Consider the following 72,089-nt stretch of genomic DNA (forward strand, 5'->3'; position numbering starts at 1 on the left):
TCCCAAACCTTGTTTAAAATATGTTTGCTATAAATTTCAATAATTCCATCTCATAACAAATTTACATTGAAGGGAAGTCATTCTCAGTTATCAAGTTTAATGCTAGAAAAAAGCTCCTTACATTTTATTTTAAATACTCATATGAAGGCGAAATGGTGTTTGGCAGAGCAATTCCACTAAAAGTCAAACTATTAAGCTAAATGACTTTGGTGAACGGAATGGGTAAATGATATGATTGTTCGATATTAATTTTCGAAGAGGGCACTTTTTGGTTTAAGATACAAAATATTGACTTTCATTAAGCAAGTAGGGTATTATGAACACACAATAAGAATATTATGAACAATTAAATCACTTACATTTTCTTAATGAATAAATAACATTCTTACGCTCTACTAAACCTAATAACTAACACATCACAAATTATTAAATAACACTTCATATTATAATCATAAACAAAGGAAACTAAAAACTAAGTTTAAGCATACATTTCAATCGTTCCATTTTTATAACTTGCTTATATTTACGAATATTTATCTGAAAAACTACAGAAACAAGCTCAGTGGCCAAATTTTAACATAAATCCCGAATAATGGCACTGGGTAGATGCCAAAGACATAGAAAACATAAAAAGCACAAAAAATCACAAACAAGAAACCATTATTGAGCTATATTTATTATTTTTGAGGATTATTTGAATGATTAAACATTTGAAAGTTACAATACATGTGTATAATAAAGAAAATAAACATAACAAAGCATTACACCAGATTTTCTAAAATGTTTCCACTGTATATGATGTTTTTTCACAAAACGAATCTTTAGCAGAATAAATGAATCGATTACAGCCTGAACAGATCACAACGAATTTACCGTTTACTAAACGAATTGCTATCATTTTATTGAACAAACTTTTGTACGTATTGTCTTAATTGAGCCGTTGTTAATTAGTTAACAACTCATTTTTTTATTGATATTATAATTAAAAATATTAAAATATATTGTATTGTACTGCTGTATCTATGAGCTTCAGATACGCACGTGTGGTTGGCAAGGGACAATGATCTCGTCTACAACTGGAGAAGTAGGTAATAATTTTTTGGTTGGTTGATCTGTTGTGCAGTATCACTTCAAGTTCCTTCTTTTAGTTCATTTTAATTCATTTAGTAAAATAAATTAAAACAAATATCATGCCTAAATATCACAAACATTAAACGCACGCACACACACACACACACACGCACACACACACACAAAGTGAAACATTTAAGAAGAAAAAATATTAAAGTATAAAATCTTCAACAAACACTCGTAAATTTAAAGATCATGTACAACTATTGTTTTGAAAAACCAAAATATTAAGAACAAAATCCATGAGTAATATCACGATAAGTGTATTTTGTTTCAATGTATTTTGTTTCAATGTTGCTCAATAACAAATGCAACTGAGTAACTTAATGAACTCATCTCTAAAGCAAGTGCAGTAACTGTCCGTCTATATGCGCATCCTTTTCTAGACCCGTTAGCATTTATATCTAGTCTGAATGTTTGATTTAATTCTGGGGCTTTAGTAAACAATGGTGACCTAGGAAAAAAGGTTAATAGTAATGGTGTTAGCAGGTGCCCTGGCATCAACATTATCTATTGATTTACAACACATAGTTCTGATTTTTGGATTAGGACAAGAATCAGTAAGATTCAAGTAGGTCAAGTGATTCTATATAATTATACGGACGTACTGATTACGTTATTAGTCTTTCTTTGCCTCAGTCAGAAGACCTTGCTTTTCATCTTCACTATCTGAGCTTTCTGATGCTGACTGCTGTTCCTCTCTCGTAGGCTGCTCATCGGAGACGTCATGTTCCAAAATTGGCCTTTTTATTACCACCGGATTTGCTCCCAAGCTTTCATCGTCAACATGCGTGTTGTTGTGCGTCTCAAACGCCGTTCTTGCTATTTCCACGAGGCGAGCGGTCTCTGCTCTTCCTGTCTGTTCAACGAGACGTTTTAATAACCCATCTTCCCTTTTCAACAGCATGTATGGGGAATCAAATTCCTCAATCTTCCCATCTTCTAATACCTACAGAAACAACATACCATGTAAACACAAAAGGCATTGATGGGTATATGGAGTTATGCACATGTGTAACATCAGAGCACAATGTCTTAATTTTAACTTTAACTTGCATAACTGGCGAAAACCTTGGCCTTATTTACACCCCTACATGTAAAACAATCTTTGATTAGTTACTCTTATACTGATTATTTATAAAACAGGTCTCCATGTCAATACTTTCAGTATTTGATTTAGCTAATTCGATTTGAAACACATATATTACAATAAGATACCATATGATATACATCAGTGACTGTTCAAGTATTTTATAGGTTTGATTGTCATGGTTTTGCTTCAATTTGATTTTTCAAAACGTTTTGTAATGCTTCAAAGGCATTTTCAGCTGTAATTCATCGATTTTAATTTTGGTCCTTTTCACAATTTCTAACATAGAGATGTCATGAATTATTTTTAATTTGACAGGTATGTTTTATCTTACTAATACATTCACTGAAAGCAGAAGCAAATTTTGTCTGTTCTTGATTTCAGCATGAAAATACATTTATCAAAGCCAAATTTATTTGATACGAAAAACAGTTATTGAACAACGCCTGTTTCTGGCGAAGGTGTGAGATTATGCATTCCAATGTCGACAATGGCATTAGGTCACCCCAATATCCTTTTTGTAAATAAACGACAACAACAGCAATGCTAATGAGATAATGACAAATCCCTACAAGAAGCTTGTCGGAGTCCATTATTGTGTGAAGGCGGTGAGCGATGGTAAGGACTGTACATCCTCGAAACTTGTCCCGGATGGTCTGCTGGATCAATGCATCTGTCCTGTTGAATGTAGAGGTAAGATCTATTTTACGTTGCAATGATAAACAAATATGATAAATGATTATTGGCTTTAATAGCGAGAAACACAAACTTTTAAATTCTGCCATATACATGTTAGAGAAGAATATAAAATACCATTCACAAGCCATTGATTATTCCTTGGAGATAACTGTTTCTAGCCATTGAAGAAGCTCCAAGCGTTGATGGAACTAGAGACCCTTTTACCCAGAGTCAAATCGGTTCGGGGTACATTAAAAATGCTATAACATATACAAAATCCTCTTGAAAATTGCTTTATTTTTTATAACAAACCTGGTATCGACATTCGCCGTAGCCTCGTCGATCATAAGGATCTTATTGTTGCCGAGAATTGCGCGCGCAAGACAAATAAGCTGACGCTGACCCACGGAGAAATTTACTCCGCCCTCCGACACAGACGATTCTAGGCCTTTGGGGAGCTCATCTATGGCATGCTTTAGCTGGACCTGTAAAACGAAATGCAAGATGTTATTGTACCTGTAAATCAAAACAAATGTATATGCCTTACTCAGGTTACTTACAAGTCGGATTTTTCTCACCTTTCAACAATAGTAAAAAATGGCTAAAACAAATACATGTATTGATAAAGACAGAGGTTTGAAACAATGATTATTGAAACTAGGTAGATATTTACTTATATTTTCATTCGCCCAGTCCATTGTATATATAAAACTTGACGTTTATATTGTATGATACGCAAGGAGTTATGACATCATTGTTTGTTTCAAATTGCGATCCGATTGGATTAGAGCGACGTCATTTAACCAATGATATACACGCGCTTCATGGAATTTGCTCTCGAACCCCACTGCGTTCATTTAAGGAATGAATTGCGGGCTTGATGTCATTATCGGGGTATGAACGCAATTGGGCTGGTCAAAGTGTGTGGAGTCCGACGGAATTTCTAAAAAGCAAAGCATTTTCTGCTATCAGACGAAAATGAATTCTAATATTGCGGACGACAAAAGGGAATTCATTCAAACGATATAAAATAGGTGTTGAAGTGTATCATAATGTCTTTCTACTAATGTTGAGCCATTTTGCTATTTGAAACCGACCTCTTCTATTGCCTGCCACAGTGCATCATCGCTATGGTTACCGAAGGGGTCAAGGTTCCTTCTCAGGGATCCTTTGAATAAAACTGGGTCCTGCAATGATAAAATGGGATAATGTTCACAGGGGACTGATTTTATTTGCAATAAGAGCATTTTCTTTGACCTCAATTATAATATTGTGACTAAGTGTTTGCAAATCGGACATAAAACAGAATCGATGATCGAAAATAATCGGAGTGGTTATTTCAATCATTCGAAACTGAAAATATAAGAATTTGAGCAGTTGCAAAATTGTTGTACAGGCAGTTATTAATGACCTCGAGAAAAGACATTCTATCAATCAGAAAAATCTTTCCCTTTGAAAAAAAGTTAAAAAACACTTAATTTTTAACAGAATCATAATTAAGAATTAATTTAGCAAGTTGTTGACGCTACCGTAATAGTTATTTATATATCAATACACCTGCATACAAGTATTGATAATAGTCAGGAGGACCCAAAGAAAAGGTTTTGAGATTTTATGCTTCGGTAAATTTGTAAGGATTAGACATCTCCTTTTTCCAATTAAACGTAACACGTGCAACACGAAACCGGTAGAGAATAAAAGATCGAATCAAACTGTCTCATTTGTACCAAAACCGAAGTATAACAAAAACATAACGCATTGGAACCAGGAATGGCGTTAAAACAATGTCACATAGTTTGAGTGCTAGAGATGTTGCTATACTTTTCATGTATCCGAATGTACAATTAGTCGTCTGAGGGTTCAGAATCATTTGACAGGAAAAGTCAATGACAGACCACGTTCCGGTAGGCCACGTATAACAACGCCGAGAGAAGACCGTTATATCGTTACGACGTCAAGACGTAACAGGCTCATGTCAAGCAGAAGGCTAGCTGGTCACCTCAGGAATACATCTGGTACGAGAGTTTGCTATAAATTCATCCGTAATATGCTTTGCGCGGCTCCGCTTTATGGACGTCGTCCTTAAGTTGGTATACCTGAACGTTAAGGCATCGACAGGCTCATGTCGTATGGTTAATAATTCCTCAGCGATGGATCCTTTGGAGGAAGAACAATGATCTCTTTACGGTTGCACCTCGATTCAACCTTTCATTTGCCGACGGACAGGTGCTTGTATGGAGAAGAACTGGTGAAAGACTCGATCCTGAAAACGTCTTTCAGCGTACTCGTCACGGAGGCAGTAGCGTTATGATTTGAGCGAGTATTTTACAACATGGACTGAGCCACATATGATCGCTGCGAATCTCAATGCAGTGTAACGCTGTTCCAGCAAGATAATGCCCATTCACATACTGCTAGATAAACACAGGGTGTCATTCACAGGAACAATGTCGCCATTATCAAATGACCTGCCAGATCTCAAGACCTTTCATCCGCTGAACACATTCGGGACCTCGTGCGGAATATCAGAAAATGTTATGATGTCAACGACGTAGGTGAATTTGACCGTGTGTTGCACAAAGAATAGAACAAAATTCCACTCCAAACAGTAAGAAAACTGGTCGCAAGCTTGCATTGCTGCACGCACTGTTAATAGAGTTCATACCCGAAATTAACTACGCTGTGAGAGTTTTACTCGGACCCCTTCTTTGACTTGACGTCATAAATTACGTCGATTAACTGCTTTTTTTGTTTTAAAGTCATAATAATGGATCTAGTGGTATGTTTCTGAGTTTATTTGTTATTTTGCGTAAACATAGAAAAGGCAGGTCGGTTTACACATTTTTTAAAACTTTCTTTCCTTCTTTTACATACTCTTAATTCCTTTGGTTTTCGTATGTACTTTTTGTGTGTGTTTTAGTGTCCAGACTATATTTGAGAAGCCATGCTGGTATGGACATATCTCCGAATACACTGTTCACACAATTAATATAAGGCTAATTTTTAACATGACGACATGATTAAATCATGATTATTAGCAAATTAATGATGCTCTCTTACTCCCAAGTAAAATGTACCACAGTTCATACAATTGTTTTAATTTCCGAAAAGGATGAATACATATAAAACACAATTGTTGTTATGTAGAATACCACTTTAATTTGAAAGAAATGTGCAGAAAACATGGCATTTCTACCTTATGACATGACAGTTGATCACTGAATATATATTTCAGGACGACCAAGTCATTTAGTACTTGTGCTTTATCAGCTATTAAATACACGGTTACAACCTTGTTATCAGTAATCAATATTTTCCATTAATGCATTATTTAGTAAGGTTTATCACTAAGAATCTACGAAATTTGATCTCATACCTGCGGAATAATGGAGATATGTTTTCGTAGCTCATGCAGTCCAATCTCTTGTATATTAACGCCGTCTATCATGATCTGACCCGTCGGCTCAACCAAGCGGAACAACATTGTGATCAGAGAGCTTTTTCCAGCTCCTGTGCGCCCAACTATTCCTATCTGAATGTATAATTAATAAAAAAAAAATATTTTAGTAGTTTTTATTGCAAGAAACCTGATTTAAAACACCATTGTGGTAATATTTGTTGAGTTTTTGACTTTTAGGGCTAATGCTTATAAAACATTTTCAGGGTTTAAAAAAGTAAATATAAAGAAAAACTTCCAATTCATTGCAGAAGCCGCATTCTAAAACTAATGTCTCCAATTAAGAAGAGCATGTTAGAATAAATGATATGTAAGAGTGTAAGATTCGGAATCAGCGAATTAAATAAATACGAAAAAACACAACAAACAAGATAGCGTATGGTTTAAAGTACCTGAATTAACAGAGCTAGCATTAATCTATTAAATACCTTTTCGCGTGCCTTGATAGTAAAGGAGAGGTTATTCAGCACTGTTGGTTCCTCCGAAGAGTATTTTAGACAAGCATTCTTTAAAGTGATTGCGCCATTTTGAGGCCAGGACGGGGGCGGCTTGTGGTCGTCGGAGATCTCTAGTGGGGCCTCCGAAGGTAGCCTTGCATAATCAATCACCCTCTCCACTGCGATCATCTGTAATGTAGAACAAAACTATATATTATATCATTGAGGAATAAACATGTTAATAAATGTTCTGACAGAATACTATTGTGATGAAGAAGACAAACTATTTAATATTAGAAATTTGTTTTGATGTATTGGGTTAGCTGAAAAAGACAATACCAAGTGGGTTAACCCAATATTATTTCTGCAAAAAATAAGAATGTATTAACCTGAAATTCTCAACACGTTTAAACTGCCTTAAGTTTTAAAAGGTATATGGCGGCCATATTGGGTGAAATTAATTGGGTCTCGCTTTCTCTGAAACTCGACATATCGATATAGTTTATGGTTTTCTCACAAAGTCCACAATAGTTCTACAAGAAGGTTTCACATCAAGGGAATTCCAGAAACAAAGTCATGTTATGGCTACCTGGTTTTCGACCTCTACACTCTGCCTGACACCCCACTGGAACATGCCCATTATGGTAATGGCATACGTCATAGATAGGCCAACTAGGCCAGCGTTCAGATCTACAATATTACCAATATTAATTTGAAATAGGCATCAGAGCAACGGGTGTATCACATGTTGATGTTATCTAAAAGCTAATGAGTCAAGAACAATGCCTAATCTGTCCCTCAAATGTTCACTAGTTTTGCAATTTGGGTCAATATAATTCTTTTGCAGCTGATGTTTCTATGCCTTTTTTCGATTGGTCCAACATTCGGACCAAATACAAAAGTCAAAGTAATGTTTTTATTTGCCGGGTACAAACGTAAGGTACAGTGGATCCGCGTATAAAATTATAATAAACTAAATACGGAACCAAAGCAATAAGTCGTCAAAGCTTATTGTCAAAAGTTACAAGGGTCTATAATATGTAAGATTATTTTTTTACGCCTGAAAACGGCCTATAACAGTGCCTGAATCGGTATCTCTAACTAGGTCCCTGTGTTATGATCTTTAATTGAAGTTCTGCTCTATATGATGTTTCAAGACGTCAAAAGGTAGGGTTTGAGACAATGACAATTGACATTGATATAAATTAGATTGTTGTGAAAGTTGTTTTTGTCATTTTCGTTGCAAATCTATCAGGTTGATATTTAATTTCAGATTGTTTTAATAGAACACCCAGCACGAAAATGGCAAAATATCGTCGATTTGCCGGATTCATTCTAATTTGGTAACTTGACCCAATAAGGATGTTTGAACTGGTTGGACTGGTCCATTTGAAACGTTTATTTTCCGTAATGATAAGACCTCAACCTTTCATTACTTCAGAAAATGACTTCGATTTCATGAAAATCCGTTGGTGTGTTTTTCACGATTATTAATGCGTTATTTTAATAACTGTATATAATATTAAGAAATTTGCTTTCAAAACGGCGTTCATACCTTCGTGTCAAAAGCCTTTCGTTATTAGCATAATACACACAGAAGATACCTAGTAAATGATACCGTTATATAATTGATACTTTCTATAGTTTTCAGTATTGCTTACATTATTTTATAACTGCGAAAAAACCCACTTGTTTATAACCAGCAGATTTTCACATCTTCGTGGAAATTCATGTTTAAAGTTTAAAAAAACATGCCCTACTATTTGTATAGCACTCAGCAGTTTTAAAAAAAGAAAATCGCTCAGTCAAACATTGCTACGTGTATTACACAAACACAGTGTGGATATACACAAACACACACACTTTACTCACAATCAGCAGTCAAAACGCAGCAGAACGAGACGGCACTCGCAAACACGAAACACAACCAGTCTAGACGTATAGCGAGCCATCTGGACGATGCGAAAGATAGGAACAATGGCTCTGTATGCAGGTCCTGGTGCGCGTCAAATTCCTCGATGAATGTCTTCTGGACCCCGAAAGCCCGAATTGTATGAAGACCCTGCAGACTGGCACTCAGGTGGGAGAATACTGGACTTCGTGCTGTAAGTAAAAATTCAAGTTTCAAGTTTTATTGGCAAATCGGCAATTTGCCTATGGCAATTTACAAACGGTATAAAATACAACGATATGGCCAAGACACAAACGTATATTTGAAATTGATGTACATACTGATATCTTAATCGTTGCAAACTGTTAGATACATTATTAAAATTATCATTAAAATCAAAGAACATATTTCCATAGCTCAGCTTTAACACCAAAACCATACCAGAGTATTAATATTTACATTTATATTGACTTTTCTACAATGAGCATTGCTCAGTATAAATTATGTAAAAAAACAATTAAGAGAATGGTTGCGAAAAACGTTACTAATACGGGAACGTGTAAGTTCGCACTATTTTTTTGCATTACGTCATCAAGCTATGTGTGTACTTTACAAGTTTAAAGAAGCATGCACGGAAGCAAGAAGAAAATGACTAAATACAAGTCGACATACAATTTGGTGCATGGTTAAAGAATGAGTTTGCAAACAGCATTTAAACTCCTAGGTGACTTTCATGTGTTCAGCCACACAAGCAATGAAAATTTTACAAAAATGCAAGTTGTAACTTTAAAATGAAACTTTACCAGTAGCATTGGTTTGTATTAATGATGGATGGATGACCTTAGCTGTACAAGTAACTAGCTATACATACATAAAGCGATATATATATATATATATATATATATATATATATATATATATATATATATATATATATATATATATATATATATATATGTGTGTGTGTGTGACGACGCCTGTAGAAAGGGGTACAAAGTCGGCAATTTCAATATCGAGAAAAATTGGGTTTAAAGTTAATATACTGAATTAAATTGTTATTAGTCACCATTTCTTTGTTAGATTTATTAAATTTAACGTAATACAAATGTTTGAATCGCATCCGTTAAATATCCATATTCTCCGACATTGATGTTACCCATAGCGACGAGATATAATAACAATCCAGAAAGTATCCATCTACATCCAGGCCACACGAAGGGGAGGCGATCTTGCAATGGCCCGTGTGTTTTTGAATGAATCAGTTAGTAGTGAGTTCGTAAATGAATGAATAAAAGAAACCAGAAATAAATAAGTATATAAGTAAATAAACAACAAATCTAATTACCACAGTTTCAACATCGCGGACGACATAGATATAGAACAAATCTCAACATATCATTTATTGGAATACTGCGGACGACATAGAAGTAGAACAAAACCAAACAATTCATCTGTTTAAATAGTGCCGATGATATAAATAGCACAAATCCCAGCATATCATTTATTGGAATACTGCGGATGGTAAAGAAGTAGAATACATCTCATAAAACTTAAATTTTGGTCATTTTTCAAAATACATTTGTTTCAATAGTGCGGACGATATAGAATTAGAACATTTTATTTATTAGAACACTGCGGACGATATAGAAGTAGAATAAATCTGATGAAACTTAATGTTTGGTCATTTACAACAAATTTCAATATATGCATTTGTTTGAAAAGTGCGGACGACATAGAAATAGAACAAATCTCGTTAGTATGAGATTCAATTCCAATTAAAATTTGATTGTAAAATTATGGTTGATATTTTGTAAGTGTTTTGTGTGTTCAGTTTTATTCGTATAGAAAGACTCTCCAGGTGCTGCTACTGTTTGAAAACGATGATTGCTAATTCATGGTCGATTGGTGTTATAATTATTACCGGAATATTTACTTATATACTTATTTATTTCTCGATTCTTTCATTCATTATTTACGAACTCACTAATTCATGTGTTCAACAACACACGGGCTATTTCAAGATCGCCTCCACTTGGTGTGGCATGGATGTAGATGGATACTTTCTATCGCTTATGATTAGAAAAGTAATCCCTTGTTTTATTTCTATATCTAAAAAATATGCCACTTTTTGACACTTTTATCCATTAATTGATCGACTCCTGTGCTTCTTTAAATCGTCATAACCACAAAAGTACTTAAGATTTTGACCTCAAATTTTCGCCAAAATGTAAATGTCATTTTTGCACCTTTGTTCCCCTTTTTACAGGCTTTGACATATTTATATTAATATACAAGCACATGTGCATTTACAGGCAGTATTTCACTACTATGATGTGATTTTTAATTGCACAGGTAGATAGCTATTCATACATGCACATGTGAATGTACATGGATTTTTATTCAACCTCTTATTTAGTACTTTCTTTAACGTACATACTTATTTAAACTCTTGATCTAGCAAAAACACCACACGAGATTGCTAAGGCTGGTTACATTTCAAGTTCACCAAGGGGCATAACTTGTTGATTATTTTAGCCAGACATACTCTATATGCATATAGTTATTCAACAGGACTGAATTAATTTGAAATAATTATTTGATATTTTTGTATAGTCAATAGTAAAAAATTGTGCTTGACAACACCTTGTCCACTATATGTATATCAATTCGATGATAAAGCTCTAGCCGAATCAAAGACTGATACTCTTTTAAACTAAAAACATTCCTGCCCGGAGAATCGGAAGTTTAATATATAACTAATTTTCATCAAATATACTTTTACTAAAAAGAGCAATAAGTAAGCTAAGCATGTATTGCAAATTGCAAATAAAACAAATATGGGTCAGAAAGTTTCAGCACACATAACTTCGTTCCGTTCTCCATTTAACCGACTGATATCTAGGCTTTGAGGAGTGTCAGTGTCATAACTATAAATAACGATCATTATTTAAAAGCTATGATTTTCATGATAATTCCGTCTAAGTTTATGCTTGACAATACTGATGCTATGGCATTACCTCAGATGTTTTTGTTTCGATAACAAATAAGCTTAAATGGCACTTGAATTTTAAAAGAGAAATGTGGCAGTATTTTAAAAGGCAATGATTTGATGGGTTGTTTTATCATACAGTGTAATACACTTAAAACTGTTGTTTACTGGCAAGTTTGTTGCTCCCAGAAAATATTGTTTCTATGCTTGAACATAAAATATTACAGAAACAACTATAAGTCCTTTTGGCGGCATATTTATTGAAAACAATGTGGTATTTAAACTAAAATAGTAATGTCAAGAGATAATGGCAACATTCCTTTTCAGTCCTAAACTCTGTAATCTGTAAAAGTGTTGATAGAATGCAACAATCAAAAACATAATGCTTCACTAACTTGTTGCAACCAGTCGCTTTATATCCCTCGAAGTGCGTATGTAGTATCGCCTTATAAACACGAACAGTACAATCAACGGGCCTACTACCAGAAACGCCCACGGGTTTACGGCCCCAGCCACGCATACAACACCCAGAATAAGAAGTGCGCACTGAATAAAGAAAAAAAAGTATCATAAATGAATTTATCATCATAAAATAACGTCATCATTTATTTTAATTTGCATAATGGGTTTCTGTGCAATTTTGGACTTGTATTTATTAATTACAATGTAAGAATTCCAAATTGTGGCAACATAGCAAAATGTTATAAATTTAGAGCTATATATCATCAAAAGAGTATAAACGATATAAAAAGATGAATATCGCATTCAAGGTGATAGGAAATTTTATCTACACGTATTATAACATTAAAAAAAACTTTTACAATAAGTTCCGTATTGAATGTCAACTGGAGTTTTATCCTCCATTTTATTATTAATACAAGTACATGCATTGTTTTGCAAATAGGACGGGCATTTCAGATGAATTTTGCCTTGATGTAAAATTCAGTCTGGCACCACCATGGAAATTGAGTCCCGCGCTATATAATAGTTATATTTCACTCTTATTATAAGGAAGATACCGCATGACTTTTTAATAGAGTGCAATCGTATTTATATATTTCTACAAGAAGATCAATCACAAATGAAAATTAACAATGTTAAACCGCGAATTTATAGAAAATATAAGACGTTAACGCTGAATTAAAATCAATATGTGTTATGAGATCAGTAAAATCATCTACTCCGGTCGGGATAGAAAAAATGATTCTAGGGCTTGCTGCGTTGTCGTACTTTTCAGACCTCGTTACACGCTTACTCGCGTTCCCTCGGGCCGGATTGGGACGCATGATGAATATTATTAGAATGCTCTGCATTAATCACCACATTAATACAACGCATAATTATCAGGAAACGAAATTTATACTTCAATAACATGGATAAAAAAATTCTAAATAATTATTTCAACTCATGCATAAAGACGTTGAACATTCAACTCCACAAGAACGCCACAGAGAAGAAAATGTCAACGCTCGTCTGTTTGCTGTTGTTGTTTCGTTCAAAATAGGGCCAAGTTTCAATTGAATATCTTGAACTGCTTTTGAGTGATGACCGAAGTTTAAGATTGTGCAGGCACACGAAAACAACGACAGCAAGGGTATGAACATACCTCTACCGTTTCTCTTAAAAAAAATCAATAGAAATGCTCAACGCTATTCCAGAGCATGAAATAAGCAGGTTTTCTAAATGATATCAGTAACATATTTACAGGCATACCTGTGTGAAATCAAAGAACGTGTGTGGAAGATGGTCGTCCATATTGCCAATATCCTTGGAAAATCGGTTCAGTATACGACCTTAGTTATATAGATAATTTATTACTTTTAACGATTTTATATATAATTTATAAATACTTACCAGCCTCTAGGTTAGTGAGCAAAAAGAAGATTTTTATAAAACAAAATTAGAACCTAATAGGCAAAATACAATCAACTCCATAGAAAATCCCAGACAAGCATGTAAATATGGTCAAAGGATTTTTTGTTTATACAATATAGTTGGTTACATCTTAACCTTCATAATGCAAATCATTCAATTTCGTCGTGCATTAATAATTTTTAAAAGGCTCATCGATTTAAATACATACCTACAGGGTTTTTGTCAAAAAATCCAATATGTGATCGTAGTATGCTGGTAAACATTGTATTGTGTAGAGCTTGCGAGGCGTCAATTGTGATCTTAAAGAACATTAGAGCCCGCAGAATGCCAAACAGAAACATTGCAACCATAATTCCACTGTAGACTGCAATGTTAAAGTTGGCGTCCACTTTCGGAATGGTAACGTTGGTGACATTATAACCATCGGCAACTAGACTTGCATGTTTTTCAATGGCTGCATAGTGAGCTTCTTCTTGATTAGACCTGTAATATGTTTTCTTCCTTGTATAAGATTGCAATAATACAATAGAAAAATACAGGGACAAGCCCAGTAGTTGAAAAAAAAAACTGTTTGGGGGCAGAAGGCAAAGGCCCAATGACAATGAACTAAAGACACAAACATATTAACATTACACACACACACAAGAACAAAACACCAAAAACAAACTTGTATCACATTCATAAATACAAAAACTACAAACAAACCATACCGGCTTCGAACCTCGCCATTTAAGCTGTCATTTATAACACTTTTTTACCCAGAATCTCTTTAACACTCACCAGTGTGGCCACCCAGAATCTCTTTAACACTCACCAGTGTGGCCTCCCAGTATCTCTTTAACACTTACCAGTGTGGCCACCCAGAATCTCTTTAACACTCACCAGTGAGGTCTCCAGGTATCCTTTTAACACTTACCAGTGTGGCCTCCCTGTATCTCTTTAACACTCACCAGTGTGGCCTCATAGTATCTCTTTAACATTTACCAGTGTGACCTCTCAGTATCTCCTTAACACTAACCAGTGTGGCAATCCAGTATCTTCTTAACACTTACCAGTGTGGCCTCCCGATATCTTTTAAACACTTACCAGTGTGGTTTCTCAGTATCTCTATACCACTTACCAGTGTGGCCTCACAGTATCTCATTAATACTTGCCAGTCTGGCCTCACAGTATCTCTTTAACACTCACCAGTGTGGCCTCCAAGTATCTCTTTAACACTTACCAGTGTGACCTCCAAGTAATTCTATAACACTTACCAGTGTGTCCTCCCAGTATCTCCTTAACACCTACCAGTGTGGCCTCCCAGAATTTTCTTAACACTCACAAGTGTGACCTCTTAGTATCTCTTTAACACTTACCAGTCTGGCCTTACAGTTTCTCTTTAACACTTACCAGTGTGGCCTCCCTGTATCTCTTTTTGACACTAACCAGTGTTGCCCCCCCAGTATTTCTTTAACACTTACCATTGTAGCATCCAGGCATCTCTTTAACACTAACCAGTGTGATCTCCCAGTATCTCATTAACACTTATCAGTGCGGCCTCCAAATGTATCTTTAACACTTACCGGCGTGACCTACCAGTATATTGTTAACACTCACCATGGTGGCCTCTCAGTATCTCTTTAACACTTACCAGTGTGGCCTCCCAGTATCACTTTATAACTCACCAGTGTGATCTGCCAGTACCTTCTTAACACTCACCAGTGTGGCCTCCCAGTATCTCATTAACACTTACCAGTGTAGCCGTCATGCATCTTGTGAAATCATTAATGTTCGTGGGGCATTAATGTTCGTGGTTTTCGTAGTATGTGTAATGTTGTCAGTGTAATGTATATAACAGACCCAAAACGGGATGGTTTAATATAGCTTTATTACATTCATACTCATACGCACACGATCTTGAATCTAATCAATAACTGAACTATCGACATACATGCAACTGTTAGCCAGAGGCGTGCTTATCATACACAGAGGCAGGGTTTACCAATAGTGGGCTCTGATTGGCCACTACATCCCTCCTTTACATGGATTTGATTTTACTTATATGAAAAAAAGATCAATAAATCATATAAACATATTTTCATGAATTATTCATAAAACATTGTATTATTTCTTTTTAACAGAAACTATCATTTTCTTAAATATCATTGCAATAATCAAATCACTTGCAACCATGTATTAAAATAAACAAGATTATTGTCTGTCTATAAATTAACCTCTGACCCTTTTTCCTCACAAATTTAGAAAATGTCAGGTAATAAAACTGTCTAATAGCACACACATTATAGATCATTAAGAACAAGAATTAAGTTCGAATGTTAGATAATCTGGCTTGTCTTTATAACATTAAGATGATATCATGTAAATGGTTTGACCGGGAACAGATTTCCCAGCAAATGTCCGTTTAATTATCATGATGTGGTTGTAAATCAGTTTCGGATCTCTGCAATGTTTTGGTCCATCGGACGCTCCCAGAATTTTGAAGTTAATTGTTATTACTCCCCTGAAATGGTTAACACACTTCACGGATTGAGTTTATTAGCATTTTGCATGGGAATAGTTGTGTGTGTGTTTTTTGCTATTAACACTCTATTATTATCTAGAAACTCATTTATACTATGCAGGCATTATTATGGCCTGGATAAGAAAATCACACAATTAACACTCATTCAATCACGATAACGTATCGGCATCTGACGATGTCTGTTTGGTCGCCGTTGTTCGTTTTCGTTGTTTTGCTGCTCACGCGGTCCTGAACGCTGTTTATGTTGTTGGCTGTGTGTGGGCGGTACAGGTACCAACTTAAAGTGTGCGGCGTCGCGTGTCATTTCACGGCCATCATAGCGTACTGTGACCATGGATCCCTTTCGTCTGACGACGTATCCCCATTTATGACTGAATGGCGTTGTTAATTTATTTTGTTTGGGTTGTTTAACAAGGACCGGATCGCCTGGCTGTAATGTACACGGTTTTGCCTTCCGTTTCTCATCGGCATACTTTTTGTTCTTTTGCTTTGATTTAGTATCCCTTTTGCGTACATATATATCATTTCTCGGCACGATAAATGTTGGAAGCTTTGTCTTCATTTTGCGATTGAACATTATTTCAAATGGCGAAAGTCCTGTGCTTGGATGTGGGGTTGATCTGTAATTCATTAGAAAAATAGTAAGTTCAGATTTAAAGTTCTTTCCAGACGCTGTAGCAGTTTTCATTGTTTTTACTAGTGGCTTCATAAATGCTTCTACCAATCCGTTGGCTTGTGGGGCTAGAGGGGTCACCTTCCGGTGTTTGAACCCGATACTGTTTGCAAATTGCGTAAATTCATGGCTATTGAACGGCGCTCCGTTGTCGGATTTTACCACACTTGGAATTGAGAACATTCCAAAAATTCTTTCAAGGTGCGATATGACATTTTGTGCAGTCAGGCTTGTTAACTTTTCAACTAATGGGTATCTACTGTAGTCACAGATAACTACCATAAAATATTCTCCTGTGGGAAACGGCCCACAAAAATCAACTGACACTTCATCCCACGGTTTCTTTGGTAATGGGCTTGGCTTGATCGGTTCTACTGTCGTTTGTGGTGATGCGGACATGCATGGTATGCAATTTTTGCATTGTTCGTCGACTAGTTTGTCCAGATAGGGGAACCAGCAGGTTTCTCGTAAGAGCGCTTTTGTTCTGTTTCTCCCTTGGTGACCTTCGTGTGCTAAGGCTAATTACTTTTGATTGCAGGCTGTTTGGGATACACAGCTTGATTCCTCGTAGGAGAACGTTTCCATGCTCTGTTGACAGGACGGTCAGTTCGTCTGCAAGCTGCTGATAACAGTTATAGCTGCCATCACCGGCGCATGTTTGCTTAATCCACGTGTTGTTTTGAAGCGCGGATATTATGCATGTCAACACACAATCTTTGGCTGTGGCACTTGCCACGTCTTGGAGATTTAATGACTTGGGCACTGCGGCATTGGCAATAAAATTCACATATTCCTCAGCTATGTTTTCGTGTGAGTAATTATTTATTGGATGTCGGGAACAGTAATCTGCTATCATTTTATTTCCAGGCATGTGCTTGACTGTAAAATTGTAGGTGGTAAGTCTCAATCGCCATCGTTCAAGTCTAGCTGACTGTATTTGTTTAGAGTTTGTGCATATTGAGAGCAGGGGTCTGCAGTCGGTTACTAGCTGGAATGCCTTTCCATACAAGTAAATGTGAAAATGTTTGCAGCCCCAAACACATGCAAGCATTTCTCGTTCTGTTTGGCTGTAACGCTTTTCCACTGGCGTCAATGACCGGCTTCCATATGCGATAACTTTGTTTTCTTGTATTAATATCCCTGATATTCCCTCGGGGCTTGCATCTACCCATAGTTCTGTGTGTTTTTTCGGGTCAAAATAGCTCATCACTGTATCGCTGCATAGCGCTTGTTTCAGCTGGTCGAAAGCAGTCTGCTGCTGATTTGTCCATTTAAAATCGCTGCTATCTTTCAATAAATCACGCAGGGGTGCCGTAATTGTAGAGTACTTGTCAATGAACTTTGAGAGGTAATTGGTCATACCTAAGAATGACCTTAATTCACCTGTAGTCTTCGGCTCGGCTATATTTTGAACTGCTGTGATTTTGGCCGGATCGGGACTTATGCCTTTGTCCGAAAAAACAAAGCCATAGAATTTGACAGAGGTTTTACCAAATTCGCACTTCTGCTTGTTGAGTGTGAGATTTTTGTCTTGCATTCGTTGCAGTACGGCTACGAGTCTCCGATCATGTTCGTCACGGTTTGGTGCGTGTATTATAATGTCATCCGATATGTTCAATGTTCCCTCGAGACCTGTAAGCACTTGTCGTATTTCATTCTGGAATATTTCTGGCGCTACGCTTACACCGAAATTCAGTCGTTTGTACCTGTATAATCCGACATGCGATGCAAACACTGTCATGTTGCGTGACTCCTCGGACAGCTCAAGCTGGTGAAATCCTTTATTAAAATCCACTTTGGAGAACACCTTTGATCCGTTTAATTCCAGGATTATGTCATCAGTTGTAGGCACTACATGACGCTCGCGTTTCAATGCTTGATTTGCTTTTCTCATATCTACACAAAGCCTTATTTGGTCTGGAGCGTTTGGCTTTGGTGCTACAACAATGTTCGAAACCCAAGGTGTCGGCCCGTCCACCTTTTCAATGACATCTTGCTGTTCTAGTCGTATTATTTCCTGTTCCACTTTTTCTCGCACGTGGAATGGAATTCTTCTAGCTGGTTGTGCTATAGGCACGACGTTTTCGTCAACATGGAACTTGATTTGTTTGTCTTTTAATTTGCCTAGTCCAGTGAACACGGACTGATATTTGTCACATAATTCCTCGTATTTGTTACTGTTCACTGAGTTTATTACTGGCACAATACCGAGTTCAACAGATGTCTGGTAACTGATTAATGTCACTGATGATCCCTGAACAACGTGAAATTCTGCTGCTGTCACTTTTGATTTAGTTTCCACTGTAAATGTATATTTGCCTTTTATGGTTAACGGTTTATTTTGTGCAAATGCGAACACTTCTATGTTTGTTTTCTTCAGCATTGGCCTTGGTTTCATTTTGTTAACAACATCTTGGCTGATTATGTTTATTGAACTTCCGGTATCAATTAGAGTTTTCGTTTGAACACCATTTATGCTTAATATTATCTTTGGTACTTTGTTATCTGTCAAAACGTTGACTCCAAATAATGTGTCTGTATCCGACACCGAATGCTCCTTTTGTGCCTCATTTTCCACCTGGTCAATTCCATGAACCTGTGCCTTACGCGTTCGTTTTCTGCATACGCCAATAAAGTGGTTTGGTTTACGACAATAATTACATGTCGCTCCGTAGGCTGGGCACTTGGTCTGATGTGGATATATGCCGCCACAGTTTCTGCACGTTTGTCTTGATTGTGACTGTTGTTGACGTTTTCTTTGTGCTGAGGGTGGATAGCTATAATTTGCATGTTGCGATTTTGTGTGTTGCGGTGTGACTTTAATTTTGTTTACGTCGCTGTATTGCGGTTCCATTGCTTTGGCTTGTCTGTCCGCAATTTCCATTGTTCTTCCCATTGTTAAAATATCTTTAAGCGGCTTGTCTTCTTCCAGACATTTAAGTCGTAGTTTCTTTGACACGCAGCCTTGGATGATTTGGCTCTTTATTTCACCGTCTTTGTCCGAAAATTCACAATTGTCTGCCTTGTGGCGGAGGCGAGTTGCAAATTGGTCTATTGTTTCGGCGTGATGTTGTTTTAGGTTCCTAAATTCGAACCGCTCGAACTCTCTGTTTTTCTTCGGTTGGAAATAGCCTGTTAACCCTTGCTTGACGTCATCGTAGTTTGAATCGCTGTCTCCAAGATTCAATGTTTCGTATATTTCGAATACTTCATCTCCGGCATAGTGAAGTAATAGCGCTTTCCTCCGTTTTTTGGAGTCAATGCTAAGTCCTGTGAACAAATTTTCCAACTTTGTCACGTATTTAGTCCATCTTGTGCCAAGGGATGTTTCCTCCCCGTACACATCAAATTTCGGGAACGGCGCTAATCCAGCCATTATGCGTTAATCCTGACACTGACGTATTTCATATGTTAATCTACTAGCACTTTAATCCTCAATCCTCGTCGCCAATGTAATGTTGTCAGTGTAATGTATATAACAGACCCAAAACGGGATGGTTTAATATAGCTTTATTACATTCATACTCATACGCACACGATCTTGAATCTAATCAATAACTGAACTATCGACATACATGCAACTGTTAGCCAGAGGCGTGCTTATCATACACAGAGGCGGGTTTACCAATAGTGGGCTCTGATTGGCCACTACAGTATGGGTGATCCACGAATTCAAGATCCCGCGAAATATAAACCCTTCATTCACTTTTTCAATTGCCATGTTATGTACATAGTCATAGTTTATTCGTTACAGAGGCCGCAGTATACAGCGTAAATATTCGTCTCACTGTATCTAGAACGATCGCAGTTGCGATTTTATTTTTTTTCAGAAATGAAAAACCACGAATTTAAGTACCCATGAAATTGTAATTTTTCGGCAAACCACGAAATTTCATGCCAACGAATATAAATGATTTCACAGTATCAGTGTGACATCCAAGTGTGTCATAAACATTTACTGGCAACCATGTATCTCATAAACACTGATCAGTTCATGTTACCCAATATTTCATATATGCTTTCTAGTACAGACATTTTGTATTTTATAAGAAAGTACCAGTATATCCACCCAGTATCGACCTTACTAAATTAGGCGCCAGTATCTCATAACACTTAATAGTGTATCCTCCCAGTATCGCATAAACATATAAGGATGTAGTATCTTATATATTTCTATTAGGTCTCGTAAACACTTACCAGTAAGACAGCCACCAATCACTGACAAAGAACGCACCCTGTGCAACCAAACAGAGGAAAAGCAACAGAAGTATTTTAAGTATGCCTGCCCCTGCTTTGAAGTATTCGACATAAACCTTGACTTGAACTGTTCCTTCTTGCTTTTTTTCTACTTCTGGCAGTTGCTCTTTTTCAGCCGAAAAGTTAAGATTATTTTAATTTGGCAAATTCCAGTTTTCACCAATTTTCAGTTATTATCTTTTCCGCTTCATCAGGAATTATTGAAAACATTTCTTAAACATTAATAATTTAAATTTTCAAATGGTTTTAATTTTGGACCTAACTGATTCGTGAACAATTGGCAATCTTTAAGCCTGGCACAGGTTAAACAGTCAACTGTAGATTGTGATAAGAGGTATACACGAGCTGACATGTATCACTCTTTTGAAAGGTGAACCATATGACAACTCTCAATATCGGCATTGCTTGTCTTAATCTCAACATTAATATGTTTGACTTTGAAAAGAAAATGATTATTATTTGATAATTAAAACAAATAAAGCATCTGGTGGGGGGGGGGGGGTCCCTCGCGCCGCAGTCGAATCCACGACCGCAGTGTTATAAAAGCTAGCTTAACATGTAGACATTAGTATGTGTTATACCTGGTCACACATATTCTTAAACTTACATCAGATTCAGCCCCAACGGATTCCAGTGATACCACAGAGCCCTTACAAGACTCATGCAGAGAATTTCTGGAACATGAATCCAGCCTTTCTCTTGGGTAAATATCTCTAGTCACGTTACGTTTCACCTGATCATTTGACTGCTGGTCATCGGAGACAGACAGCTTGCTATTTGACTTGCTTTGAGTGCAACTGGAACGTTTGCGCTGTACCGCCTGGATGCCAACTAAGCCTGGATCTGAGTGAATTTCCTCAAGTTCGTCTTCCTCATGTTTTAAAAGGGAGGAGAAATCTATTCCTGATTTGGACAGTTCTTGGAAAGTGCCTCTTCCTATCATCTCTCCCTGAATGACAACCATTATTATTTAACTCTTATCAAAAGGGACAACGTATATTTGCATTATTGTTACAATTTTAAGCAGCTTCTGTTGACTTTGTTTGTATAAAGGAATATCGTTTATTCATATAATTGGATGTTAAAGGTTTATCTATAAGGAATTAAAAGGGTCTCAGAGTGTTAAACTACAAACTATTTATTTATCAAAAAGACACACATTTGTGTAGTAATATATCCAACAATATAATTTTTGCTATCAAACACAAAACATTTCAGGAAATGAAATAGTCATTTGCCGATAAATAATGATGGCTTATATCATTTTACCTCTTTCATGATAAGTATTTGCTCTGCCTCTTTTAAATATTGAAGTTGATGCGTGACTAGAATTCTTGGTTTCGTCTTCAAATACCCCTGAACTACACTGTAAATGTAAGTTATGTATAACAAATGGTACGACAACCACACGTAAAAAAGAAAGAGGACCGACCACAATCTTTATTTACTTACCGCTTTACGCTTAAAAACAATATCTACAATAAGGAATGCTGTCCAAAGTTCAAGAGAGCACAAAATATCAGCACTGATCTTGGTATTTTTAATGCTAACATTTTAATTCACATAAAATACTGAACACACTATATGCACACTCTTAAAGTCATACAACACGTTTAGAATATTTTTTACATAAGGATAAGATGAAGTTCTCAGAGAATAATTTAGTTCAATCCAAGATTTTAGAAATGTTGTAGCACTGGTGAAGCTTTTATAGAAACTTGATTTACCCACATTTACCCATTTTTGCTCTTTAACAAAAGTATTGAAGAGTTCTCTCTCAAATTCAATAAGAATCTTGCTTATTCTAAAACTTATTTACATGGAATAAATAGAAATTCTTAGAACATTCTAAACTCATCCTGATAAATACATTCTTAAAATAGGGGGAAAAGTTTAGTTTAATACATTTATGTCACTAACAATGGAAAATGATTATTAAAATATAAAGAACTAGGTATTAAAAACAAAAAAATATAAAAAATGTTTGATAACCAACACTTAGTAAGCTTTTGTAGATTTTACAAAAGTCTTTGATAAAGTCGAATGTGAGATCTAATTCACCTTTTGCTTTAAAAATGATTAATTAAATGGCGCTTGAAAACAGTTATTTAATGCTGATAGAAAAAAATGTTACATCCTAAAAGTATAGCTAGTGTTAAGCAAACATAAATGTACCTCTTAGGACGTGATTATGTAAGACAGGTTAGGCTGTACAGGTTTGCTTTTAAAACGATTTTGGTATTGAATGCACATGATATTCATCATTGTAAGTTAAATTATGACATATAAGGCATAACCTACTTTTCAAATAAGTGCCTGCCCACTGCAGTATCAACAGCACTGAGCGGATCATCTAGCAGGTACACATCCGCGTCCATGTACAGGGCCCTGGCGAGGCTTACCCTTGCCTTTTGACCCCCACTCAGGCTTATTCCCCGGTCACCAATCAGGGTCAGGTCACGGTGGGGCATGATGGCTATATCCTAGGACAAAATGTCGAGAGATAACAGCAAAAACATCAGCAAAAACAACAACAACCTTTAATGCATCGGCGATATAACATCGCAACAGCATTACACAATAAGACAAGCATATCAAGTATATCAAATATAGAAATGTAATGTAATATTGGATAATCTTGACGGTACAATGACAGGTATATAAACCTTATATAAGTCAATATGAAGAAAAGCTACATTATTTTTGGGGTCGACAGTAACAAGAGCATTTTTACTTATTGTTTAATATTCCACTGTGGATAATAAAGTCAAACATTTTAATACACAATAATTATTGAATAACCTTGTCGCAACAAACTCAACTTTATTTACTTGAAACTTGAAGGATTGTCCCTTATGTATTAATTACAATGAAGTAAAACATTATGAACGTTTGTTTTGTTAAATGTACACCTTTTAAGACATCTTTGGAGAGCAATACATGATGTTTTTGAAAGGTGTGGAAGATTGAAATGAATTAATGATATTTAATATATAATACATGGATACAGAAGAATACCTAACTGTTAACATTTTGATTGCTTGATCAGATTGCTTATTGTATTGATAAGACCTACTTTTTATTAGAGAAGGTCAAATCAGATAAAAACTTAGTACTATTTATATGAAGAATTTATAGTCCTTTAAACTCATTGTGAAACCTAAAGCTTTAAGAATGAACATGTTAGGCATTAGGCAATATTTAAAATATACTATTGAACACAATTGCTATCACACTATCGTTATAGCTGTTTGTATATAATGCTTGTAGTGTTTGGTTTATGATTAAAAACGAATGTCATGAACTAGCGATTCCAAAAATAATAATAAAAAACATATTCCAAGAATCTCCTCATAAATTGGCCATAATTTTCTACATATTTGGAAAAAAATGTAGTACAAAAGCAGATGCGAGAGAGAGGGCCATTACCTTATTGAGAGCACAAGCCTTTATAATGCGGTCATACTTTGCTTTCTCGTACTTGTTCCCGAACGTTATGTTTTGTCGAAGGGTAGCAGAGAACACCCATGGAAGCTGCGATACATACGCTACACGCCCTTTCAGAGTGATCTGCCCCTGGGAGCTTGGAAGCTCCTGTAATATTGCCATCAGCAAAGAAGACTGTAAAAGAACCATATTAACAAGTTAACACAAGGGATATTATAACAACATTGTTTTTGAAGTATGTCTGAAAAAAATCCAAACTATGTTGATATTCCGTGCAACACTTATAAATCCTTAATATGTCCATTTTACAGCCCGTTTGTAAGAAACATATACTTTAAAGTAAAATGTTCATTGTAATGTTTTTAACCTTAAATCATTCTTCTACATCTACTATGCATTTGATTTCCAAGTTTGTATCCATGTAACAGCCATATAGGTATCTTTCACAGGTATGCGGGGCAAATAGAAAGCATTGTATCTTTCTGAGACAACATTCTTACCACTGCATATCCTTTTTAATTGAAACATTTATCCGAGCAATGTTTAACCCAAGGAGGGGTACAAGAGATGTCCAGGATTGGTCTTAATACAAAAGCCCTTGTCTGTTTCCTAGATCCGACACCATGAAAATATCTAAATAACTGAAAGTTAACTCGTGTATGACCTATAAAAGTCGTTAGCTTGCCCAATTAAATTCCCGGACAAAACCTAAAAATAATGTCACTGCCCTAATCGTGCAATCTCCAACCAGGCTTATGACAGCCAGTTACTTGTAAAATAAATTCCCCAAACGGAACGTTAAATAATTTGGCTCTTTTAACCTAACAGTCTCTAACCAGAACAATGACAGCCCGCAACTGACCAAATTAATTTCAACGACAAAGAAACAAAATAATAAATCACTTTACTCATATAACCTTGAAATATCTAACCAGGCCAATGACAATCGTCAACTTGCCAAAATAACTTTCCTGGCCAAATCGAAACAAGTAATTCGGCTATCATAACGTTGCCATCTCTAACAAGGCCAATGACAACTGCCAACTGTCCATATCATTTCCATTGATACAACCTAAAATTGATTTATTAAAACCTCAAAAAAACTTTCCATCTTCAGCAACTCAACTGAAAACCAGCAACTTGACGAACTAATGTATCAAACAGATAATCAAATAATTTTGGCTTCAATAACCTTGCATTCTCCAACCGGGTCACTCACAGCCGTCAATTTGACAAAAATAAAATCGCCACCTTACAAGTTTGACCCAAATAGCATTACTTTCTCCAACAAAGCCCCTCACAGCTGTCAACTTGCTAAAAAATCAATCACAAAACCTTCATTTTATTTGACTCAAATAACTTTGCATCTCAAACAAACCCAGAAAAAAACGTCAACTTGCCAAATTATTTTCCCAAGACAAAATCTAAAAAAGTTTGTTTCCCATAACCCATAATATCTCGAACCATACCAATAACAGCCACCAACTTGCTAAATTGATAATTATTACTAAACCTAAAATACAATTGTTTCCGATACTTTTAAAATCCCAAAACAGGCAAATGGCATCCAACAGCTCCCCAAACATATTTCCCTGTACGATCCTAACTTCAATCTCAATCAACCAAGGCCAATGAAATCCACCTATTTCCCTGACAAAACTAAATTTCGTTCCAATAACCATGCCGTCTCCAACCAGGCTTATGATAACTGGCCGAATTAGTTTCCCAGATATACATTGAATTAAATTTTACTCCCATACCTTTGCATTCTCCAACAAGGCCAATGACAGGCAACGTCCTTCCAAATCATATTCCCTGACCAAATCTACCACAAATATGAATCCCATAACATGGCATTCTCAAAACAGGCAAATTATGTCCAACATTGCCGAAATTAAATTCCCTAACAAAATTTATTTCTGGTATGACCCCTTTTACACTGCCATCTGTAACCCGGCCGATAAATTCCGGATGCTTGAAAAATAATTTTAGGACAAAACCAAAAATTAATTTGACACCAATAACCCTGCCTTACTTGCATTATGGTTTTTCCCTGACAAAAACTGATATAACTAAAATGACATAATTATCTCCAACAAGACACATGGCAGACGACAATTTACCAAATTAGTTTCCATGAACTTACGCAAATCGACTAAACAAATATGTTTTTACAATCAACATTACTACGGCGTACCTTGCCAGCTCCAACTGGGCCTATCACAGCCAACAACTTGCCAGGTTCAACTTTGGCAGACACATTCTTCAATGTTTGTTGTTCCTGCTCCTGTCAATATAAAACACGTGTACAATTGCCAATCGTGTACACCTAGGTGTAAATGTTTGTATTTTATGCTCATACCTTACATGTTTTTCCAAAGAAGTTTTTTATATTTTTAGTAAAAAGATCAATGGAACATGACATAGTTCAATAAACGACATCAATACAATCGGAATCTTTCTTTTGTCTGTTATCAGTTTTTTGACCGTCGCAAAGAGGCATAACTCCGACAGTAGTAATTAGTAAAGGTAAACGCGAGTTATTTCTAAATAATACGAGAGTGCTTTGTACGAGTGAGTTATTTCAATCACGATGGTAGTGAGTGAAGTAACTGTCCTCTAACATAATGTAAGGGATACCGTTTAATAACTAGCAATGTGTATAGCTTTATAATTAACCCCAAGCTATTTATTAAATGGTTACGCTCGACCTACATGTTACCGTTTAGATGTTAGAGCACAGATGAAATAAAGAAATACTTTTAAACATGGTACAGTTCGTAAAAATACTTTATAATCCTCAAAAGCAGGCTCAGTAGCTAAAAATGTAAGAAGACATTGTCCCCTGTTAAAATCCACTAGTTTGACGACTAACATGAGTACAGCGGAGAAACACATTATACGAAGCAGCACAGACAGAGCACACACGCATCGATACAGAATATGTTGGAGTTCTGTTTTAGAACGGTCAGCAAAACAGGACTTTTTCGTAATTTTATTAAACCAAACCAACCAGATTCCATCTATTAAATATAATCAATCAATTGTTAATTTTCGGAACGTTCTTCTCTTATTAGAATGGTTTATAACAAGATATAAGCTGTTGTCAGATTCAAAGGTAACTGAAGTGTTACGGTAGTCGCTTGTATGTGTGCGAATCGGAAAGTGTGTGATTAGAGAATGAAAACGTATTGTGGACAACCGTTGTGAAAATTCTTAGAAATGCATGTATTCTGGTGATCATAATGTTTGAAGACATGCAGATCTGAGGTAGGCTTGTTCTGTTAAAGGCTTAGAAACATGATTATGAACACTATTATGAGCAATAGTAGATTCCATATGACTGTAGAGACATACAGATTTTCGCAGAGTGTAACGTTGTTTAACAAATATATTTGAAACTGTCTTTGCAAATATTGTTGCACGTTCCAAAGGAGAATGTTTGGCTGCCCTTTCAGGTTAAGGCTTATTTTTTTTTTACACAACGACACCAAGGAAGCCTACAACACCAAGACTATTATAATGAATATACCAAACAAAGTTATCATATCTTTTGTTAATGTCATACAAAAAATAGGAATTTAAAATCGAGGAGGAGATTTTAATATCAAACTCACTAAACATACCTGGTCCCATTTAGCGGACACGTTGTCAATATCAACCATACAATCAGCAGGCGTCACACTTTCTCCATCATTTCCTGGAGAGCTTGTACAAGGGTGTTCACTCAGTAATAAAAAATTCTAAAATCAGCGAAACACAAATGATAGTTAAACCGGTAAAAACAATATCTTTTATTATCACTTTATTATAAGCGATTATTTTAATCAACAATTTATAGTTTATAATACACAATTATAGGCTAGATTAATCAATTATTCACAAATTCAAACATACATACATGCAAATCATTACAGACAACATCATTACTATTACAATAGCAGTATATGTGAGTTGACAATATCTATGATTTAAAAATATCTATGCTTTTAAGGAATACTTATAAAAATCTCATCAACAAAATCATGTCATATTAAGTGCTAAGAAAACGAATATACGAGACTTAATGTATAATTTGGCTCACTAGAACAATAGCAAATGACAGTCGTAATGATAAATAGCTAACGGGTATACATGCAATATGCACAGATGACTGCTGACATTCCCCGTCTGAATGTTATACATGAGTGTCCATGGATTTTACCCATGGATTTTTTTCGGAGAATTTCCATTAAAATTCATTTAAAAAATCAACGCGGGATATCAAGATTATTTGGATTGACTCCACGTAGTCCTACTTCTGGAAATAATATCGCAATAGGGGGAAACACTTCGGAAAGGTTATTAAAAAGACACCGGAAAAACACTAAACATCCATATTGTCCATGGTAGCTGTGAAATATTAGGAGTATTTGGACATATTTCCCAAACGTGTACAAAGGCAGAACAGTAGCGGAAACCATTAAGGAAATACTTCGGAACAATTTTACGTGGAGCTCTCGCAGTGTTATCTCCATTTAGTTTAAATAGCTTAACATTAAAACAATATATGACCTATAAATATCTATATAAGAAAGTTTGAAAACAAAAATGAACATTGTTTTCCTTTGAGTAAGTGTTACATTACATTATGTGCAGTGTTTTTCACTGTTAACCTTTAAACAAGGTTTAAACTGACACCCTAGTAAAAAATAATTGAAGTCTAAATCGTACTTTAACCATCATCATCAGGTTTCAGAAAACTAGTACATGTGATGTTTTCCAGATTACTTTCAAACTAATAACGATTGAATAACTAAGTTGTGTAATGGATAATGATTCAGTTTTTAGCAGTGCGTGGGCAAATTCGTTTTGTTCCCAGTGCTCTAGCTATTTGGGACAAGTCAAATTCATTTTCTCGTAAATGTTTTCTCCTCCTTTATATATAATACCTGAATCCTGATGAGGCTGACTTGAGCAGCAATTGAATTTCTTACACCAGGTAAAGTGAATCGTAGTATGATTTTTCCGATCTCATTGAATAATGCAATGACGACGAATAATGATCTAGCACGCAAAGGTTCTCTTGAAGCTACCAGCAAGACAACTACAGCAAATACGAACAGATGTCGTCCACTGATTGTCACGGTTTCCCACGAGGAAGATAAATATGAAATCTTCCTAAGTACTTGCACCTCGTTTCTAAAATATACAGTATCATTATTTTATTTCTTTTGGATAACAATTAAATTAAAAACCCTTTACATAAGTCAAACAGACACTTCGACCTTAATGGGTTTTAATTATAGCAATCCCCCTAAGAATAGAGTTAATTCTTAATGAGAGCATTTCCGTTCATCAAATTGTCCTTCGAAATACAGAAGTTAATAGGCTATATTCAAAAACGTTCCCATTAACATTAAATTTTTCAGACTTCTCAGACTGAACCCGGTTTTAACCATTAAATGTATGTTAACTCTTAACAATTTAAGTCCCACTACTGCAAAAGTGTTCTATCCTGATATACCAGAGTAGAGATTTAAAATTTCAATGCTCAGGAAGTCAGGTACTCTACCAATTGAGCCAACCGATCAAGATAACTGTTTCGTCTTCTACCAAGTTAACTTACCAGCCCATATTACTATTTTGTGCTTTATCAACAGAGCTATTTAGCATGCACAAGGTATAACTGTGGCATAGCAAGAAGGCATGGCCCGAGTGAGTTGTGTAAGTTATATGCCCCATTCACACGCTCTTACCTAGATTGTGTTCCCATCTTCTCACACTGGCCCCGGTTATAACCACTAAATGTATGTTAACTCTTAACATTTGAAGTGACACTACTGCAAAGGTGTTCTATCCTGATAGACCAGATTTAAAATGTCAAGGCTAAGGAAGTCAAGTGCTCTTCCAATGAGCCAACCGAAACAGATAACTGTTTCGTCTTCTACCAAGTTAGCTTACCAGCCCATATTACAGTTTTGTGCTCTATCTACAGAGCTATTCGGCCCAGTTAATTTGTATGTGCTCTACCAACAAATCTTTCCGACACATCTATCTCTATTTAGCATGCACAAGGTATAACTGTGATATAGCTATACTGGATGTTTCATAACCTGAATCTTCTGTATGTGTCAGAATGGCAAAACAACCATCATAACTGACGGCATAGTAATCAATTTTACAATCGTGTGAAAGGTTGTTGTGTGTCAGGATTGAACAAAACAACCGTTCTAAATACTCATCTGGGTGATTTTACAAGAATGTGAATCTTCCTTTTTTAAATCATACAAGTATAAAACAGAGCCATAAAAGCATTCCTAGTACAAGTTTAATTAATGTACAATATGAAATCAGCACGGACCCTGTAAACTTCATTTCATATCAACGTGCATACACCAATGGCAATTAATATGTACCAAACTTATGAAACAATGGACACCATGATACGATTCTGACATACATATATCATTTTAGGTGAGCAACATGTAATCTTATAAAAAGATATTTGCTATATCATAAGTGTAAAGATACATTTTAATTCGAATTCATGTTTTAAATGAAATAAATTCGATATAGATTAATAAGGTCACAACTAATTGTTTGTTTCCGCCTTTATTGACAAAACCAAATACATGAAGTAGATAGGTAATTATTTTATTCAGGAAATAGGGCTATTGTTAAATTCCTGTTCACACTGTTAACAGTGTTAAAAAATCCAAAAAGACTATAAGTAGGAACAATTTTGTCCGGTGGATACTAAGTCAAAAATCACGTCATCGTAATGATCTATTTATAATTAATCTTTAAGGCAAAACTTAAAATCTTACCTTCTAACTTTCTTAACAAGATCACCAAACGGCTTTTCCCAGCAATACATCTTTATGAGACGCATTCCTGCAATGATTTCATTCATAAGCCCAACACGTTCATCGGTGTATCCGGCTGTTTTTTGTCTGTGGAAATAAGCAAACATAATGAATTCAACTTCAAACAGAATATTCAAAGCTGCCATTTATAACAAACTCATTAGAAACAAATTGTTTAACAAATCATCAGAAAATACTAGCTCTGATCAAATCAATTCATTATAAAAAGTTTGCCAATGAAAATTTCTCCAAAATTAATAAAACTGTATAAATGTTTACATTTCATCATTATGACTAAAGAAAAACAACGTCAAATGCTTGACAACTTCGAGACGGCTATACATCGGAAATTACTGAAACGGCTTTTCGAACACTTCATATCAATTTTACCAATAAACTTTAAATTTTAGTATGGTGAAGACTTGATTACGGCTGTTCAAGTTAAAGAGCAGACATTGTCAGATAGCTCATTTTAGATTTACAATTCAGGTACCCGTAAATCAGCAACGACTGAAGCGTTCTTGCAGGGTTTCAAACTAGTACAAGTTGTAACATTCCTTATACCCGATTTGTACAAATAAATAGTTAAGAATTTAAATTTAAAAAAAATGTTTTTTTGTGTTTTTTTTTTTTGTATTTCTATGGTCATATGTGACAATTCAAGGGTCATAAATTGTGAGTGATTGAATGAAGCAACTTTGATGGCAATCATGCTTTCAAACTTGTTCGATAAATTGCGATTTTCAATTTAATATTTTAGTTAAGTAAACATTGACAAGAGATGCTTAACTTCGAGAGAGCAAACAAGTAAGTGAAAGGCACTCATCTGTGGATGTCATAATATGCTATGCATTTGATATGAGCGTATTGAAAATTATTGTTATCAAAAATAAATATGAACATGTATCATGTTGTTTTTTTCTGAAAACATTTTCCAAGTATGTTGTCTCAGTTACCTGAATCTTGAAAACAACTTTCCCATCCAAACCTGGACAGGAATCAACAACAACATGACAGCAAAGCCAGCAAATGTGGATGGGCCAAGCTCTCTCCATAGTAATGCTAGTACAACTATCGCTTCCAGGGGACCAATCCACAGATAGTGTAGAAATGACACAGGCTGAAAAGTGAAATTGTGCCATTATGGTGAGTTGCTCATACAGCTTTTCTCAGATGGGATCAACCAACAGGATGTGTAGAAATCACACAGTCTGATTCAAATATGTGCCATTGTGACAGTATTGCTAAAATAGCTTTTTCTTCCATTGGTACTTTTTAAGTCAATGTCTCCATGACGGTTACCTTTGACCAATATACCCTAAAACTAATGGATAAAACCAACATTCAAATCAGTTTGAAGTCGGTTCAAAAGTAATTTATCGGACACGAACGTGTGACGTCAATGAAATGGGTGACGACAACGCCGGGCAAAGTAATCCTTATGATTCTGCCATTCTTCAGAGTCTATATAAAAACACAGCTCCTCTCCTTAAGCTGTATTTGCTTTAAACAAAAGCAGTTCCTTCGCAAAATGTTCGCTTGTTAGCCGATGACACCAAAAGCTATGTTCTTTTAGTCAATTACGTCAAAAGCTGCGCTTTTTTGCTAAAACTGTGATTTTTCAAAACCTATTTTAACCAAGCAAATATACTTCTTTAGAAATAATACGCGTTTTCGCCAATATCTCTAACATGTATTTAAGTATACAATTATTTAAAACACGAAATTTAATGAAAATTGGACAAAAAGAATACCTGACTTAATCTGTTCACATCGTTTGAAACAAGATTGACAATTTTGCCTGTCGTTGTCCCAGTCAATCCCTCATTACTTAACCGCAAAGCCTGTATTATTAAATTGACACTCTTAATCAAAGTCAATACATACACATGCAAAAAACATACATATTGAGTGATAAACCTTTAACTAATTAATAAAATATATATTTATGGAAAATATTAATTACTGATTACAAGATTGTACCTGTGTATTTGATAACTGTAAACGCAAATATATTTAATGACTGGTGAGTGCTCAAACATTTACTGTGATCTACTATCCTCTCATAAAAAGGAGCAATATGTTTTCTGCATATTCGTTTAAATTCAACTCGTAATTCGTCATAAGAACCATTGTTTTTGACATTTATTCATCCTTTTAGGTATATTAAAAGAATTGTTGGAAATCTTATGTGGGAGTAATAGTGCATCTTCAAAGTCTTATTGATCAAATTGTTTCCTGAAGTGTTAGGAAAACCAAGTATTTACAAAAGACTTGATATTTATGTTGTATCACGGTATTTTCTTGAGACTTTGAGCCATCAATCCTGTCGATACAAAACAAACAAACAAAAAGTCCTTATTGTACAGTCCTAAATTACATGTTTTCGCCATCACATCAAATATATTAATCATGAGTATAAGTTCCTGAACTATAACATGGACCCAAAAACATACGTCATAGCACGGGCGTCACTATTCTATTTTAGGTCAAAGAAAACTGTGACGTCATATTTCCCGCGTACGATCAGTTAACTATAAGACATTTTCCCGCTTGTTGCCCTTTTATATTCTTACACTCGGAAACTTTGTGAAAATATACCCTGCACAAGTTATACAACAGGCAAAAGTGAGTTTGTTTGAATACCTTGATATGAGATTTTTAAATTTGTTTCATGTATCATGTGGATATATGCGTGTGCCTGTTTTTCAAAGAAAATTTTGCAAGAAGATTCCAATTCCTGTCCAACTTTCCCACTTAAAATTCCAAGGAGATGGAAACATTTGTCCAACTTTCCCACTTAAAAGGTGCAAGGAGATGGAAACATTTGTCCAACTTTCCCACTCAGACAAATGCAAGGAGATGGCAACACTTTCCCAACTTTCCGATTTAGAAAAAGGAAGAAGATGGCAATACTTGTTCAACTTTCTCACTCGAACAAATGCAAGAATATGGCAACACTTGTCTAATATTCCCAGTCATAAGGGTCATAATTGAACAAATATTTTACAAGAATCGTAGAAGTAAGTACACTTATGCTTATTGTAATTCAACCAATATGAATACCATTTTGTATCTGAAAAGTGTAGAGCTTAATTATAAGGTTTCGTTACTTAAGTTGAAAACATTCATGATACTGGCTATGAAAAACCCTTGACCGTTTTGAAATATAAAAAACAAATATACCAGAGTTAAGAAATTAGTCATATTTACCTTCCTATACAATAGAGAGCTACACGCAATTCTTATCTTCATCCCGATCCTCTGAACGCCGAAAAAGTAAGGGTGATGTGTGATGGCAAGGATTAGAGTGCACAGGCTCACCCCACCCGCGTACAGAAGGCTTTCGGTCTTCGTTACTTCGGGCCCGGGGGTGAAATAGCGAATTAGACCTCCTAGCAACAGGGGCTGGACTAATCTCGATGTCTCCTGGAATATTAACCTTTGTAATTAAATCTCAACTAAAAGGACTGTTGCTGTAGTATTTGATGATTTATATTTAGATGACACACAAAGATAATACAAATTATTGTTTTGAATGACCAACATTAAATTAATCGATAAGAGACAAGCGAAATTAAATTTTGATATATTTTTAACTGCCGTTGACAATACCATCATACTAATTCTAAGGAAAGGTTTGGTCTCATCAGTATCTGATCTGGACAAATATCAACACACTAACCTCACACATAAGAACTAGCCCAAATAGGATGTATTCAAGCCCAAACATCCGAATCAGTGCATATAGCAAATTTGGTTTACCGCCACCAGCTTGTTCTTTGGCAACCTCTTTTGCCCATTCTCTGACATGCAATATAATAAATTATGTAAAGGTTATAATTATTTATTTCATCTTGAGGCAAAGCTAATATAAGAGGTAACGTATATCGTACATATTTGATAGTAACACGAATGTCATTTTACCTACATATGAATATTCAAAGTTAAAAAAAACGTTTGAAGAACATGATTACCATAATTCCTATAGCTGTTTATTACCAAATATACATTTATATACATATATGCTACCGTTTACGATTATTTAATCATTATTTTTGCAACATTTTATGTTTGAACTTCCAAGCTTGTTAAGCTTTGATGAAGGTGAAGTAACTACAATGGATTTTTTAAAGTAGTTCGTAATGATATTTTCACTCTTTAAGTGGACTTCATTCAGTGGGTTTTAACCGATTTGACAATATTTGCTTAATTATTGTTTCCCTTTGATAATTAACTGCACAATTGTTGTTTACGTTTCATCACTAACTTCATAATTGTTGTTTCCCTTTGATCATAAACTTCATAATTATTGTTTCCCTTTGATCATTCACTTCATAATTGTTGTTTACGTTTGATCATTAACTTCATAATTGTTGTTTCCCTTTTACCATTAACTTCATAATTGTTGTTTCCCTTTGATCATTCACTTCATAATTGTTGTTTACGTTTGATCATTAACTTCATAATTGTTGTTTCCCTTTTACCATTAACTTCATAATTATTGTTTCCCTTTGATCATTAACTTCATAATGGTTGTTTACGTTTGGAAAGGCTCAGAGTTTCCAGCTGTTCGTGTTTTTAATTCTTTTATTGGTTATATGACATTACACCTATTACTATAATTTGGAAATAGTGGACTGATGATTCTTTGCGCATTTATAGTAAAGTTCTTTTGTTAAGGTGTCAATAATATGTGGATGGTGAAGCTAGTTTTATATCAATTTAATGTTTTAGTAATGATATTTCATGGCTGTGACTGTGTATTTCCTTTAGAATAATCTAATGCATCATCTGTAATAGATCTACGAACTCTATCTATTCACTATATTTACGTTGCAGTAATTGTAGCAGTCACAGCACAGAAACTAGTAACAAGAGGGCCATGATGACCCTAAAAACTCAACTAAGCAAAGGACCACAACTCGGTGATAAAGCATTAATTAAATGTTGCAATTTTAACATATTTTTACTGATGACGATGCCTTGTTTTATATTTGTAAAGGGACATGCAATGAAGCTACCTGTAAAGCCATTTTGTTGTTGCTAATCAATCTCAATGCCTTGTTGTATTTTTGTATAGGGTCGTGTAATGAAGCTTCCTGTAAAGTTTCAGTGAATTTGGCCTGGTAGTTTTAGAGGAGATGTAGTTAAATCAAAACAGGAAGTTGGTCAGATTGTTTTTGTGTTGTTGATCAATCGCGACCCTTGTTGTATTTTTTGTAAATGGTTACCCAATAAAGCTTCCTTTAAAGTTTCATTGAATTTGGACTGGTGGTTTCATTGGAGATGTTCCTTAAAGCAAAACAGAAAGTTTGCCACTTGTTGTTGTTGTTGTTGATCAATGTAACCCCTTGTTGTATTGTTGTAGAGGGTCACCCAAGGAACCTTCCTGTAAAGTTAAATTGAATTTGGACTGGTTGTTTTAGAGGAGATGTTTTTTTAAAGCAAAACAGGAAGTTGGCCATTGTGTTGATATTTATCAATTGTGACCTCTTATTTTTGTAGACGGTCACTCAAAAAATCTTCCTGTAAAGTTTCATTGAATTTGGAGTGGTAGTTTCAGATGGGGTGGTTTTTAAAGCAACACAGGAAGTCAGCCATTTTGTTGTTGCTGTAATTTTTGTTGCTGTTGATCAATCGTGACCTTTTATTCGTTTCTTGTAGAGGGTCACCCAACAGAGCTTCCTGTAAAGTTTCATTAAATTTGGACTGGAGTTTCAGAGGTGATGCTTTTTAAAGCGAAACAGGAAGTCGGCCCTTTTTGTCTTTGTTTATGTTAATCAATCGTGACACATTGTTGTATATTTGTAGAGGGACATCCAAAGGAAGCTTCCTGTGAAGTTTCATTGAATTTGGCCAAGTAGTTTTAGAGAAGATGTTTTTTAAGCAATGGTTGATGGACGGAGGGACGGACGGACGGACTAAGACCGATCACGATTGCTCATCTTCAGCACTTCGTGGTCTGGTGAGCTAAAAACGGCGTAAAGGCCTTAGTAACGACTTAGGTCTACAATCGGTAGGTTGTGTTGTAATTTAACCCCTATACTTGTTATGTACTTTGTATGTGTAGTATGTGTGTGTTCTTGCCAATATATTGTTATTTGTTATCATTTGGAAACAAAAGTAAGAAATTTGGAAAAATACAGTTTTATTTTCACGATCGTAAAGTATTTATTTTGCACCAATAGCAATAAGTTAAGGAGTTAGATAACTCTGTCGGGATATGACACCAATTGTATAAGAAATCGCTATAGAGCACTCAAAGTCAATTTGGGCAAATGTTGACGAATCAAGGGCCATAACTAATTGTAATAGCGTAAAACTGGCTGTTGATCGATCTGTGTCGAGATGATATCTGAATAAACATTATGTGCAACACTGATCAATATTACGTTAGATAGCCCGGAAAAACAATGCCACGCTATGAAGACGACGCATAAATAATGACGTTAGTCAATCGTCAAAATCACTTTTCAAGCTGGTCTCCAAGTCTGCCTGATTGATCCTCCTCGACCACATTATACATGTCCTCAGCCTCCAGTTGTCCTACATAGCCTTTCCTGAACAGAGGGTTCATCCACCTGAAAAAGAAACACTGTCAGGGCTAAGTGACATTACAGACACTATTATAAATGTTATGTCCTTTTTCTCCACTTGCGTTACACAGCCCATCCTAAAAAAAGGGTTCATCAACCTGAAGAGGGAGAATAGTAAAGTGGCATTGCTGACATCATTTGTCAGTTCGCACATTGTTCTCCAAACATGTGGTTGAACACAGCTCTTCTTAAACAATAGCTTAAGATAAATGCATCAAATTTCATTTTAAAAACGTATTTCATTGATTGAAACCAATCAGATAACATGTGTGGCTGTGGATAAGTCAACATTCGGTTTATCTATAGAGTGTTTAGAGTGTCACAGAATGGAATGTCGTGGTATGGCCTTCAAAGATAAACCGTCCATTATTAGTTTATGCTCATTATCTTAACTTGATTGTTAGTACAGTTGCAAAAAGATATTAATCATATTATCAGATTCCGTTTCCTTAATATAGCCCAAGCGATTTTTTCCATGGTTGGGCTCTTACCGACAACCGACCTATCTGGATGGAAGAAAAGGTAGTACACCTATCATTTTTGCAATCGTCTTTATTGCCTTTTTAACTATAGCTGGCCTAAAGTCAGGTTCGGAGGGAGATACCCGATGTAAAGGTACATTTTACATAGTCACTTTCCGTAATTTGATTGCTTCGAAGAAACCTTGTTTTCTTTCATAAAAAAAAACTATAATTTCTCCTGCAACGGTACAAATACCGTTCAAACAAACAATTTATGAAGAAAACAATGCATCTTTTTATCCACATTTTACGACAGATACAATAACAATAAGGCTTTTGTCTATATTACTTTCTAAAGAAAATCGTTGCAAAATACATACATTTTAAAGCAACATGTAACTATAGAATTTAAACTCATAGTCTCAAATAAAGATCAGAAACGAGTTTCAGATATATTTAAAACTGAAAGTCTTCTTATTTAGCAAGAGAACAAATTCATCAGTTTAGTAAACTAAGCGTTTAATTACGATAATACTCCATAATTCGTTTACACGAAAATATAACTATCTACCAAAGCATTGTCAAACACGTTTCCACACCAAATACCAAAAATACTGCATTCTGTTTCTGCGAAAATCTGTATATATGAAGGAACAATGTCTACGCTTTACGACACAGTGTTTTTCGTCGAAATTTTAAAACATTGTATTAAAAAGTAGAAACACAAAACTATATTTACTGAAGGGTAAATATCAATGGTAGTTTAGGGCTTAAAGTAATTTTGTCCTGTGCAAATGATGATGATGATGATGATGATGATGATGATGATGATTCTTATTTTTTTATCAAGCTACGTATTGCGACATGCTGTTGAAATCTATTGATTTATCGCAATATATTTTGCAATCAATAACGATCCAGATTTGAAGTAGAAATGAGATTATGCTAAGTATTTCGATACAAGAGTATTTGAACAAGTTTCAATTCAAGGTTATTAAAACAACTCGGTACATGATAACATAACAGCATGGTTGTATGAGAGAACGCAATACGTGATAAAAACAAGGCTGTTTTAAAGAAGAGAACATGCAATATACAAAGCAAAATTAAACGGAACAGACATATGTTTTTAACAATGTTTTTTTACAAACAATTGAAAATTAGTTAATTGTTCTTCCTTCTTGTATAAATAGTGTTTCCTTATTCAGTATAGTCACGACTCGGGAATTCTTTCTCGATAAACGAGTATAAATGGCTCAACATATCACCTAAAATGACACGTTCACCTGCCACACCATATAGGTCACCGCTATGGGTGAACACGTTAACTCGTTCAACTCACTCGCAAAATCAGTCAAGCAATTGGCACAAGTTCCGTTTTCCGGCATGGTCGTGTACTCACTAGAATGAAAGAAGGCGGAATACCACCGACTGGCTGGGAACACGTCCGACTTCCATTTCATACAAGTAACCAGCCAGGAAAAATAATACTAATTGAAATTACTCGAAAAGTAGGCTGCAAATGGTCACAAATCCCGTCAAATTGCCCAAAATCGACACAAAACCCATATTCCAGATCGATCTGGTACTCACTATAGTGACAAAGCCGGAGTACAACCTAGTCAGTGATGTAGGAGACACGCTAACCTACAACTCTATATTAGTCACCATTCAGGGAAAACTCGTTTACTTGTTTAAAACACTTTCAAAATCTGAAATGGCCCAAAATCGGCACGAAAACGTTTCCCGCCTGGATCTGGTACTCGTTAAGGAAACGAAGGCAGAGTACCACCAAGATGTTGGTATAGATTACACGCCCACCTACCACCCAATATAGGCCAACATTCTGGGAAAGCTCACTGAATCGTTAAAAGCACCCACAAAAATAGTCCAGAAATGGCCTGAAATCAACTAAAAACCCGTTTTTTCGGCTGGGTCTTGTACACACTAGATTAAAGAAGGCGGAAGACCACCTATAAGGGATTGAAAGAGACAGAACTACCTACAATCCAATATAGATCACCATTCGAGAAAAACTACATAACTTTTTGAAAGCACTCCCAAAATGGGCTTTGAATTTGCCGAAAACTGACACAAAACCATTGTTTCTGCTGGGTCTGATACTCACTAGAGTTCCACCTAGAAGGTGATGTAGGGGATACGCCCACTTACTACTCCATATAAATCACCATTCTGGGAAAACTCGTTAACTTCTTAAAATCATTCGCCGAAAGGTCCCAGATTTTAAAAAAAGTCGACACAAAACCCGTTTTCCGGCTGAGTTTGGTATTAACCAGAATAACGAAAGCTCAGTTCTACCCAGGAGGTGTTGTAGGGGACATGCCCACCTACTACCCCATATTTTTGCCCACTTCGAAAGGGCTTTAAACGAATCAAGTTTGCGAGTTTCCCCAGTATGGTGACCTATATGGGGCTGTAGGAGTATGTGTTCTCTACAACACTAACTATGTTGTATTTCGCCTAAACCTCTCTAGTGAGTACCAGACCCAGCCGAAAAATAGTACTTGTGTCGATTTTTGTGGAATTATGGCCAACTTCGGGAATGTTTGAAAGGAGTTAAAGAGTTTTCCGAGTATGGTGACCTTGATGGGATGGTAGGTTTACGTGTCCTCTACAACACCTACTAGGTGGTACTGCACCAAAACAGATGGGCGTGTCCCTTCGACGCAAGACAAATTGGTGTGCGCTCAGTTATGGAGATAAACAATGTTCGGAAAGATAATATGCACCCTTCCGGCTGTCCGGCTAACTCTGAATATTCTTTTTTTGACTAAAAAACAAACACAATGATGCTTACCCCACGCACTTCGTTAACCCATTTGAAAAGGATCATATAACATTGTTTTGTTTTATTATCCAAATTATTTGGAAATGATATTATTATTATTATTATTATTATTATTATTATTATTATTATTATTATTATATTTCATATTTCTATAGCACTCTTTTCATACATAAAATATGTTCAAAAGTGCTTTACAATGTAATATAAAACAATAGACAAACTAAAATGCTTATAACAATATTAACGCTAGTCAATTAAAACAAAGTGTTTATGCATAGTACATATGTACAAAATTAATATAATATAAAATGTTTGAAATAACTATAAAATAATAGAATAATTATTTCAGTGTTAGTGAAAACCAATAAAATTTAAAGATAAAGTAACACCAAGCAGTTAAATCCCGGATAGATCCATGCACTCAGAAATAAAATAAAAAAAAACACTTATCGTCCATAATACTGTATAAAATAGTGGGTTTTCAGAGCCTTCTTAAAACTTTGCAAGGTGTTACAGTCTCTGATGTCAGATGGGAGGGCATATAAGAATAATAATACAACAAATTCATGTTCACCATTCATAATGCATTTCATACGCTGGTGCACCCTACCTAAAGGCAACTCCATGATAATCATAAACTTACTTAAAATCTCCATCAGTATCTTCTAAGTAATAAAGTGATTGACCTTTGGTGCATGTAAAATCAACATTTAGGTCTTAAATATTGCTAATGTCACTAAAACATTTCTTTTCGCATTCATTATTGTCCTTGAACAGTGTTGAAATTTAATTTAAAACTTAGTTCGCATCTGAAATTTAACAGTTAAGAATACGCTTCAAATCTAAAGAAATTCTGTAGTTACGAGGTAATATTTCACTGGTTAAAACAACCTGTCGGGATAACATGCCTCTCCCAGTACAAAGGGTATTCAGACTTTCTGTCCAAAAACGAGTGCCAATGATATCATGTCACAGAACAGTTATATACTTATTAGCTGTCAAATATAAAAGTGGCTAGCATGAAACGTCGACAATATATCTGGTTACTTAGTAGTTTTTCAGTCGGTGGATTGGAACGGAGTCAGGCGATAGTCAGATATGTAAATAACCTTTGACCTTAACATTCACTGAAAAGGTGCGGTAATACCCACTAAGCTATAATAGGTTTTAAAAAAAGTATCATACTGAATGTTTTAACCGCCACTCGAATTCTGGAAATAGTAACTAACAAAGGTGAGTAGATATGCATTGCAATGTAATTACCCCCCGCCCCCCACACACACACCTATTTTCTTTCTCTTGTAGTTATATTGATCTACATTGGTGTGATAAATTAATAATAAATATTAAAGTCATAATGCATTTGTTTCCAATATAACATCTTTTGAAGAGCTAATGGACTTCCAATTGGTTACTTCATGTTATCAATAGTTTGTTGTTTTACATGTACATGTATGTATAAATAACAATGAAAAAACGCAACAGTATGACTGCAGTATATTTATGACCACATACTTTTTTAGAATCATATCTCTTTGGCAAACGGTTTTACCAAAAACTCACATGATCCCAAAACGATCTTATACCATTAGCAGAAAAGTCATTTCTACGAAGGTTCATACAAGCTCATAATCTTTGGCATTGTTTGTAAAATTGGTAATGCAAATCTTGCAAGCGCTTACAACAGAATAATCTCCGGAAGAACTTTACTTCAGACATTACGCAATATATATGAAAACACACTCATAACACACTCATAATCATCACTTATCTACATGTCGTCGCCATGTTTGTCATTCATCTGAATAGAAACAAACAAAATGTATGGAAATGTTGTGAGCACGTGTACTTTTTGTTGAGTCTGTTTTGGCCGGCACGCATTATTTGGAGTATGCAGTTAATATACATTTAACTACTGTGTAGAACAATGCATAAATTATTGAGTTTAAGTGTATATTTGAACAATGTATAGCTATTATACAGTGACAGTGTCACGTATTTCCTAGGTATTTTCTAATGTCATCATAAAATAACGTACATGTGTTACAAACCCTTTAAATCATTCTTTGGATACTTTATGAAAATTTATTCCAAACTACATGTACAGTTCATAACTCATACCCGAATATATGTTTGTATAATCATATCATCATCAGATTACATATTCTTATGAATAATTTAAACAAGATACGTTCAATTTTGGTTATCTTACGTCTTGAATTTATAAACAAAGATATAGATACATACTCATAAATATATACTTTTACGAAACTGGTTCAAAGGGCACTTACAGGGTAATTTCAGTTTTATGATTACAAATGGTAATTTAAACTAGGCCTGTGTGAGTAAAATGTGTTACTTAAACAAGCCAAGTAAGCAATTAGGTATTTTTAGATAACTGACAATGACTTGTCACTAGTGTTCGGAATCGGACAGAAAAATTTCTATCGATAATCGGATTATAAATCTGATCAATGATCGATAATTAATCGATTTAATTATCATTTAATTTGCTCATCATATTTAAGGCAATAAGATATAGTGCATGCACCAGTTTTAAGCACTGATGTTCCCTTTCAATATTATTTAGGATTTCTTTATATAAATTACATTATTTATTCAGAAAGCGAAATCTTTTAGTGTTTACAAGTTACTATAACAGTACATGAGACCACAGGCTCTAATTATTGTCTTACATTTAGGATTGCATGTACATGTGTAAAATAAACACAAAGAAAGATATTAATTTATTTTTTACTAATCAGTCAGTAACAAGTACAACAAGCAGTTGAATAGTCTATATGTTTTACAAGAACAGTTTCTGTTTTACAGGAACAGTCTCTTTCAGAAACTGAGAAAACTAAATTCTTACATGGTTAGAAGAAAACGGAAACATGTTTTAAAAAGCACTTTTAAACCACAAACATGAGAAGTTGAGAACCAATCCTTTGGCAGTTAAATTACAAAGAAAATTTGTAATAAGGTACTGTAGTGAACTATTGACTTTATAAGAATATATGTACATAACTTAAGATAGTAATACCTTAACATTTCAACATAAACTAGAATTAACAAGAAATAAGTAAATTAGTCGGTAGCGGTTACGTCCCTTGTTTCTATAATCGATTGTTCAAATTTCACTATCGATTGTCGCCGACGTAGGCGTTTCCGATGAATTGTCGATTATAATCGATCATCGGCACAACACTACTTGCCACATGTAATACCAAAACGTATTAACCAGTTGATACGAAATAGACTGAATATGATACAGTGAAAAAATCCACTTACCAGAAAAACAGTTTTGAAATTGGATTCGCCGTAAGAACCGGGTTTGGCTTGTTATGCTCCAAAGACTCGTCCATCGTGTCTCTTGGTTATAAATGATAAATTAAATACTGCCAAGAATGTTTACCTAGAACATTAATTTTGATGTTTATGTCTCCCACCTCAGATTAGTAGATCCAAAAATTTAACCATACCACAATTTCTTATCTTGCCCACGGGCAAAGATAAAACAAGTACCCGTATGGAACTTCTTTTTGATGAACATCACATTGTAATTACCTTCCTTTTTTAAGACTGTCGTCTGTTGAATCATAGAAATCTTCTCTTGTAGCAATATTTAGAATGCTAATAAATTAGTTCTCGATTAAAAAGTCACCATAAAAAAGTTTTCACGCACCTTTCAAGAAATAATGTTTCACTCTCTTCAGAACTATTTAAAGACCGATTTGACTATAAACATAACCTGAAACACTGCGCGCATATCCATGACAAGCACGAATCATCACATCTCCATACGCATTTATTTTCACTACGCACAAAATAGTTCCAGCAAAAAAATACACTTTTACTTTATTTTGTTTATTTAAGGTGGGAGAAAGAGCATCGACCATAGCCGCTCGTGTAAGATAGGTTCAGCCCAACCCTCGCGCAGGGTAGGGATGAACCTATCTTTAACTCTCGGCCATGGAATATACTTATAATGTTGTACTTATGACAACCACTGATATGCACAAATTAACATTGCCAAAACTTCTATTACCTATCCATGTAAACAAATATCGAAGAAAATGAAGCGTAAGTGCTTGATTTAATGAATATACATTTTTATCAAATAATTTCCTTGACATTAAATGCAATTTCAGTCACACAGATTAAACTCTACAATTATTATATACCAAAATATCAAACGCTTATGTAAACTTGATATCTTCCTACAAAAGCATCACGGTAACCCGGAAGAAAAAATGTCATTGTTTAATGCAAAATACATCGAAATGCCTTAAAGATTTGCCTAAAGATAATACAGTCTCGCTTACTTTAAACCGAAAACAATATACATAATTTATAATATCATTACACAGCACAAATTGTAAGTGAAAAATACATAGATAGCAGAGGGAAATAAAAGGCGTATATAATGAAATACCTTAAAGCCACAGTTTCACTCGAGATTAACAAATAAGTGAAAAAAGTGTGTATTTAACTGTGATAGTCTCAAATAATGGATGATAAATTCCCGAGGCCCACGCGATGCGACCCACGAAATACCTAACTGGTCTACAGGCTTTTTATAGGCAGATAAGTGGGCGGAGCAAAGCAAATATGTTGTTTTGTGTAAAATCGCAGATAGGTGCTCGCGCATGATTTTGTGAAATGCAGTTTTTGTGCATGTCAAAATTAAAGGTCGTAAATCATTAGGAATGTTGAAACTAAGATACTAAAAAATGAAACCTTTCAGCAAATGTTGATCAATATCGTCTTTGAAGACAACAATTCCCATGCTTTGTTGTTGCATGATTGGTTGATTTATATCATCACGTGATTTTATCAAGGTATATTTAAGATGTTAAAATATCGCCAACATGTATTGAAATCCCCATGGTCTAGTGCAATTTCGATATATAGAGTCGAATAATGATAAAATAAAGATTATTACTATTTTACTTGAAAAGCTGTTCAAACCAAACACTTATTAAAAATGCATTTATTAGTGTTTTACCTACATAGAATTTTAGGTATTTAGGAGGTCACTTGATGTGCAAATTGTTGCATTTTGCTTTTGCATTTTTATCATACTGGGGTTTTAAATTTCAAAAAATAACGAGAAGCCATTTGAATATACATACAAAAAATGAGTTTACATCACTAAAACATAAAGTAAATTTAAGTATGAAGGCATATTGTAATTTAGTCGTTTATGTACAAAATCCGATACCTTATCATGCGATTGTATAGCTCTTATTTGCATGCACTCAAACTATGGGTAAGATAATAACATGGTACATTATGATAACAAGATATATTAAAATGACTTTTTTTGACATGAAATTAATTTATAGAAAGTTAAAAGATAAAGTTATTGTTCAGCAACCAATAATTGTTACAAATAGTGTTTTGTTTTAAATTACGAAACTTCCGAAGGTCTTACTATAACAATATATTTATATATGTATTTACCATTTATCATTACATATTGTATATAAACGTTGACAAAATATATGAAAAAAATGTATGTATATGTGGACGATGCACATTGTGCAAGTAGGAATACAATTTCTGTTCTATTCATGAGTAAGTTAAAACAATGGACTTATTCACTCGACCTGAAATGTCAGAAGGTAACAAATAATTACACAAAAGCTGCCTTAATTCGTCTATAAATATATGGTGTGTATGCATGTAAAATGTTCCTTCTAAAATTCTGCATGTTAAGCATTTAATTATGGTAGATTGGACGTAATTTCCATACTACTCACTACGTCTTCCTGCGTAATTCGCATCACACAGTGTCGAAGTATGCATGCGCATTACTATAAAAAAGAAAGAGAAAACAAACGAAAATAATGGGACGAGCTGAGTAGCAAAATGTTTAACCAAGACACTGATTAAAGCAACAGGGACCAATACTTAATATCACACGCAGTATAATATTGCATATGTTTAGTATATGTCAATACAATTTTGAAAAACATTTGGCATTATATGATATCACGCAGACAAATGTGTAGACTGGTTATCTCTTTGTCTTGGTGATAATAGCTTTAATGACTATAAATAATCATCATATCGTTATGTTTAACCAATCAAAACATTAACAATTGAAAAGAACACTAAATATTGCTCATGGGTTCCTGTTCCATGTTTTATACATATTGAATGCAGGGGTTATACCAAGCAATATGCTACTAGTAATAGCAAGGATAATATTATAGAAATAAGATTTTCAATTAAATTTATATTAATTGTGTTTAAAAAGCGCTCTGCCATGCGTACATAAAGAAACACAATCAATCATTGTGGTCTGAAAAGTTTGTTCCTCTCCTATAAAATAAGTGATTTGAAATAATATCAAATGGGGAGTCTTCAAGCTTTGAAAACTATATTTAAGGAATGAATTGCGGGATCGATGTCATTATCGGGATATGAACGCGATTGGGGTGGTCAAAGTGATCATGTAGTCCGAAGGACACCATGCGTACTTTGACCAGCCTAATTGCGTTCATATCCCCGAAAATGACGTCAATCCCGCAATTCCTTTCTTATATTTTCATCAGTAGTGCATTATTTCATTCAAGAATTGTTTAAAATACTTCATTGAATTTAAGAAAACCTTTCTCACCCATTATGTAAATAGAACAACCCGCCCGTAACATGTCACACTGTCGTATAGTTAAACAAACGCCCGCTCCATGTAAATAACTTTACTAATAATTTCAACAGCGTTACGCTTCCAGCCGGATCATAACACAGGGAGATACTAGCGCCCTCCCTATTCAAAGCCCCCTGCTCAAAGGCTTTCCTGCCCAGAGGCTTCCCCTGACTAGCAGTCAAACCGACCATTATATACCACACTGCACTAGACAGGTTATGAAAGTACCAGACAGGTTATGCAATCTAAGTACATACACCTGTCCCTGGAGTATGGTATCAGTAACACTATGTAATATGCGGGAAAAGATCAACCACTTGAAATCACTTTTAAACGTAAAACTGATTCGCTAGTGAAAGGAATACATTTAACATATCATAAATTAATACTTTCTAAAATGTTGATTGATTTTTACGGGACCCTCTGACACAATACAAACAATACAAAGATCAACACTTTTCATGAATATTGTTATGCCATGAATCGCGATCCGAACATATCCGAAGATGTCGCGATCATCGGATGATAACTGCAATTGCCGAAAGGCAGTTTATTTAAGGAATGGAAGTTGAGGTGTAAACATAAAAATAAACAATTTTAACTTGTCAAGGTAGGATACGGATACACGTACCGGTTTTATGTTCCCACTGTCCGAGCGGGGGAGCTAGGAAACAGTAGCGTGTAATATATCTTCCTCTACCATCTACAAGTACAAAATTGCTGTAGGAGACAGCAAAAAAGGCTCGCTCTAAATCGATTCATAGCAAGTGTTTTGTGAGGGGGCGAAATGGGCAGTTTCAGTACTGACACATGGAAATTTTTATCAGCCTAGGTTCGTTTCATTACATATATATAATGCAAACATGGATGACTTCACGAATCATATTTAAATAATGCAGGACATATTTCAAGCTTTATTTTACTTTAAGACAGATTTTGAGTAATATACATTGTAACGTTTTGTAATGAGAACTTTGTTTGAAAATATAAAAAAGCTACATTTTGTCTATTTTTAGTGCTGAAATCAGAACGAATAGGCACTATAAATGATTAAAAGGCTAATTTGTTCTAGTCATTTTAGACAGGAAACAATGAAATATGGGACAAAATGAACTGAGAAATAAAAAGTGGAACTTTTATTCAAAATTTAAAATTGGAACAATATAAATGCATGTTAAATAAAAGAAGTGACTAGAAATGAGTGTGACATGATATCCAGAATGCAATCAACAATATATGGTATTGAAACACAGATGTGTCCTTCAAGTATGAAATATACAACATGTTATACACAGTTTCATAACATATACAGGTGTAAAAAACCTGAGAAATAGCAGACGTAAAGTCTTAAAAGAATAGTATGAAATGGGATAAACGGAAGTTCACATATATACATATTTATAAACAACAAAGCACAACACAGTGAAGCAGTCTTTGAAGAGTCCAATACAAAAGGCAGGATTGGTTTTGAGAAATAAAGATTAAAGTACATTAGTTTTTAAGATGAAGAATTTTAACAGCAGCATACAAATAGATGATTTCAAACTTTTAAATTGAAATGCAAAACAAATGTTGGTATTTTTTTGAATATGAATAACATTAACATACAAATGAATGCTTTTAAAGGGTTAAGAAGCATAACAATTTGTAGGAACAATTTTATAAAATGAGCATTTGTTGCAAATGCGCAAGGTATTTTACATTTTATTCTAGCAGTTCGATGATAACGAATGGGAACGATAATGTCAAAATTTAAACAGCAACGGGAAAGGATTATTAAAAAGTTTTATAAATGGAATAAATTTAGTTGCTTCCACAATGAATCTTTGTGTAACAAAAGTTCAACGTAAAGGTTGGTATACAACAGAGTGACATTCATTTAAAGAACAAAAAAGCAATTTTATACACAGTTATATACACTGGGAAATAGTTATTGAAAACGAAGAAAATGTTTACAATGTACATGTAAGAAAATGAATGTGTGAAATGATCATATTCGAAGGAAACGAAGAAACATGTATCAGCTATTCCAGTAAAACATATCTCACAGGGGAAAACAATTATTAAAATAGTACATGAAAGGGTGTGTTTGTTCGGTAATTTGACCTTAGTAGGGTAAAACTGCTTCTGTATGGGGGTGAACTAATTAAAATAATCTTCCCAGTTGTTAAATGTTTAAATGGAATAGCCATAAGGACAATGGCACATAATCTGAGTCTATAAAAGTGTAATCACATCATTATGCAAGGGATATAGGTAGTATAAGTGTTTTGTTCAATGTCAACAGGTGCATTAGTTATTAAGTAACTAACAGAGTAAGTAAGTAATACTGTAAATCTAATGCATAATAATTATAAAATTGATAAACCTTTTCAATATGAGAGTTAAATAACATCAAAAAACAACAGAAGTAACTCGTAAATATGGTAAAGTTGTAAACAGTACAAAGCAATGGCAAATCGAGCAGATTCATAATGTACATCCGGTAAATGCCATAACAAACACACATAAACAAACAACTGCATGTGAATAAAAGTGAGCCTTAAACTGTCACTGAATAAACAAAAAATGAGCTCAATTACTGTTCGAGATCAATATTAAAAAACAGGAATTAATAGCATGTAAATCAAACTGCGGCCTTCAACCGTCAGAGATTATAAAACAGTTTATCCGAAGTGCTATTGGAGATTAATACTGAAATGTAGTTAACAACAGCATGTAAATCAAACATGCGGCCTTCAACGTCAGACATTATAAAACAGTTTGGCCAAATTGCTGCTGGAGATCAATACTGAAAATTAGTTAACAATAGCATGTAAATTGAACTGCTGCTTTTAACTGTCAGAGACTGGACAACAATTTGGCAAAATTTTACTGGTGATCAATAGTAAGAAATCAGCAACAATAGCATGTTAATCAAATTAACATTTCAAATGATCTGTATAATGATACTGCATTGTACATAGTTAGCTACATATTTACTGATTGTGTTTAAATTCACATATACAAAGTTAAAATAATGTAGAGCAATCTGTGTATTAATGTGCACAGCGTGTAAATATTGGTGTCAAAATGCAGAAAGTTCAAATATGAGTTGTGCAAAAGTTGTTGTGTCAATGGTTGATAAAATAGATTAAAATGTACCTGTTTAAAGTTTGTTCAACATGTTCGAAAGTAAATATAGTAAAATGAGCAAAAGTTTTTTTTGTCAATAGTCATTATTTAAAGAGTGAATAGCACCTGTGCAAGGTATTTGTAACCGAAAATCGAAAGTTCAAATAAAAAGTTATGCAAAAGTAGTTGTGTCAATAGCCATTATGAGTGATTTGCACTTGTGCAAAGTATTTGTTAGCAAAAATCGAAAAATCAAATACAAAGTTGTGCAAAAGTGGTTTTGTCAATAGCCATTATGTGGAATTTGATTTGCACTTTTGCAAAGTATTTGTTAGCAAAATCGAAAGTTCAAATACTTTAAGGTTAGCAAAAGTTCCAATGGCAATAGCCATTATGAGTGTTTTGCACCTGTGGGAAGTATTTGTTAAAAAAAATCGAAAGTTCAAATACTAAGGTGTGCAAAAGTTGCAATGTCAATAGCTGTAAGGAGTGATTTGCACCTGTGGGAAGTATTTGTAAACACAAAACAAAAGTTCAAATAATTAGTGTGCAAAAGTTGCAATGTCAATAGCCGTAAGAAGTGATTTGCACCTGTGGGAAGTATTTGGGAGCAAAAATCGAAAGTTCAAATACTAACGTGTGCATAAGTTGCAATGTCAATAGCCGTAAGAAGTGATTTGCACCTGTGGGAAGTATTATAAACAAAAAGCGAAAGTTCGAATACTAAGGTTTGCAAAAGGTGCAATGTCAATAGCCGTAAGAAGTGATTTGCACCTGTGGAAGGCATTTGCAAACAAAACGCGAAAGTTCGAATACTAAGGTTGGCAAAAGTTGCAATGTCGACAGCCGTAAGAAATGATTTGCACCTGTGGGAAGTATTTGTTAACAAAAAGCCATGTTCAAATAATTAGGTGTGCAAAGTTTGCAATGTCAATAGCCGTAAGAAGTGATTTGCACCTGTGGGAAGTATTTGTTAACAAAAAGCAAAAGTTCAAATACTTAGGTTTGCAAAATTTGCAATGTCAATAGACGTAAGGAGTGAATTGCAACTGTTCAAGGTATTTCTTTTTAAAAATAAAAAAGCAAATACTAATGTTGACTTTTCCTTAATAATATGAATGCTTTTTGATCCGAAATCTGTTTTTTTTAAATTTGTTAAACTCCTCACTTACCCGAAACATGTCGCCAAGAATAAATGTTTCACTCCCAAAAAAGATCGTTCCTCAAAGCTAAATAAAACATGTATTATTTAAACGTTTTAGTTTTTGCTGCCGGCCCTTAATTTATTCGGAAATAAAATGTTTTCAAAGTCAAAGTTTGCTTACAAACTAGTGTCTATTTATACCATTTAGACTATAACGCTTGTTGTCGGTGCGCACGACATTGGCCGTAGATCAGCAGCTGCAATTGAAGAGGGAATAAAATGGAGAGCCAGGAGGCAAGCCACTTGTCAGACCTGGTGAACGTTCAGTACGCACATGCCGTCAGTTTACAACAAATAGACGAAACAACGCAATAACTAAATCCGTAAAAGAAAGCATTAATTACATACCCGTCTTTGTTTGAGCTTCTTTAATCAGAATGTAAAATAGCTGCTGAGAAATGCGTCAAAACGTGCTCTTGTTTACAAACAAACGCGAAATTACATCGACGTCGCGTAGAATTGCTTTGCGCATGCTCAACAATTGAAAGGAGTTATTGACCTCCGGGCCTTTGTTTATACGCCTCAAAATCAACAAATTACATTATTTCTTAACAGTGTTTTCCAATCAGGTAAAAGAAAAACTTTTTACAAAAGATAAATCGAAATCACTCTAACAGTAGTCAAAATAGTATCTTTCTCTAGTTCTAAATTTAACACTTTACTGTGCATACACTTACAATCGAAAGGCTAAAATCAATCATTTTCGTCTCTAGTACGATCTCATAAACCAATCACTAGGTCAGCATGGGTTGTTTCTGTAGCTTTTTGCGTAAATATCAATTTCAACTATTTAGATTTTTTCCTGACCCGGTCCTAGATGCAGTGTAAACGCTTTGTTTCGCTAGTTTGAATCCATTGCGGAACAAAATCCTAATCAAGATAAATAAAATTGAAGATAAAAGAATCAATAAACGAGAAATTAATAAGTTTGTTTGCAATTTTGAAAAAAGATGACACGCATTAACCTTCCTTGTATCGTCCATTTAGTAGGGGACGGCGTTGATGGTTGATACAGCATCCTGTTTCCGTTTCATTTTCAGCCGAACTGTTTGAAATGCTTGATATTGTTACAACTATTTTGATAACATAACACAATACTTAAATATGCACTCTTACTCCCAAAAAGAATTTACCACAATTAATACAATTGTTTTTATATATCAAAAAGGATAAATACATGTCGGAAACAATGGTTCTTATGATGGAAAGCGAGTTTAATTTGAAAGAAAGATCCAGAATACACGGTATTTCTACCTTATGAGACGATAAAAGATCCCTGAAAATCTTAAGCATTCACCAACCATTTAATGTGTGCGTGTTCAGCTATTAAATATACGGTTACAAACTTGTTATCAGTAATTCATATTCTCCGCAAATACATAATTTAGTAAGCAGTCAAAGGTATATCACTCAAACCTTATGTTTGTAATACATGTGTATGTATTGATTTTGAATAAGAGTGTCACTTTAAAATTCCTAACTAAAGTGAATGAGTTCCTTTAAATCAATAGCACATAGCATTTTAATATGGCTTTGTAAACACAATTCAATAGTTCACGGCTCGCTATTTTTTTCATTTATATTTATATAGTTTCCTTTCAGTTACCATCTTTTATAATATGCTGTTCACGTATGTAATACATAAAATGTAGGGTATGTAAGGGGTCATTTTTCTATGGGAGATCTTTATTTTTCTTTACACTGGCTTTGACAAATATATGCATTTTCTATCAGATCATAGTAATGGTTTACGAAGTTGAAAGTGAAATAATGATAAAAATGAACATTGAAATAAATTACATGAAGATTCTATTTTTATTCTTAAACGTTATATCACGCTGCGTATCCCAATAAATACATAATCCTGTGCAATCGTGTCATTTGGACCTATATTTAAATAGACATCCAGGACTCAGAAGCAATATGTCATTTTAACATACCTATAAATAGATAAGTCAAAAATGACATTTCCTACGAATTAAATTTAAGACAGATAAAACAAAATTCCTGACTGTCTATAAAATTATGTATTCAACATTAAATCCTATTATACTGCAGAAAAAGACAATGCCATCTAACCAATGCACATTGTTAATTCCATGGGAACTTACAATTATTTTTTTTTCATCATTCATATTGTTTTTTGAAGATAACATTTTGAAGAATAATACAATAAATGCATGTTTATCATTCATAATGCATTCTGAACGATGGTGCATACTCCATACTCAAACAGTTCCATGATAGGCACATGCTTACTTAAAATCTCCGTTTATGTTTTCTCAAAGTTATTTACCTGTGATGCATGTTAGAACTGCATGATTTGAAGTGTTTAAATACATGTACTTCTTATGTCACGAACATTCCCCTTTCTCTGCCTACTTTATTATTGTCTGTGAACAGTGTTGAAAATCGCTTTAATTCAGCCATAAGGACAATGGCACATAATCTGAGTCTATAAAAGTGTAATCACATCATTATGCAAGGGATATAGGTAGTATAAGTGTTTTGTTCAATGTCAACAGGTGCATTAGTTATTAAGTAACTAACAGAGTAAGTAAGTAATACTGTAAATCTAATGCATAATAATTATAAAATTGATAAACCTTTTCAATATGAGAGTTAAATAACATCAAAAAACAACAGAAGTAACTCGTAAATATGGTAAAGTTGTAAACAGTACAAAGCAATGGCAAATCGAGCAGATTCATAATGTACATCCGGTAAATGCCATAACAAACACACATAAACAAACAACTGCATGTGAATAAAAGTGAGCCTTAAACTGTCACTGAATAAACAAAAAATGAGCTCAATTACTGTTCGAGATCAATATTAAAAAACAGGAATTAATAGCATGTAAATCAAACTGCGGCCTTCAACCGTCAGAGATTATAAAACAGTTTATCCGAAGTGCTATTGGAGATTAATACTGAAATGTAGTTAACAACAGCATGTAAATCAAACATGCGGCCTTCAACGTCAGACATTATAAAACAGTTTGGCCAAATTGCTGCTGGAGATCAATACTGAAAATTAGTTAACAATAGCATGTAAATTGAACTGCTGCTTTTAACTGTCAGAGACTGGACAACAATTTGGCAAAATTTTACTGGTGATCAATAGTAAGAAATCAGCAACAATAGCATGTTAATCAAATTAACATTTCAAATGATCTGTATAATGATACTGCATTGTACATAGTTAGCTACATATTTACTGATTGTGTTTAAATTCACATATACAAAGTTAAAATAATGTAGAGCAATCTGTGTATTAATGTGCACAGCGTGTAAATATTGGTGTCAAAATGCAGAAAGTTCAAATATGAGTTGTGCAAAAGTTGTTGTGTCAATGGTTGATAAAATAGATTAAAATGTACCTGTTTAAAGTTTGTTCAACATGTTCGAAAGTAAATATAGTAAAATGAGCAAAAGTTTTTTTTGTCAATAGTCATTATTTAAAGAGTGAATAGCACCTGTGCAAGGTATTTGTAACCGAAAATCGAAAGTTCAAATAAAAAGTTATGCAAAAGTAGTTGTGTCAATAGCCATTATGAGTGATTTACACTTGTGCAAAGTATTTGTTAGCAAAAATCGAAAAATCAAATACAAAGTTGTGCAAAAGTGGTTTTGTCAATAGCCATTATGTGGAATTTGATTTGCACTTTTGCAAAGTATTTGTTAGCAAAATCGAAAGTTCAAATACTTTAAGGTTAGCAAAAGTTCCAATGGCAATAGCCATTATGAGTGTTTTGCACCTGTGGGAAGTATTTGTTAAAAAAAATCGAAAGTTCAAATACTAAGGTGTGCAAAAGTTGCAATGTCAATAGCTGTAAGGAGTGATTTGCACCTGTGGGAAGTATTTGTAAACACAAAACAAAAGTTCAAATAATTAGTGTGCAAAAGTTGCAATGTCAATAGCCGTAAGAAGTGATTTGCACCTGTGGGAAGTATTTGTGAGCAAAAATCGAAAGTTCAAATACTAACGTGTGCATAAGTTGCAAGGTCAATAGCCGTAAGAAGTGATTTGCACCTGTGGGAAGTATTATAAACAAAAAGCGAAAGTTCGAATACTAAGGTTTGCAAAAGTTGCAATGTCAATAGCCGTAAGAAGTGATTTGCACCTGTGGAAGGCATTTGCAAACAAAACGCGAAAGTTCGAATACTAAGGTTGGCAAAAGTTGCAATGTCGACAGCCGTAAGAAATGATTTGCACCTGTGGGAAGTATTTGTTAACAAAAAGCCATGTTCAAATAATTAGGTGTGCAAAGTTTGCAATGTCAATAGCCGTAAGAAGTGATTTGCACCTGTGGGAAGTATTTGTTAACAAAAAGCAAAAGTTCAAATACTTAGGTTTGCAAAATTTGCAATGTCAATAGACGTAAGGAGTGAATTGCAACTGTTCAAGGTATTTCTTTTTAAAAATAAAAAAGCAAATACTAATGTTGACTTTTCCTTAATAATATGAATGCTTTTTGATCCGAAATCTGTTTTTTTTAAATTTGTTAAACTCCTCACTTACCCGAAACATGTCGCCAAGAATAAATGTTTCACTCCCAAAAAAGATCGTTCCTCAAAGCTAAATAAAACATGTATTATTTAAACGTTTTAGTTTTTGCTGCCGGCCCTTAATTTATTCGGAAATAAAATGTTTTCAAAGTCAAAGTTTGCTTACAAACTAGTGTCTATTTATACCATTTAGACTATAACGCTTGTTGTCGGTGCGAACGACATTGGCCGTAGATCAGCAGCTGCAATTGAAGAGGGAATAAAATGGAGAGCCAGGAGGCAAGCCACTTGTCAGACCTGGTGAACGTTCAGTACGCACATGCCGTCAGTTTACAACAAATAGACGAAACAACGCAATAACTAAATCCGTAAAAGAAAGCATTAATTACATACCCGTCTTTGTTTGAGCTTCTTTAATCAGAATGTAAAATAGCTGCTGAGAAATGCGTCAAAACGTGCTCTTGTTTACAAACAAACGCGAAATTACATCGACGTCGCGTAGAATTGCTTTGCGCATGCTCAACAATTGAAAGGAGTTATTGACCTCCGGGCCTTTGTTTATACGCCTCAAAATCAACAAATTACATTATTTCTTAACAGTGTTTTCCAATCAGGTAAAAGAAAAACTTTTTACAAAAGATAAATCGAAATCACTCTAACAGTAGTCAAAATAGTATCTTTCTCTAGTTCTAAATTTAACACTTTACTGTGCATACACTTACAATCGAAAGGCTAAAATCAATCATTTTCGTCTCTAGTACGATCTCATAAACCAATCACTAGGTCAGCATGGGTTGTTTCTGTAGCTTTTTGCGTAAATATCAATTTCAACTATTTAGATTTTTTCCTGACCCGGTCCTAGATGCAGTGTAAACGCTTTGTTTCGCTAGTTTGAATCCATTGCGGAACAAAATCCTAATCAAGATAAATAAAATTGAAGATAAAAGAATCAATAAACGAGAAATTAATAAGTTTGTTTGCAATTTTGAAAAAAGATGACACGCATTAACCTTCCTTGTATCGTCCATTTAGTAGGGGACGGCGTTGATGGTTGATACAGCATCCTGTTTCCGTTTCATTTTCAGCCGAACTGTTTGAAATGCTTGATATTGTTACAACTATTTTGATAACATAACACAATACTTAAATATGCACTCTTACTCCCAAAAAGAATTTACCACAATTAATACAATTGTTTTTATATATCAAAAAGGATAAATACATGTCGGAAACAATGGTTCTTATGATGGAAAGCGAGTTTAATTTGAAAGAAAGATCCAGAATACACGGTATTTCTACCTTATGAGACGATAAAAGATCCCTGAAAATCTTAAGCATTCACCAACCATTTAATGTGTGTGTGTTCAGCTATTAAATATACGGTTACAAACTTGTTATCAGTAATTCATATTCTCCGCAAATACATAATTTAGTAAGCAGTCAAAGGTATATCACTCAAACCTTATGTTTGTAATACATGTGTATGTATTGATTTTGAATAAGAGTGTCACTTTAAAATTCCTAACTAAAGTGAATGAGTTCCTTTAAATCAATAGCACATAGCATTTTAATATGGCTTTGTAAACACAATTCAATAGTTCACGGCTCGCTATTTTTTTCATTTATATTTATATAGTTTCCTTTCAGTTACCATCTTTTATAATATGCTGTTCACGTATGTAATACATAAAATGTAGGGTATGTAAGGGGTCATTTTTCTATGGGAGATCTTTATTTTTCTTTACACTGGCTTTGACAAATATATGCATTTTCTATCAGATCATAGTAATGGTTTACGAAGTTGAAAGTGAAATAATGATAAAAATGAACATTGAAATAAATTACATGAAGATTCTATTTTTATTCTTAAACGTTATATCACGCTGCGTATCCCAATAAATACATAATCCTGTGCAATCGTGTCATTTGGACCTATATTTAAATAGACATCCAGGACTCAGAAGCAATATGTCATTTTAACATACCTATAAATAGATAAGTCAAAAATGACATTTCCTACGAATTAAATTTAAGACAGATAAAACAAAATTCCTGACTGTCTATAAAATTATGTATTCAACATTAAATCCTATTATACTGCAGAAAAAGACAATGCCATCTAACCAATGCACATTGTTAATTCCATGGGAACTTACAATTATTTTTTTTTCATCATTCATATTGTTTTTTGAAGATAACATTTTGAAGAATAATACAATAAATGCATGTTTATCATTCATAATGCATTCTGAACGATGGTGCATACTCCATACTCAAACAGTTCCATGATAGGCACATGCTTACTTAAAATCTCCGTTTATGTTTTCTCAAAGTTATTTACCTGTGATGCATGTTAGAACTGCATGATTTGAAGTGTTTAAATACATGTACTTCTTATGTCACGAACATTCCCCTTTCTCTGCCTACTTTATTATTGTCTGTGAACAGTGTTGAAAATCGCTTTAATTCAGTTTACAGCTAAAATGTAAAATGTTAAGGACACGCTTTACCTTAAGTAATTCTGTGCTTAAAAGGTTACATATACTATGTAAAACAACTTGTCTGTATTACCTGCCCATTCCATTACACAGAGTTCTCAGATTTTTGTCCATGACAAATGCCGTAAACAATGATATCATTATACGAAAAAAACAAAAGTTACTTATTAGATGTGAATTATTCTGTCCGTTTGAATGGTAAAATCCTTTTTGACTATCGCTATAGATGGTTTGGCCAATTGTACAGCATGTTTTATAGCTAATAAGTAAATAATTGTATAATATTCATGGTTCATATCGAAGTGACTGTATTCTAAATGTAAACCCTGAGTTTTGAGTGCGAATACATTTTACTTGTCAACTGTTATCAAAGTCCTAATTGAACAAAATATACATAAAATGTGTTAACATTTCCACAATGTAAATGTTCTCATGTGTAGGTTTTTCGCCAATGGTACTGAAAAATCGGATGGTCCTTTAACGTGTCCATACTTTTAGCAGAAGATTAATAATTACGAAGATTGATATTTACCAAGAAACAATACATGTATATATGTGCTTCTGTGTACCTGTGTTCCTGTTGGCTGCGAAGCTTGAAATGAAATATTAACTCGTAGATTAAAACGATTGCAAAAAGTAAAAATAAGTCAAATCTTCAATAGTTGATTGGAACAATAAGAAATTTATTATTTTTAGTAAAACTGCTCTAGTATATAGTACAAATGTAGTTTGTTAAATGAATATGCTGATCTTTTTTTCAAGTTAGTAGTTTTTTTCCTTATCAAATTAACGTCTATGAAATGAACATTATTAAAAAACAATAAATACACAGACCTCTCTCCTATATGTTTCAATAAGGCTTTTTTGTTGTTGTAGAAAGTCCAAATGTTCATTGAGGTTGACACAAAGAGTTAAATATGTATACCAGTACACTTGTTTATATTGAAATGTTTGATGTAACACTTTGTATTGCATTTATTATTGTTTGTATGAATGCACATTTGGGCAATAAAAACAGAAACAAGATTAATCACCGATTTAACTTTTGCGCATTAGTCAACAAGGAAGACATTAAAAATGAGTTTGACAACGAAACACTGAGGCGGTTTGTTAACCAAACCCTTTAAGCAAAACGTACGCGGCCCAAAGTCTCCGACGTGCCTGTTCTATGGCATTTGACATGTTCTGCAATTTGACCCCGGCTATCGTCTATAATATATAGGAAATATTATGTACGATCGGGTAATGTTTAGAGTTGTATCACATCGAGCCAAGTAAGTAGATTTTGACATTAACTTAAGGATAATTTATTTTAAAAACTAAGATCTTTTAAAATGGGGCCCAGTTTAAGATCGAAATAACTGACGCCAGCAAAGAGAAAAGATAGTAACTCACAGCTCAACAGACATACATTAAGTATTATTATTATAATGTGTTTTTTTAATTATTTCTTTTTATCTATTTTGTGTTCTTGTTGAATATTTTTTTCATGAAATTGTACAAGGAACGACTAACACTTTTCCTTTTAGCTAGTAATGCGCATGCGCACAACGCAACTTCGTTGACAGTGTACAATACGGAAAAGACGTCCATATTAGATATAAACCATACAAAAATTTAAACGTAAAATACATCCATACGAGAAGAATCTGTATACAAACGTTTTACGCTAGGCTCGGTTTGGTTGTTTGGCACCATCTTATTACCTCAGTTTTAGTTTTAAACGTTTCCATGGCGAAAAGGGTATTTTTGATTCAACCTGTTTCCATATCTAGCAATAAAATGTTACTTATCATAGTTTGAGTCTTTAAAGTATACCAATTAAATTGTATAGCGTTATAAGGTATTGGATGATCATTTTTGCAATGGAATGATAGATGGAATATTATAATGCTTTCATACATAACGGAGTTTCATCTATTCGCTTTTTGTAAACCGTCTTTTATCTATATTCTATTGATGTCACAATTGTGATGTTGTATGAAACGGTATTCCAACCACATTTTTTAGAGAAAGCAAAGCGGTATTAACTCTTTGCAAGATTTCCAGGTACTAAGGGGTATTTTGCATTAACAATTTGGCACTGACTTATTTTTCAAGCATTACTGCCATGGCACAGGTAGACATATTTAGAAGTAAAAGGGACTCTTTTATGCAGGCAACCATTTTGGTTGAAATGTATTTATTTTCTATGTGTTATCTTTGAAGAAACACCAAACAGAAACCGATAAATATTGGTGCGAACAGGTATGTTTATATTGACAAGAGTAGAATAATTGAATTTTAAATAACGTGTGGAAAAAAGTGCATTTACTGGTTTATCTTTTCAATTTTATTAAAACTGAACTCCAATCTGAATTGTTGATAATGTTTCTTTATCGAAACAGGCATTTGTTCATATTGAACATGATTTTGTTTTTTCATATTTGACCCTGTTAATACTCTTTTAAACAGTACCATTTTGTTAGTGTTACGTTGAATTGCTTGATCAATCGGAACACCTTAGTAATCTGCTGTCTGATGTTTGCCGAAGACAGCATGGTAACGACTTTTAGACTTATCAATTAAACTTTATCCCTTTAGAAAATAGTTTAATTATCAAACGAAATTCACTCTGTTTTTTAACGAATGCATTTGACTACCTCTACCTTCCAACTGATAGATATACTAAAGAAGAATCATTTCTATTTTACCTAAATAAGTAAAACCTAATAATGTGTCTATGTACATGTTGAATGATTACAATTAAGTTCTTTTTTATCTGTATACTAAATAACATTAATTTCAAATGTCCTATAAATAATCAAATATATACATAAGTGATTCATTTGAAGCAAACACATGACAAAATAATAAAAACAGGATCGTTTTCCAAGGTGTTACCAAGAGGGCAAGGTTATTGTTGATGCTTTCGTTTTTATCACAAATATGATCCGCTTTAGATCAGGCAAAAATGTAACCAACTCGTTACTTGTGCGATGTCAGCGCAACAGTTGGTAAACATGTGCATGTTCATGTGTGTGCAGTTTCAAAGGGACTCGCTCACAAATTATACAATAAAATTAGCTATCAAGTTTTCAAATTGCGTCTAGATATAGTAACTTTTGTTAATCATGACGGATATTCAACAGCAAAAGACAAGTTCCCTTCTGATCAAAGTTTTCATTTGTAATTAAAGCTCAATATCAATAAGTGTTAACCAGAGAACTATTGTCGTTTAGTTGGTTTTTGTTTGTTTGTTTTTGTTTGTTTTTTGTTTGTTTGTGTGTTGTTGTTTTGTTGTTGTTGCTTTTTTGTTTGTTATTTTGTTGTTGTTGTTGTTGTTTTTGTTGGGGGGTGGGGGGAGGGGGCATGTGAGCAGATTCAATTCCCTATTTTGTGTCAATAACAACTTTACATATTTACAAAAATTAGCGAACGCACACATTTGTTTTCTTTACAATTATTAGACTCCATAAACGTAAAAGAGTTCCTTTAACTGCAATGAAACAAATGCTACCAGTGTGAGGATTTTCATAATAACTTGACTTTTTGCAGTTTTCTAAGAAAAGATGTTTATCACTCATAACGTGTGCAAGCTACTTATCATATTTTATATCTAAGGCCACAACAAAATGATGTTGTTGTGATCGTGTTTTTTTTCTAGCGAGCTCGCGAAAATCTTTATTTTTGATTTTTGGTAGACCTAATCATTATGATTTTCAATGTGTTTAAAGGTCAGGCTGTTCAATCATCCAATACACTTTCCCTACGTAAGATTTTGCGTTGATGTATCAGCCAATGAGGTTGTAAGCCAATTGGATATCATCAAGTGAATTCACTTCGCCAATTCTTTATCATTAAGAATTCTCTTCATTGCATCTAACTGTTACGAAGAGGACCTAGTAATAAAGCGATAAAATGCTTTATCACGCATAATTCTTGTTTGTTAATAATGTGTATGGAATGATTTTTGAATACGAGTGTCACTTTACGTATTTTGCTTAATGGCTTGATATCTTTGCTATTGATATTCTTACATTTATTATTGGTAATACTGTTTTTGTATAACCGTTCACCTGGTAATACTAAATTTCTAGAAGATAATTCTTACGATTTATTCACACTTCCTTCAACCATTCAAAGCTCTGAACCTTATTTAAAGTCCGCTTGAATTGAAATTGAAATCATCCATTGCATATCAAACTTACAGTTTTTCAGTAACTATGCATGATGTATAGGACTTAATCAATAATGTACGAATAAAAAAACACTTAATGTTTGCTTAAATGTATTTTGCGCAAGTTAAACAACATGTTTAAGAAAATAGCACCCGCAACAACTTTTTTCTAGGTTCGATATCATGGCGTTTTGAAATAAACACATGGATAAACAAACGGTGCTGTAATCTGATGATTCAGATATCTTTTTGGTGTGGCCTAATGCACAATAATTCGGATTAGCCAAGTGCTATAAGTTTAGGAAATTTTTCAAATATCCCAAACAACACCGGACAAATTTAATGTGAAAATATTTGAGACAGCAAAAATGAACACAGTTTCTCTACTTCTGTTTGCTGTTTGTGCTGTTTTGGCTGTAAGTACAGGTATGCATTTTACAAAAAAAATGGACAGAGTTGTTTTTGCTATCTCTTTTGTCGCCAGCGAAACATTTGTATAGTTTGATCATGTTGCACTACAAACAGTGTACTATTTCGTAATTTGAAATAATAATGAACTACATATTATAATATTACCTTAACGCGCATGCGCAACACGATGCATCTAGAGAAGTGGCTTTGTCAACTGAAGGGATTTGGTAATGGATATGATATTTCCAGACAGTCCAATCCCGTTGGCTCGAACTCGCTTTGTTCGAATTACTCGATGCCTCGAACTTGATGTAAAGGACCGCTTGATTTAAACAGAATGTAAGCTTTACCGCTTGGCTCAAATTTTCCGAGGCTCGAGTTATTTCACCGGTCCCTGGGAGTTCGATTCAACAGGGTTCGACTTCATTTATTTACGAAAAGACTCGCTTTTTGATATTAGGCAAAAGTATTGACATTTATTAAGCACTTATTATGACATAATGAACAAACAATACAAACAGCATGAATATATCAATATTTAAATATTGCATGGCTTCCACCTGTGACAGTACATATTGTCAACATGAGGGAAATACTGTTACCCGCGGCGAAGGTGTACCACCTAAGACTTGGGGAAACCAAAAAATGCCTATTTTTAGACGCGCGTGCTATGTGGTAGTATCATGTCAACCGAACAGAACGGTACTGTCAGTGTGTGACAGTATATAAATATTGCAGGGGTTCCAGTGTGACAGTACATATTGTCAACATGAGGGAAATACTGTTCGCGAGGCGAAGCCGAAGGTAACAGTATTTACCCAAATGTTGACAATATGCACTGTCACACAGGAAGCCATGCAATATTTATTTTATTATACCGAACACAGTCACATTTATATCCATATGATTATAAAGTTTTTTTTACCATTGCACAATTTTCAAGTTTAATCAATTTATTCTGAATTATTATTGTTTGTTTACATTAGCTGTCATTTTGTTGCAAATGTATTTTAGAAAAATGCAAACACCGGTTGTAACCAGATTTACAATACATTTTAATAAGCGCTTACCACCTCAGACTTGGGAAACCAAAAAATGCCTATTTTTAGACGCGCGTGCTTTGTGACAGTATCAAGTCAACAGGTCAAAACGGTACTGTCAGTGTGTGACAGTACGAAATTGCCCATGATGGGTTTATGCGAAATTAACATGGGCCGGTCACGTGAGGTATAATAATAGACAATGTTACCCTCTACTGAACTTTATCACTAACACGGTATAAATTAATCATTTACATTTCATAATAGTTATAATCATCAATATAATAAAGTAAGTAAATAGATATATTGCAATCATTCTAGTTGATCAAACCCATTAAATAAGTTACAATAATTAAATATGTTCATTTTTTAAACGTTTCAAAACTTGCTTAATTTAATAAAACCTTTTTTGGGAATGATGTATATCCTTTTTATGATATAATCTGGAAGCTAAAGAAAATCACAACACAGCATAACAATAAATATATATATCAAGCCTCCAACATAAATGACGCAAAATCAAGGACTGGTCACGTGGTGACCCCATATTTTTCCATTATCATAATAATGATATTGTGTCATCAAATTTATATCATACCAAAATGGCGTCTATTTTCCGATTCCGATAAATATTCCGATGAATAAATGAAACATTTAAACATGGTAACAGGTTGTCGACGTGATATATACGTTACGGGGTTTGTAGGTCACCCGATATAGGATATACGGGGTGCAGGGGGAAATATTTGGGTTCGAGCTTCGCTCTCACCCGATATGGTTTCCTTTGCCCCATCCCATATCGGGTCACCTACTAACCCCGTATATTATATATATATATATATATATATATATATATATATATATATATATATATATATATATATATATATATATATATATATATATATATATATATATATCCATTGTTCACGTTTTAAATGACTGGCAGTCTTCACGAATCTCGGTCGATTCCTAATCGAATCGTTATCATTTTACTGAACGAATCGTTTTGCTTGCGCTGAGTAGGAGTTGCAAAGTGTACAACACATGTACGTATTGAATTATAAGGAGATATTCGTGTTATTATATATTGCAGCTTCAGATACGTATGTGCGGTGGGGAATGACATCCTGCCCTTCAGACAACGAGCTCATCTACAAAGGTAATATAAGTAGGGAATGATTTGTTAGTCGGTTGATCTCTTGTGTTGTATAACTTCCACTTGCTTCCTAAAAATCCATTTAATAGAAATAAATCATTAGTCATATGAAAAACTACAGAAACAAGTACAGTAGTCGAAAGTTTAAACATAAACCCCTTTGAATGGCTCAGGGTCAAAGCCAAAGACATAGAACAAAAAAGACAAACCATCACAAACCAGAAATATGGAAAAACAACACACTTCATATATAATATAGTTATGAAAAACTAGGGGTGTTTATCAATACTTTTTTACTTTATTTTGTTAAACTGAGGTGAAAAAACAAGCATCTACCATAGCCACTCGTGAAAGATAGGCTCATCCCAACCCTCGTGCAGGGTGTTCTGCGGAAACTCAGTAAACCTCGATTCCGCAAAACACTATACACTCGGGTTGGGATGAATTTATCTTACGCTTTCGGCCATGGAAGATACTTATAATATTCGTGTATTTGATGCTTGTTGTGGGTTAAATTTTCAACAAAATTTATTTCAGAAGCGAGAAATGACATAAGCTTCCTTTTCAGTTTTGTCTGTATAAGTTGTTTTGTGCATATGTCACCTACCTACCCTTTACATTAAGTTTGTGAGCATATGTATTTCAGTAAACACTACGGATGGCCAGCTGTATTAGGAATCAAAATAGGCCTTAATAACGAGAACGTAATTCTAACTTAGTTTGACTTTGTACTTAAGATTGTTATGCAATGTTCTTGTTAAGTGTGTCCGATTGATATCCAAGTGTTTTTTTATCGAAATATATAATATGTGTTTTCATAATTTATTTCAAACTTTTGCTGTAAAAGGCATTGCAGGAGGCTCATTTTGGGCGCATACTGGAAGCGCAGCGAACTGGATCTGTTTGACCGATTCCCCGGAGTGGGGCTACTATGAAGAAAATGTGGCCTCAGTATTTTAAGTTTGAAGTCGTCAAACAGACTGTTTACCAAGACACGATTATGTGTTGCGTTGTGGAAATCGCTAATATGTTCAAAGTTTGTCTAAATGTAAAACGCAAAAGAAAAAACAATAAATGAATAATTAGAAATGTTTATTTTAACAAAAAAGCACATTTTCGTAACAAGCAACATTTGTATCACAGTACATATTGTGGCATTAGTCAGATTTAAGTTTCGCAAAATCAAGGATTGTTGATTGGCGCATCTTGTGACAAGATGTCGGTTTCGCGAAACTGTTCAATCCGATGTTGAATTGATATGGTAGTGTTTTATTCATATTTTTATTACTCATTTAAATTTCTCACAATTAACTTCTTATCAGTAACTTCTCATAATTATCATCTCAAATGCCCATATCAACTAATATCGGTCATGCGTTAACAATGAAAAACGGTTTTTCACACCTTATCAAATTGCCTTTCAACTGTCATTGCAATTTTTACAACTTGCGAAAATTTTAACTCCTAGCAAATGTTTGTTTATTTTGGAACACGCGTTCGGGAAAAAGTGTGAAATTATGTCCTCGAGGGAGCCATAAGGTTTTGTGCACGATTTGTGTACTTGGGACCGAGGATATTGCTCGACTGCTCGACATAATTAGGTTTCGAGGCAGCGTGGGTATATTTTATATGAAAATAGAAGGAAAAAAGTTCGGGACCAAGCTCCGACCTCGAGGGAACGCCGGTTCTCGAGCGACCGCTTGTTCGAGGGAACGCAGTTTCACTGTATATATGTGACCAGTACAATTCTCACACAGGTAGCTCATCGAACTGATTCTGTTTGACCGATTCCTCGCAGTAAAACTACTATGAAGAAAATGTGACCTCAGGTACAAAGGTAATGACCGGTCTTCCAATGTAAAAACAACTTGTATGTGCCCAGTACAATTCTAACCTAAGTAGCTCATCGAACTGGATCTGTTTGAATGATTCCCCGCAGTGGAACTACTATGAAGAAATGTGGCCTCAGGAGCAAAGGTAATGACCGGTGTTCCAATGTAAAACAACTATATATGTGACCAGTACAATTCTCACACAGGTAGCTCATCGAACTGATTCTGTTTGACCGATTCCTCGCAGTAAAACTACTATGAAGAAAATGTGACCTCAGGTAATGACCGGTCTTCCAATGTAATAACAACTTGTATGTGCCCAGTACAATTCTTACCTAAGTAGCTCATCGAACTGGATCTGTTTGACCGATTCCTCGCAGTAAAACTACTATGAAGAAAATGTGACCTCAGGTAATGACCGGTCTTCCAATGTAATAACAACTTGTATGTGCCCAGTACAATTCTTACCTAAGTAGCTCATCGAACTGGATCTGTTTGACCGATTCCCCGCAGTTGAACTACAATGAAGAAAATGTGACCTCAGGGGCAAAGGTAAGGACCGGTGTTCCAATGTGAAACAATTATGTATGCGACCAGTACAATTCCAACCCAGGTAGCGCATCGAACTAGCTCTGTTTGATGGATAAGTTTCAGAGGTGCTATTTGCCGAAAATGTTGCCTCAGGGGCTATAGTAAATGGTAAAGGTACTGCAAATGTATTTGCTAAATACCTGTACAAACTTATTAACGACTTTTTTGTGAACAGTTTTAATAGCAGTTGTAGATCTAAGTTTAAATTGATTGCCAGTGAAGTGTATAATTGCAAACATTATTAAGATTCCCAAGAGTTAAGACATTAATTTTAACTGCTAAATTGAAATTACCACACGATCTACTTGCAGAGTATAGTGAAAGTGTACAGATTTCCGACATTGTAAACCGTTCATATACATCCGAGTTTGTTTTCGATAGAAAATGGCCGAGGAGTTCCGAATGAGGTTGAGTTTAAGTTATCGTGCAAAATTTACCTTTAAACTCGTACAAATAAGAATCGCTGATATCGAATTTAACACTTTCTTGTATTATCGTTCATGTAAATATAAACGTTGTAAAAGTACACATGATTTGATGACGTAACGCACAAGAGAAGTCCACAAACTTGTACACGTTTCTTTATGATATGAATGCAATTAAAAGGTATGGTAATTGAATATCAAAACCGTTTGTTGATCTGAATAGGTGTATGGCGGGGAATACGAGTTTGGCGACTACCACGCTGACGGAGGGAAAAAACTATTTCGGAAGCAATTTGAACGACGGGGATGCTCCTTGTGCCGTGTGCAAATCGCCGCGCTCATCAACGGTAATGATCCCGGGCAGGAAGAACTGCTTTCCTGGATGGACGAAGGAATACAAGTAAGAACAGTTATCAATTGTGTGGGCCATGAGTGGTTAAAGTGACCTGCTCATGGTTCGTAAAACGCACTTTTTTTAATTACGAAACAAAGTGTGGTGAATCATAAAGAGTGTTAAAACAAAAACACCAAAAGCTGGAACCCTTAAGCAAATGTTAATATTTGCTCAATTATCGTCTTTGAAGACCACAATTTACGGCTATGGTGTTGCGTGATTGGTTGATTGACATTATCACGTGGTGTTATCCTTAGTAGGTCAACATGTCCATTAGTTTTGTTAAAGTCCTGTTGGCCATGCGGACAAGTTTTCTATTTTTCATGACTTTACCGGCGTCGGTTCGAACCCCACAAAAACCAAAATAAGTTTTTATGTTAGAACTTTTTTTTCTGCAAGTTCGATATCATAGTGTAAAATAATGATAAACTAAGTTAAATAATAATTGTCAGATGCATTACCGGAAAAACTATTAATTATTGATAACAATATTGTTACCGTGTATTCAATAGCTGAAAACGCAAAATATTAAATGATTGGTGAATGCTCAAAGATTAACTGTGATTAACTACAGTCTCATAAAGAGGAAATACTTGTTTTATGCGCATCACTTTCAAATTAAACTCGGGTCCTTCATACGAAACATTGTTTCGACATTTATTCATCCTGTTTGAAATATTAAAAGAATAGTTTAAAATGTGGCAAATCTTATATAGGAGTAAGAGAGCATCTTTAAAACATATTTATTAATTTGATTTTTAATTGGCAGTACTGATCACCTCACTGTCGTATTACATCATAGACATGCACAAGGCACGTGCGTTTGCTCAAAGCGATAGATTTCTTTTTATCAGTGTGTGTATACCACGTGATAAATTGCGTCATACATGCTACGTCGGAAGGCAATATTTTGCTTTAAGACTTTATACAAAGATACCTTTACTCTTTCTTCACCATATTAAATGAAACCTGGCGCTGTCTACGCCGCTTACGGAGCCCCGCCTTTGATCTTTTACAAGAGTTTGATTGAGGGTTTAGTTTATTAAAATTCTTCTCAAACCTTTTTACAATACGGCCTTCTGACGGAGCACTGTCAAAACAGTATTTTGGTAACAGGTTTGTTGAAGTGTTTGATGAAACAAATCACCTGATCGAATTCGGTAATAAAACAAAGGCGGGGCTTTTTAAGCGGCATAGACTTCCGTATGTTTCATTCAAAATGGTGTAGTAAAGAAAAGTTACCTTTGATTTAAGTCTTTATTTTAAGCAAATGTTGCTTTCCGACGCAGCATTTATGACGTAATTTATCACGTGGTATTCACACACTGTTTATGAACAGTAGTTGAGGTGTAAGCGAGCAAATTTTGTCACGTTCATTTTTATTCAATCAACTTTTCAAGTGTATTCTGTTTTCACCATTGACTCATGATAAGCGGAAACAAGCTTTATTTCTTTACTTTTAGCGGGTACTTAGTAGCAGGAGAATATCAACACGCATCTGCCTCCGAGTTCATCTGCTTAGACAAGCGCCCAAAATTGCGTGAAGGGGGCTCTCTGAACCACGATGGTAAAACCTTCTACCTTGCGGAGGCGGTCTGCGGTTCCCTCCCTTGTCCCCCATACGTTGAGGGGCGGGAACTCACGTGTGTGGTCTGCAGCAAGTAAACTCCTGATAGCCATCTTGTAATAAAAGTTATTAAAAGACGATTGCAGAATAAATTACTTTAAGAATAGTTTTGTCCCCTTTATTTTATGAGCGTTATGTCATTTTTGCACGAAATAACGCGCGCAATCTACAGCAAGTGAAATGTACACGTATATTACTGGTGAACGTGCACTTTTCTATTTAGAGCTTATAAGCAAAAGGTACAGTGTTATGCTAACTATTAATAACACGCTATGAAGAAAAACAGCCACGTTACTTAAGCCATTTGTTTTTATTAATTGGTTAACGGATTTTTTTTGAAAAAATGTTGGACGAGTGGTGCGAAAATAAAAAAAAGTAATTCAGACTTGATTTCAAATTTATTTATTTTTTCAATTTTTTTTTGAGATTTAGAAATAATTGGGCGGCGATCCGTTAACCAATTTGTTAAAAAAAGGCCTTATGCGAATTCAATATATTTACAGATATGGTATTAAAATCAACTTGACAACTGATACAATATTTATGGCACGAGACCAACAGCTAATGCAACAACCTAATATTCATAACATATTACAGTCGAATCCCGATGGCTCGTACTCGCTTAACTCGAGTTCCTCGTTGGTTCGAACAGGATGTAAAGGACCGTTTTATATAAACTGAAGGTAAACAGTCCCGCTTGGCTCGAAATTCCCGAGGCTTGAGGTTATTTCGGCGGTCGCTAGGACTTCGAGCAAACGAGGTTCGACATGTATGCTTCTAGCAGCAGAATAGAGCTTTCAATGTTTCCAGTCACATAAACCATCGTCCTTCTATTAATCTATCCGGCTTGTATCACTCACTGCCTCAAAATAAAATGATCAAACTAGAATAATAGGGCATAGGACTACACTCAAATTATCCAAGTCACGTGGCATACTATGTCCAGTATATTCCCTATCAAACTATCAATCCTTTCGTCCAGGGCCAGGCCCTTTGTTTTGTAAAATGGACATGAAACCTGTTGATAAGTACATTTGTTCTGCTATTCTCAAAAACTCCTTTTATACACTCAGCCCTAGCTTTAGAGACTACATATCACACTCTTTTTACCTTTAGGTAGCAAGGTCATCCGCTCAGCAATGCTGGAAAATCGATAAAATCGAAGAAGCATGGTATTAGGCCTCAGATGCACACAAACACTACCTGATAATCCAAAACCAAGTCATTCAAATCGTGCATAATAAATGTCGTTTTGCACTACACTGGTTTGCATAAATATTATTATACGACAATTCATTGT

General features: G+C 34.6%; 2 protein-coding genes across 2 annotated transcripts; one reads left to right on the top strand and one right to left on the bottom strand.

Moving 5' to 3' along the window:
* Positions 1–687: 687 nt before the first annotated feature.
* LOC128221396 (ATP-binding cassette sub-family C member 4-like) lies at positions 688–45,017 on the bottom strand. Its single transcript, XM_052930040.1, has 26 exons — positions 44,458–45,017; positions 37,771–37,881; positions 34,983–35,103; positions 34,511–34,726; positions 33,052–33,141; positions 32,254–32,417; positions 31,259–31,384; positions 29,381–29,630; positions 28,076–28,192; positions 26,647–26,736; positions 24,432–24,623; positions 23,304–23,485; positions 22,272–22,368; positions 21,736–21,951; positions 21,610–21,698; positions 13,757–14,031; positions 13,387–13,466; positions 12,069–12,219; positions 8,666–8,896; positions 7,383–7,483; positions 6,785–6,982; positions 6,276–6,431; positions 3,997–4,086; positions 3,212–3,384; positions 2,794–2,899; positions 688–2,080 (listed from the first exon to the last, which is right to left on the bottom strand). The coding sequence occupies exons 1-26, from the start codon at positions 44,529–44,531 to the stop codon at positions 1,751–1,753; spliced, it is 4,026 nt and encodes a 1,341-aa protein (XP_052786000.1). The 5' UTR covers positions 44,532–45,017; the 3' UTR covers positions 688–1,750.
* Positions 45,018–63,908: 18,891 nt separating this feature from the next.
* LOC128221502 (uncharacterized) lies at positions 63,909–70,827 on the top strand. The gene is made up of 6 exons (XM_052930140.1): positions 63,909–63,948; positions 65,858–65,923; positions 66,768–66,871; positions 67,803–67,897; positions 68,992–69,168; positions 70,626–70,827. The coding sequence occupies exons 1-6, from the start codon at positions 63,909–63,911 to the stop codon at positions 70,825–70,827; spliced, it is 684 nt and encodes a 227-aa protein (XP_052786100.1).
* The last annotated feature ends 1,262 nt before the right edge of the window (positions 70,828–72,089 follow it).

This window comes from Mya arenaria, chromosome 1 (assembly GCF_026914265.1).
Source record: "Mya arenaria isolate MELC-2E11 chromosome 1, ASM2691426v1".
Classification (NCBI taxonomy): domain Eukaryota; kingdom Metazoa; phylum Mollusca; class Bivalvia; order Myida; family Myidae; genus Mya; species Mya arenaria.

What these genes read in the sequence shown, in the direction of transcription:
- LOC128221502 (XM_052930140.1), top strand. Translation starts at nt 63,909, where the DNA reads ATGCATCTAGAGAAGTGGCTTTGTCAACTGAAGGGATTTG. An exon ending in CAACGAGCTCATCTACAAAG is followed by an intron (nt 65,924 to 66,767) that starts GTAATATAAGTA and finishes TTGCTGTAAAAG; the next exon opens with GCATTGCAGGAGGCTCATTT. An exon ending in ATGAAGAAAATGTGGCCTCA is followed by an intron (nt 66,872 to 67,802) that starts GTATTTTAAGTT and finishes GTATGTGCCCAG; the next exon opens with TACAATTCTAACCTAAGTAG.
- LOC128221396 (XM_052930040.1), bottom strand. Translation starts at nt 44,531, where the DNA reads ATGGACGAGTCTTTGGAGCATAACAAGCCAAACCCGGTTCTTACGGCG. An exon ending in CTATCAAGGCACGCGAAAAG is followed by an intron (nt 6,432 to 6,784) that starts GTATTTAATAGA and finishes TTATACATTCAG; the next exon opens with ATAGGAATAGTTGGGCGCAC. An exon ending in ACGGCGAATGTCGATACCAG is followed by an intron (nt 2,900 to 3,211) that starts GTTTGTTATAAA and finishes TACATTCAACAG; the next exon opens with GACAGATGCATTGATCCAGC.